The sequence below is a fragment of the Pelobates fuscus genome, chromosome 8 (genome assembly GCF_036172605.1).
Source record: "Pelobates fuscus isolate aPelFus1 chromosome 8, aPelFus1.pri, whole genome shotgun sequence".
In the NCBI taxonomy this organism is placed as follows: Eukaryota; Metazoa; Chordata; class Amphibia; order Anura; family Pelobatidae; genus Pelobates; species Pelobates fuscus.
In genome coordinates this window covers 148,706,448-148,773,801 of record NC_086324.1, presented here as the reverse complement: position 1 = coordinate 148,773,801, position 67,354 = coordinate 148,706,448, and the positions used below count along the sequence as shown (strand labels likewise).

Below are 67,354 nucleotides of genomic sequence, written 5' to 3'. Positions count from 1 at the left end.
CGTCTTTATAGGGTTTTTATAAAGTAACATCAGCACCTCCCTTATCCTAAAACAAGCCCCTCATACAAAAAGGTATTTGTTATCAAAGTAGAATATACATACATATACACACACCCTTTACATAAAAATAAAGTTGATCCTTTTTTTGGGGGGGGGGGGGAATTCTGAATTTATTTTGGGGATTTTCAAAAGTCGCAGCAGTTTTAAGCCTAAACTCACAGTTCTGATATCAAATATGAAATTATTTCCTTCTTCACCGTCTGAGATCCGTCCAAACTGTAAGTGTGGTGTGGACATGTTACAAGCACAACTAGGACAAACACAGGTCTTCTCATGTGCAGTAGCAGCTCGGAAGATCACGGCACACGGTTCATTTACAACATTTTTTAACATATTCAGCAGCTTTACTTATCAAACAAGTGAAACTATGACTAGGTTTCGCAATTATACATTCCCAAAACTTATGTTGGAAATGGGGAACCAAGAGATAAGGAAATGCTTCCGATTGGTGGAGCCTCTTCCTAATCAGAGGGATCTACCTGCTGTGTTACTTACCTGTGCAAATGTTGCATTTTGCGGACGTTTAGTTGCCGATTTGTACAGATTATTTTGTTATGACATCAATGATTAAAGGTTAGTGTCACAACACATACGTACTATGTATGCTCTCTTTAAAGAGCATAAAATGTCATCTATGTATTACTCATGCATATTTACTAGCAAATGTACAGATTGGGTGAAAAAAAAAACTATTTTAAAAATTGGTATTTCTCTCACCTGTCCGTCAATTCTTTGGCATAGACTATGCCGCAAATTTGAATAATAAGGAAAGCAGAAGACCCCTCCCACAGCGTATGGGTTCTGGTTGACATGGTGACTCCATGTGTTCAAGAACAGGTTAAAGGTACCAAGATAGCGCAAATGGCAATATTTTATTTTACAAGAAAATTACTGTTTTGAGTTCAATATTAATAGTCTAAAAACATTGATTGCACCAGTTGTACTTCCTGATCTCCTTCCTTTCATCAGATCAGGCGTGTTTGAGATTAACAGGATTATTCACTAAAGCGAGGATTCAAAGATCATTTTAAATGTAAAGTCAAAGTAGCTGACATTCTCGAACTCAGCCTTGTTTCAAGTTTGGCTACTTTTACCTTGAATTTTAAATCCACTTTGAATTCACTCACTTTTGGCCAAACTGTGTAGATTTTTCTTACCTTGCATTTCTGTGAATAAACCACTCTCTCTCATCCCCTAAATGTATTTTTCTTCTGTTTAAACTGATCATCCGTGACACAAACACAAACACACCGTCTGAAGATCGCTATTTGAATCACCCAGGATGTCTCTTGCTCAAAACCAAGTCATTCACACATGGTACGTTTCAGTTTCAATAAGAATTGTGTTCAGAAGAAATAACATTCACAAACTCGAGAAATGGAATCAAACTGACTCAAACTTCAATGAGAACTCTTTATTGGAAAGGTACAAAACCAGTCACAGCAGTACTATGTACAGCAATAAATTACTTTGTGGCTGTCAGATAAGGAGAAATTGGTGCACACATACAGTACACAGGATTACGGTCTAGACATACAAACATAAATCCACAATTACTTGGATATATCCCAATAATTTATTTATTTATTTTATATTTATATGTATAAAAAAGCAGCACAGAAAAAAATAAATATTGAAATTAGCCTACTGAATAACCACAGAAAAAAAAAAAAAAAAAAAATCAGAAGGCCCTGAACATTACAACAATGTATACCCTTGTAGACATAAAAAGTTAAATAACTGCCCTTTTGGGGGTTGTTTGTCTAAGGATCCAAAATAATATGTAAGAAAAGTGATATGAAACATAATAAATTGGAAGGGGAAGAAGTAAAACGAAAATAATAAAATAACCCCAAACATATTTTAGAGAGTAAACTCATTTAAAAAACAGTAATATTACTGTGAAATGCTTTCGACATCCATTGGTATCGCACAGTTTCACATTTTAAATGCAAACTAAGGATAATTTTACATTGGATGATTGGAAGAGGGATGTATTCAAAAAAGAAGTGCTCTTTACGCTTACACACATGTGCAATAAAATAGTTCAGGCTCCCTTTCTACCGAACAATCACCTTTTCACTTAAAATAATAATACATAGGAATATGTGTTCATGAGCCAAAGGCCACGACCGAGAGAGATTAATGGCTAATTTAGATGTTGCTCTAATAGTTATAAATCCAATTAAGAATTAGAAGCATTACCACAAACATCCAGCACCAGATTGATGAAATACATATTTTTGGGGGGGGATGAGTCGATATTTAAAGAAAATGGTAAAAGGAAAAAAAAAAAAAAAAAATTCAATATTTTTTTATTTTTTTTTAAGTTATAAGTATAGAAACTTTAGCACAGCGGCTTCATAGCATTTACCAAAAATGCACCGACAATTATAACAATGAAACAGCAACGGTGTATATTGGTTTAAATATGTACTCTTTGCCGAGATTAAGGCGAATGTACCATTTAACATTTGCGTTAAGTCATATAATTCAGATAAGTTTATTATATAAACATCCTATAGTTTATCACGCCAGCCAAAACATTTAGTGGGTTTTCACCATGGCTTTGGCATATATATATATATTTAGATCTTTGACTTACTGAAAATTCACAACTCTGACACGGACAAAAAGTTTCATCACTAGAACAAAACAGACGTATAACTCCATATATTAATTATAGAAAGAGGACGTAATACAATCATGTGAGGTGTGAGACTTATGACAAGCAGATAGCTTTTGGAAGATACAGATTATTCGATGCAATTTAGACTGACATATGATGTCGACATTTAAAATAAAAATGTAATTTATAAAACAAAATAAAAAAAGCTACATTTTATTTAGTAGCCAAAAAAAATCTAGTGTAGATTTCAAATCCAGGGCTAATAAATTATGGCAGAGTTGTTCCAGTGGGAATTAAAGTATTACATAGAAACTATGGGGCTTAAAACACATACAGAGAGTAAAGAAAGAAAAAAGAAAAATCTCATATTAAAACAGGTGTAATCGAGAATTCACAGTGAAAAGGAGAGGGTTGTTTTTGAGCTGGGTTTACACACTCTTCACTTTTTTTCTCTAAGGCATAAATGTAAAATCCCTTTGATTTATCAAGTAGTGAAAGGCTGAAAAAATAGCATATTTTGAATGATTTAGATTTGTTGGCTTTATATAATTATTTGTATAGGTGTCCCCCCAATAAGGCTTTACGGAAAGTGATCAGTTCAGTCGTTCATTCGGTGTATAACTCAATGATGGCCAAAGTATAGCCCTGAAATCTGGTAGTCATAAGTTTACCATCATATGGGCAACAAAAACCATATATTAAAATAGTCACGTTTCTTGATGTCCTTTACGGAGATAGCTTAGCTTTCATATGGAATGGCAGGAAGCTAGATAAACTTACCAAAGCTATGCCAATCATCTGGTTGCCCATAAGAACGCTATAGGTCTTTCCTACACATTCAGATTAAGACACTGTTCCTAGACTCCTGGGCATTACACTTATGTTTCTATAATTTATTATTTTTTTATACAAACGTTTAAAAAAAAATTAAGTGTTCAGATCATCCTTGTATCCTTTCATATTCTGATCCACCTGCATGCTTTCTGTAAATTTTTCATCTCTTTTGTATAAATGATCAATTCTGGAGCAAAGTTCTAAAAGTGGAGTAATCAACAGAAACATTCTATTGGTTTCCAGGGTAATTACTCAACTCTTTGGAATGTTACCCCAGAAATGTTCCTTAAACCTTGAATACAAATTAGTAATCGATATTACATTTCAATTATCAATTCAAAAATGAATACATTGTATTTGGCATATTTCCAACCCACAGCTTACAGTAATGATAAATAACCCGACCTTGTTTAATATATCCGTAGAGCTGGGTGCTCTGAGCAGAAGGAGATTGATAAATGGGGTACAATGGGAAAAGCGATGTTTTCATTCAGTAATATAAACATAAAAATACACCGAATCAATAAATCTTTAAAAACATAATTACATATATAAAAATAATATTAACCCGCAGATGAGATACACACACAGTTCTACAGTGACGGCAAACTAAAACTACAAAATAATAGTAATAATAACTATAATAATAAATAGAGGAAAATAAAAACTCTTCTACGCAACAAGATTCTTTGTGAATGTATAGTCGATATCTCCAGCATGAAAAGGGTTAAGATCAACTTTTTTTTTTACCTCAATTTCGGATTCTGAAAAATCAAATCAGGTTGGCCAAAAGAGATCAAAAAGGGGGTTTAATTTCCTCCTTTCCCTAAATATCTTCACAGTAACCCATATGCTTGCATTGTCTTCCAATAAAGAACAGCATTGTTAAACTTGAGGAAAAAACAAACAAAAACAGTTTTATTTTGCCATTTCCTTAAACAAAATCTCTGTAAGATAAAACTTTATTTTTAATCTTTCTTTAAATATTTCCATATGTTCCTTATTGATATCCAATATGGATTACCTACCATTTGCATGGTATTAACAGCATAATGCCGCCCAGGTCCCTGTTCTCTGGCTAATCTCGGAACTGTAAAAGGTCAGTTCTGGCCATCTGTAGACATTGTGGTCATCTGCAGCTGTCCAGCTGTTAAACGATACCCATGATCCTCCATTTTTAGCCAGCACAAAGTGGCTTTGATCTAGAGGGTTTGAGTCACAAATCTGCTGAAAATCTACAGATTGAGCTATTCTTCATCTAATTTTTTTTCCCACTAGGACAGGGGAAAGGTGTCACAATATTGGGCTAGCCTTTTCGTAGCCAAAACGTTTGGCACACGTCAAAAATAAACTTACATTTTTATTTATTTTTTTAAATTATTATTTATTTTTTAAAGATCTACATACTGAAGAAGGCCTGTAAATCGCGGTGATGTTTTATATAGAAGAAAAGAAAAAAAAAAGCAGAAATAATTAAATAAATAATAATCTGAATTTCTCATATCTTGTGTGACACTATTGGCTCTGTGGTTGCATTTTCCAAGGAAGGTAACACTTCTATATACAACTGTAGGTGTGTCATTTCATTAGATATGAATCAGCCACTGACTTCCATTCATTTTGAAGCCCACCAGCCCTTTTTTTGCTGTCCATCTGCCTTTGAATATTGCCCAGGGAATTTGACTTTGATTGTCAGACAAAGCTCGGATGCCTTCAGAAAAAGTGCCAGAAGCTGGAAATCCTTAAGTCAACAGCTATTTGTGAGAGCTTTAACCACGGAGAAGAGAAAATTGCTTAAAACAATTTAGCAGGTTTCTTTTGAGTGAATAATGGTAAACAGCAAAGCAGAGGGAAGTCTGTGGGCTGCGCTATGCTATGCACTAATGTTTATGAGTCATCTGGAACACACAGGTGCAATGTGAAGGTTTGGTATAGTGCCTACAACCACAAACCACCCCAAGCCAACTCCATTACATCATTTCCCCAAGCAAAGCTCCAACATCAAATTAAACACCACCAACTATTAACCAAAACTACCACAAACGGTATTAAAAATATATACTGAAGTCTGGAGATCCCCCTTCAACTTTCACAGTTGTGGTAAGGAGGTGAAAACTTGATATGTCAAAAAATTTGAATTGTGGGTTCTAATGAAAAAGGCAAGCTTGGCTTCGTTGTGTATATTGACCGAAAATATTTTCCTCAGGCTAGTCTTCCTTTCTGTTAGACAACCTCAAAAAAATTATATATACACACACACACACACACACACACACACACACTACTGTTTTTAATCAAACCTTTTGTCACACTAGTGTACTAGAGTCTCACAAAACAGATAGTAAATTAAAAAGATGATGGGTACAGCATGTCCACAAAATGAAACACGAAACATAATTCCAGACCATTCTAACAATAGCAAAGTTGGTTTGTGAAGATACAAACGTTAATGTGTTTGAACAGAACAAAATAGCCAAATGATTGCAAAGTCAAGTCAAATATGCATTCACCTTTATCAGAGCCCTTAAGAAGAAAAAACATTTTTACAAAAGCAATTTTTACAACTACGGTACCTTCCGAAGTAAATCTTTAAGCAAAACATTCGTTTTCACAGATTCAGAACAAACAGTCTGTTTATTTGTCCCATTCAGTAGACCTTGTTTCCTTGAAAATGTAATAAAAACAAACAACAAAGAAAGAAGCCTCTTTGGTTTTGGTCAAAGTCAACACTAACAAGCCAGTTAGGTTTATGCATAACGGACAAGCATCATATTATAGGTACGACGCACACTTTAATTTAAAAATCCTGAGGCTTCGATTTTTCCAAACCTCTCCATTGCATAAGACAGTAGTCCGTTCAAGCCGTATGAATAAAGTTGAAATTTTATATTAACCAGCAAGTGTCATTTTTTAAGCTTACAAAAAGCTTCTGCACACACTTTACATATGATAGACCTGAAATAGTTGGAACAACAGGAATGAAACATGCATTATTTCCTCCATTGCTTCTTTTTATTACCCGATTAACTTGGTCTGCAAATACCTGCCAAAATCCCATTTCCCTACAATAGTAAACTTTTATGACAAAGAATAAACTGGCAGTAACCAATACCACATTATTCTAATTGAAAACCTGCTTATAACCAACTTAAAAAGCATAAAAATCATATATAGATGCACTTACTGATTCCAACCACAACCACCTTCCTTTGCAATCATTGTTTAGTAGAGTCCAAATAATTGACATCTGTACCCTTCATAAACCAGGTAAACCGTTGGAAGCTTCAAAAGGCCTCCTTCAATGACAAACAGCAGCAGTACACATGAGACTTACGCAAAAACAACAAAACATAAAATAAAAAGTTTATCTTTCAATAAACCACCCACCACTTTTTCCCTTTTCAAATCTTCAGAACTTTCTAAGTAAGAAATAAGCCTCACTTAGCACAATGTTAAGTTATCGTGATCAGCTCATAATGATCACTATTATACTGGGCCTAAGAGTTATGTGTCTCTTTAATCGGCATGGGTAACCAAAAATGTTGCTTTTGTTTGATTCCTCCCAGTCAACCTAAACACTGCATGTAAGCTCTGTGTCAAAGGTTTGTCACCATCTAGCAGCAGTAACTGATTAAGCTTAATTTTACACCAATCTCTAGGAATTAACTGCGCTCAATGTCACATTATAGTGGCTCTGTCAAACCCACCACCACCACAACACCACGAGCATTTTATGAAGATAAACTCTTTCTGAAATGCTCATAAAGACTGTGTTAGAATTTCACTGAAATTCCAACCTAGCTATATATATCATAAGACTAAGTAGGGTCTACTTTTCCTTTGCTTGACGAAAAGGCAAAGCTCTCGCTGTCAAGCTTTGTCGAGACCTCAGCAATCACTAGTGACAGCTGATAGGAAAAAGACGGTCTATGGAGGATCCCACTGTCTTGCAAGATCCTCAATTAAACATCAGTATTGTATTCTTGCAAACCCAACCACCTCATTGCAAGCAGCAAAGTCACCATCTGGGATCTTTGCATATTTAACAGAACCACTTTAAGGTAACTGATGCTTACTCTAAGCTCCCCAAACCCCATCAACTTCATTACATTGAACCTTACTAACGCTAAGTGCTAACCAACACTGACCCAGGGTCTCTCCCAGAATTAAACACTTGCCACAAATCTTTTATGCTCAGTTATTACTCTGAGCTAAGTGCAATCATTTGAACACTGAACTTGCTCTGCAGATGTCAAATGGTGGGAGGCTAACTGAAAAGTACCAAAAAAAAACCAAAACCTTTCAATAAATAATTTAGCTTTTCTTATATATATATATTTTTAATTAAATATATATTACCCTTCTTTTACTCATCTGCTGACTATTTCACAACATTGCACCAGCGAGGAAATGACTCATTGTGAAGTATGAGGTATGTAGTCCGATAGGTGAATGGTACCCTATTTGGGTGAATTCCATCATGATCGGTTTCTAATTATAGTGATAAAAAAAAAAAAAAAAAAAAAACCTTTATAACTGATCCGATTTAATTTGAAACTGAGAGGACTATAGAAAAAAAAAGTGGAAATTATAAATTTATATTGAAATGTAACTAAACTTTTTTTCTGATTTAGGAATTCTAATTTAAAAGATGTACTCAGGTTTAGATATACACAATACTACATAAGCTTTCTGGACACTAGTTTTCTAATAAATAATGCAATAAAATGACAATGATAAAAGGAATGCACAATACAGGGACGTATTCACAAAACATTGACTTGTGGTCAATTGTAAGTGAGGTAAAGAATAAAATTAAGCCTAGCTTGAAACCCCCCAGCCCTTACCAGCCCTCCCTCCCCCAAGGACTACTTTGGCCTAAATTTTGCAAAACATTTCTCACTGCTTACAGGACAAAATCTGTAGTCATTTATAACAGTAACACAATCACCTGTGAGACAAGAATAACAATAAATACAAGGCAAAACTACAAGTAGAAATCCCTATAATTTCCTGCAGGTTACAACATTTCCCAGAATAACGCAACTCCTGTTCCTATAGAGCTTACAGTCTAAATACTGAATGAGCACAGCATTTTTTTCTGAAACTGGTTTCTCAACTTTAAAATAGGTGTAACGATTAAGAGTTTTCAGCTAAGCGGAATCTCTCCAAATATCCATATTTTCAGAAACCGCAGCCAGGGGCTCTGACTTTGTACTAACTCAGCATCTAATCCTTGCGTTACTCAAAGGGAAATTTTTATTTTAATTTTTTTTAAATTGCTTTGTTTCATTCAGAAGGCATATTTTAAACAACGCAGCCACACATTCACCAAGTATCTGGATAGAAACGTCTGCTGTGAATTTGTCAGGTTTAGCCAAAAACAAATTTGTTCTTAGAAATAGAAAATAGAGCAGTGTAGATCAGCTACTAAACCAGAAAACAATTAGCATCCCTTTCCACATTACAGAGATGTGTTTCAAGAATTATTGAGAGGCACAAGTTCTAGCCCTTAAACAGGCAAAAACTTTGTCCATAAGTAGACTGTAAACATAGATTTCTTTGCTTTCAAAGATTGATTTTTCTTTTTCTTTTTTTAAAATCTAGCTCTGCAACATTATACAACTAATTATAGTGGGCACCTTACATACTAAAATGTATACGGTGACTTTTTTGGAGCATCTTAAATAAGAGGAGAGTGATCACCTTCCACTTCTCCCATGTAATATGAAATTCATACTTTTTTCTCATAAATATGTGTTTATGCAGGGTCCAGGTAGCTCAAGCTTAACAGTTTTCATAGATATAAAAAAAACAAAAAAAACAACAAAACAAAAATACAATTACAGACTCTTCAAACCTCATTCAACAGAAGGAGTCAAATTCCCTGGTTCAATTATGACAGGGCCATAGTTCTCCAGTCACATGTACGGCCTCTATGCATCATGTTAGGAGGGCAATGGAATAAAAGGCAATGCCTTCATTAGGCAGGAAAGGAACGGAGAATCTATGTAGGTGAATCCCACAAAGTCCCTTTTAGAACAGGCTGCTAGTTCATTCCATTAGAGGACACTAGGATGCTGCTGAAAATGGTATGGACGCCGATGAGATATTGGCAGATTTCACAATGGTGATGACGCTGGTGGTAGCAACCTTGGTTGGGGTGATGGGACCCCGAGCAACTGTGCGTGCGAAGGTCTGGAGAGCTTCGTATTTGGAGCGCAGAGCATCCAATTCGAGCTTCATGCTTGAGTTTTCCCTTGCCAGCTTATCGACTTCTTGTTGCAGCTCCACACGCTGCCTCTCCAGCTCTTCTTTCTGAGTGACTCGTTTAACTCTGCAGCTGGCAGCGTAACCGCGGTTTTTCAGTGTGCGCCGACGCTGCTTCAGACGGATGATATCTTCTTTGGATAGACCTCGGAGGTGCTGGTTTAGCTCCCGCACAGACATTGACACGAGTTCATCGTCGCTTAATACTGGGGCGTTTTCTCCCGCCTCCTTCTTAACCTGCAGAAAGTGCATTACGCATTAGTACAAGAGTCAATGAATGCGGAATATCTTGTGAATGATTCAATATGGTGAAAAGTGCTTAACACACACACACTTTAAAAAAAAAATATATATATATATTTATATATATATATATATATATATATATATATATATATACACACAGTAAAAATATACAGTGTATACAAATATATACAGTGTATTGACCAAATACAACAGGTTTAGATTGTGTGCTACTTGTATTTTCTATTTTTTCAACCTTGTAACACTCAATGTAATGAATTGTGGGGGAAGGAGATGCTGCAGGTTAAATAATTAACATATTTTACTAGTTGTTTGGGTCACCCCTTACAATATAGCATAAGGAAAAACTGCAGAACGAATTGTGCTCTCCAACAGAAGATATTTTGTAAATTACATGAACGGAGTGTGACTTACTGAATAGGATGGCAAAGGTCACCTAAAAAGTAACAATCATGCTTAATAGTAAAAAAAACAAAAACATTGAAAATGCCACATATAGAGAGAAAGGACATGGGCTGCATTCAGAGACCTAAATATGTGAGTACGGGACTTGGCCAAGCATCCGCATGCCATACATGCAAACTGAGTACACTTGGATAGTAAATTAGTAAGTAAAAATCACTACTTTAGTTTCACAGGAAAAAACAGGCAGGATTATAGATGCAGTGATTTTCACAAAACTATTTGTTTCCATGATTTTCTGCAGGGAGAGTTTTACTTGCTAAATGTTACAACTGGATGTGCCCTGCCTACGGTCAGCACACCCCATGGTGATGTGGATTATATTGGGATTATATTAGGATACTGGTAGCTCAGTTATGTGTACTGCAATATTGAAGCAGTCCTGCCCACTAGGAAGATAGCGGTTTCAGATAACAGAAAAGTGGGAAGAAGCGAAGCATCCTTTTGCTCAGGAATCAAACGACCCTTAACTCAGTATCTTCACTAACATTAGGAATTTTTTTTAGTTTTTTTTGCACATAAAGCACTTTTTAAACGTGAAAGTATTGTTCATCTTGGTAAATGTGCTAATGGATTATATAAGTAGTGTATCTTTGATTTTAAAAATGGCTGTTACAATTCCTCCTAAATGCTGAATTGGCATCAGTCCAAAGCATGCATAGGGCTACTATTTTTGGAACACAAAGCTCACTGGAACCATAGACCAACAACTGATGGAAGCAATTTGTTTCCTAGCTTTATGCTTGGGGAAAAAAGGGTGAACACATTCCAGGAATCTGAAATACTGTTCTTTTCAAAATCTTACATTCTAGCTCCAAGATATTTTTGAAGGTTAAAATATATTTCCGTTAACAATCAGGGGAGTTTCGGCGAGGCGTAGAGGTATTGCTTCTAACACAGTTTACTGTAGACACGGTTTTAGGGGGGGTAGTTAAGAATTCATATGGGCAACAGCATGTATGCCTTCTCAAAATAAATACAATATAATTATCTGTGATTTCCAACACACTTTTCCTAAAATGTGCCTATTTGCTCATAAATAAGACAGAAAGTTGTCCAGCCCGATTTCTAAATGTACACACCTCTAATGTTTACTATATTTTGTGAACCACTACTATTCCGGGCAACATAATTCACAAACATTAAAGTTTTCAGGCTTACCTTTAATGCCTTGTTTGATTTAGGATTAGTCGTCATAACCTGTAAACAATCACCAGGACAGAACGGTGCAGAAAAAGCAACTGAAAAAAATAATAATAAGAGAAGAACAGTTACAGATATGAAAAGAAAAAGAAAAGAAAAAACACCTTAATAATCAAATGCAACAGGAGAGATATATAGCATGCAAGTAAATATGCGGGTACTTTGTAATATATTAAACATAATATGCCACTAAAAGGCTGCAAGGTTGCATGCAAAAAGAGAAACATGCTTACCATACAAATTATCTGTGATTGGAGTAGAGTAAGCTAGCTGACTGTGCACAATGACATCAAAATGACATCAAACTTAATAGAGACATGCATAGATATCAAATTAAATAACATAAAAAAAAAAAAAATGGTTCGCAAGAATAAATATATTTTAAAAATAAATAAATAAATGCCACCCAGCAGCTAGTTAGTGTAGAGAGAATAACGAAACGAGCAGAATTGGATGAAGGGAACTGCCCCCTGGGTGAAGAGATAAACAGCACCAGAAATGAATGTGTGCGTTCTAACAATATGACATTGTGACACACTGCTCATTATAAAACCGGTATTTAAATCATTGATGAAAGGAAAATGTAGCTGAGACACTACCGATTTGCAAAAAATAAATTAAAAAAAAGATGGTTGCTATGGCAACCACGAGAAACCAGCCAACTTGGAGATTGTAACCATGGATACAAAGAGGAGAAAAAAAAGGTATAAGTGCAGAGATGATTTGATGGCAACTCTACAAAACTGACCAGGAGAAGAGAAAAAAAATCTTAAGCAATGCCGATTGGGAGCAAATTGTGCAGGGTTTGCAAAACAAAAACAATTAGTGATCCAAACAGTACACAGTGTGGCTAAAAGAGAGTACTACCATTCCCATGATTAACAGCCAGGCACTGCAGTTATGCAAACAGGTGGCTACACTTGCTCTACTGCATGGGAAACAGGATGTGTTCAAGAACCATGGGGGTAAGAAATTCATTCACAGCTCATAGTTACCTCTGATGTGAATGGACATACTTGAAAACGAGAGAAATCTCAATGTATCTTTCCTGGTAAAATATTTTAGAAATAAATAAATGTGTTGCCTTCAGAGATTTTGATGGCTAGTTCTTTTAGATAAAAAGAAAGCGTCAAGAACTTCTATCTTGTGAAACAACTACAAAGGTCACCTAATGTTTCATCCCAAAAATATATATCTGAAAGCAACAAAACCTGACACCTCAGGCATGCAGACACAAAACCGAGATACTAATGACACAAGGTAAGCTGATCAGTCTGTAACATTACATAGCGAAAGAGAAAGCTGTAAATGCTTTATAAAAAAATAAAAAAAATCGAAGCTAACAAAAATAATGACAAACACTAAAAATTGGGATACAGTGAACATGTAAGCGCTACAGATATATCTTCTACTGAATTTCCTAAATCATCATTTTAACAGAAAAAAAAAAATACATTTTTATATAAAATAAAATATTACGTTGTTGCATTGCTACTTTGGTTTTCAGTGATTCCATTTTTTTTTTTGTCAAAGTTCTTGCTTCCAAAAATAGCCTTTGTTTATTACAACATATGCTGAGTGCAGCTTGATGCGATGATGAGCAAGACGAGAATATGACACTGTTGATTTTAAAATTGTAGGCGGCCAAGTTCAAGAACTGCAGTTGCAGACCATCCTCTAGTAACTTGCATGTTTAGCGTAGCTTTGCAATGATGTAGGATTTGTCCGAGAATAAATCTGTCTGTGCCAGACTACGAAAGTCATTGGATACGTCTTCTAAAGTCCCTCTAGTATATATAAAAAAAAAAAGTTTCTAAGGTGCCAATGAGAAGGAACGAACCGGAGAAACATTTAACAGAACGATTTTCTTCCCATTGATTGATCAACAAATCGAATGGTGATCTTTGATTAATTCCTTTCCCACCTTAGACCATTTATGAACACAGTCTTTTCCATTCTGAAGCAGGCTCGCCAAAGAGAAGGGAGATCGAACCATTAGAAGAATTCTTGAGATCATAGAAGCAGAAGCAAGTCAGAATGACAGTTCTCTGTACTATAAAAAACAAAGTGCTGAACTTGTGTGCTAGCAGACGTGTTCAGATGCATGTTAAAAATAAACCAAATCCGTCTCTCGCTTGCCAAAAAAAGAAAGATTTGTCAATGTCGAAGATGTAAACAAATGACGGGGGGTCGGGGAGAACCCCCACAAAAAAATTTAAATAAAATAAAAATATATATACACACACACACAAACACAGCATAAAGTCTCAAATTCACAGTGACGTTCTTATCCAGCAAAATCCAATTGAAAATTCAGGCAAGGCTTTGCAGCACATGTAATCCTCACCTGGCTATGAAATCGATGACCTGCAATGGTGCTTAGTGTGTAAATATGCTGGTTGGGGCCCTGTTCCCCGCAAAGACATAGCAAAGAGTACACCCACTCGCTTACACAGAAGGAAGCCACATTGAGGGAGGCCCTCTGATCACTGTGTGACATAGCAATGCTCTGACTCATCGGCTGTTTACAGTCTTTACAGCGCTCACATTCCCACAGAACCTAGACCAGCACACTCCCCTGTCTCACCACGTGCTTGCAGACACAAACTATAGTAAAAGGAGGAAGTCCCCTTGCAGTCTGACTTTTAAATCTATGTATGTGGGTTAATGCAGTGACAACACCACGCATGACCTTAAAGGGCAGAGATTGCTACGAAACACTTAGACCAGAGCACGATAAACGCCACGAGTCATTGCTCTTAAACATTACTGCTAGATCCTTATTTACTGGAGGACTAGGGGTGTAAAAAATTCCTAATAATAATGCTATAGCAGAGCATCAATTATGTGGGACACTCTTTGCAGCCCAAAATAGTCGGCAGCTTGGTCTTAAAATACATCACTTAAGGTTGATCATCCATCAAAACTTGATTATCTGACAGCATGGGTCCCCTGTGACGGGAGATAATCAATGCATGTAATCAGATTTGCTTTGAAACCCCTGACCTTAAAGGTAGTTTAAATCCCACTGGAGTTATTTGGTTATGTACTGCCAGCAGCAAAATGGAGTAACTGTGATGATACTTGGGATACGTATGGGTTAAAATACTCAGGGCTGAAAATGTCAAATTGGGAGTAAAATGTAGCCCTGGCTAGTAGTAGCGAGTAACTTCTAAGGCCTGGCTAGAAGCAGAAGACTTGATATTTTAAGCCGTGCAAATATTAGCCAGTTCCCAAGAGTGATAACGGTATACAAGGTGATGACGGTATCTAGAGAAGTACCGTTTTTCCCATCATGTCATGGAAGAGACGTGACAAAATAAACGTAATACAAGTCTGCTGAGCCTCTTGACAAAACAAGAATTTCTCAGAGATTCGGGACTTCCCTAGCCTTGTGTGCCATTATTGCAGTGAAGTCTACAATGTAGATTTAGGCTTGCTTAAATACAGCTATATTCAATCATCATTCAATTCACTAATGTGTGGAAACACCTAAAAAAAACAAAAAACTGTAGTATATGTAATGAATAGGCTTTGGAGCGGCTGCTATTAAGTTAACCCCTTAAGGACCAAACTTCTGGAATAAAAGGGAATCATGACATGTCACACATGTCATGTGTCCTTAAGGGGTTAAAGGGACAGAGTATGACAGCATAACCCATAAACTTTATATTGCTAGCTCACGGCCCACCTTGCTGAGCATCCCACACTGGATTACAAGTCAGGACCCTTACAGGTTTAAAAACACATAAAGCCTTTACACTTGTTAATTATGAACCCCTCACTTTGGCCTGAATTTACCAAAAGGGCATCATATCGAGATTTAGGGCATATAGTACTGTTCAGCAGGGTTCATTTGTGTTGCTAAACCATCACATTATACCAGAGCCCAGCACTACAGCAGCATAAGGATGCTGTGGTGATTAGCCCTTACAGCAGCATAGTGAATGTGCTTCTTAGCTCTAACACAGGCTCAGGTCCTACAACCTCTAAACTAATGTCCCATCATACGTGGTCCGCCATTAGCCTGGCTGGCATCATATGGCTTATTGTATATAAATTGCTGCTGTGATTAAAGGAACACTATAGTCACCTAAATGACTTTAGCTAAATAAAGCAGTTTTAGTGTATAGATCATTCCCCTGCAATTTCACTGCTCAATTCACTGTCATTTAGGAGTTAAATCACTTTGTTTCTGTTTATGCAGCCCTAGCCACACCTCCCCTGGTTATGATTGACAGAGCCTGCATGAAAAAAAAAACTGGTTTCACTTTCAAACAGATGTAATTTACCTTAAATAATTGTATCTCAATCTCTAAATTTAACTTTAATCACATACAGGAGGCTCTTGCAGGGTATAGCAAGCTATTAACACAGCAGGGGATAAGAAAATGTTAAATAAACAGAACTTGCAATAAAGAAAGCCTAAATAGGGCTCTCTTTACAGGAAGTGTTTATGGAAGGCTGTGCAAGTCACATGCAGGGAGGTGTGACTAGGGTTCATAAACAAAGGGATTTAACTCCTAAATGGCAGAGGATTGAGCAGTGAGGCTGCAGGGGCATGTTCTATACACCAAAACTGCTTCATTAAGCCAAAGTTGTTCAGGTGACTATAGTGTCCCTTTAAGACACAAACTAAATGGGAGGATACCGCTGGTGTAAGGAACCAGCCACCTTTCTTGTATGGTTTGTAACTATTTAAAAGTTTTCACATCATCCGAGATGTATATTTACTCAAGTTTCCATACCTAGGATTACCTAGTACGTGTAATGCATATTCCGCAAGATTCTTCATTGCCTAATCATATAAACCTTCTTCTGAATTCTACATACTACAGGGCAACCATTTTAACTTGCTGCCCATCAATAGGTATATGTGTCCCTGAAAACATGGTGGGTCTCTAAAACCCCTGCTCTATCGCCATACACTGTTTTATGCACGTGAGGAGGAAGTGGGTTGCAAAGCCTTCTCTAACAGAGCTTCCTATAGCATAAACTCTTTCAATGGATTAAAAACAATCAACGGATAAACTATGCAGTTGCAGACCTTGCTTACAGATTCTCCAGTTAGCTCCACCAAGCCAAGCGGGGCAGCTCCATTGACAAAGAGCTCACATTCTTAAAGGGTTTGACTACTTGTGCCAGGAGGTTGCTAGGGCAAATATGGTATTATAACCACTAGAGCAGAGTGTTTCTTTAATGGGTATTACATTCAATCATTACATTGTATGAGCTGAAATGCTAGGACATGTGTAGATTTTAATTTAAAGCTATAGTTCATTCCCCACCTGTCAATCAAATCCTTGGCATTAGACCTGTGTGCATTCATTTGTTATAGCGCAACTATAATGCCTGATTTGCTTTAGAATGAGAAAACATAACTAAGCCTTTATCTTGGAGATTCAGGTTATCAAAACATTTGTGAACGCTAAGTTTATTTGAAAGAACATTCTTTCAAATAAACACCTGCTCACCATATTAACCATTTTATAATTCTTCTACAATACCCTTAGACATGGCACTAGCATATATTGTTGTACTTTAAACTCATTTTCATTTGCACTCAGCCAACACATTGTGTATTTGCTTTTGAATTAGCCATCCAAAAAGGACCCAACTGAGAGATCAAAATGCCCTTGGGACATAGGGATGTGACATTACATGCGACAAGGAGAAAAGGTCACTTGAAAGTTTGATGGATGGACGGACAGACAGACCCCCTTCTCCCTAAACAGATGGATAGACATATAGATAGACGGGGTAGACATACGCACCCGGTCTTTGTGCCACTAGCAATGCCTGAAACCAGGAAGTCAGAACTTTTTGGAAAACTGCATAATCTGATATTTATAAACATAAAATCAAAACAGTCAGAACCAAAGACAACGATAATTACATACAAAGTAAGAGCATTTAATCTTCCACATGATTATTTTACGTTTTGTATGTTTGGGATCTTGCAAAGCAGACACACTCCAGCCTCATCAGACAAACAGAAAACAACCTGCATTGCCAATTATGTAGATGGCATTGCTGGTGGATACATAGAAGGTATTGATATATGAAAGAAAACGTAAAACAAGTTTGTAAACAGCCTTTTGTATTATGTAACTTCAAAATAACATTTATAATAAAATGTAATTAATAATTCAGGGGTAGTGAGGCTAGAACATTAACCTTGGTTGAATTTTTGTAAGTTACTTGATTCAACAAAAATCTCAGAAAAGACACCAGTACTCTACATAATATCTCAGACAATCAATGCCATTTTGCTTGGATATAACAAACAACGTGGAGTCAACTCAAGCTTATTATCAATCGGCCAAGAAGTTGGAGGTTTACGGACACATGAAAGAGCCCCAGTTTATGTCAAACTGTTCCCTAAACGAATTGACATTAAATTGGAGAAAACCCCGGGACACTCATAGAAACAGATTGTGACAGCAGATAAGAACCATTGGGTTCTCTCATTAGTACCTGGCCTTATCTTATAGCTAGGATAGCCATATGCCTATCCCACGCATGCTTAAACTCCTTCACTAGCAGCATAACCAATAGAGTGAGCTATAAGGGATTATGCTGCCAATAGTGTTCATTTACAGCAGTATGATATATTGACAACAAAAACATGGCTGATTTTCTTTGGGTTTCTTTACAATTAGCAGGGAAAGGAATACAAAATGTTAGGCGTCAGCAGTAATAAAGGATTCCTGCATCTGTGCCTTTAAGAATGCTGCTTTCATACAGAGAGGAATTCTGACAGCTATGAAAGGAAACGCAACAGCATACTTCCCATCTGACTCACTTATGGCCCTTGCCAGTAATTGTAAGCCAAATGCAGTTAAGAGGCATAGAAGGGTAAGAATGTAATTTGCCTATACACTAGAATGTGTATTTTTTTTCGTCTGTCATAGGAGGGCAGCTGAAATTGCGGCATGTAATGTATAACAACGATGCAGCATAAAAAATACTCCGTGTGTGTAAACCAAAACCAGACAGCACAAAGTATATTGGTGTTTAAAAAACAAAACAAAAAAAAACAACTAACATGCATTTTATTGAGTTTACTTATTTATTTTGAAAGAATGAGAACACATATGGGATGGACTATAATCTGGAGCTAAAGGGCCTGAGGGTGTCCTTGGATCTGAGACTGTCACCACTTAGAAACAAACAATGCAGAACGAAAACATTTAGCAAATTCACAAATTAACATGTGATCAGCCACGAGATAAGAAGGCAAAGGTGACTGATCTGAGAAGCGTACAACTTCTGACGTCTTTTAGATGGGTAAGTGGGTGTACATGTTGCAAACTGGGGAGTTAGATGGCAATTAAAGAGGAAATAAAGGAACGGTAAAGGGCATGAGTATGAACCACTGTCTAGCCACACGAAAAGAAAAATAGTTTATTAAATCCTTGTCAAAGACCATATGAAGTCACAGGTGCATAACTAAAGGGACACTATAGGCACCAGAAACACTAAAGTTTTATGTAGCGGTTCTGGTGTCTTGAGCCTGTGTCTGCAGGCTGAGCATTGTAAGTGTTTATATTACTGTCCAAGTACACCTCTAGTGACTGTCATTCACTAGATGGGCTTCCTGGGTTCAGTCCTGTAATGCCGCACTAACTCGCTAAGAGGAGATGCAGATTGGTGCGGCAATTTGTTGAGTATGCGTAAGACCCTCTCATTGACTCCTTATGGATAAGCATTGATTATCTGTGGTGGGGAGGCAGGGTGACTACACAAACGCTTGCATTGTGAGGGAGTACAGGTAAGTAAAAAAAAGCTTTCTTATTTGTTTGGGGGGAGGGGGGAGAAGCGAGGTGGAGGGTAAGATAACACTATAGCATACAGAATATGTTTCTATTTAACACTCTATATAATGTTCCTTTAACATTCTATAGCACTGTTACGCTATTCCTATATGCAGTGCTATCAGAGCACAATAAGGGGTTCCAAGGTGTTCTAACATAGAAAGGCAAGGGCTGACCTACAGATTCCAAAGACCTGAATCATCCTATATAGCAGTGTTTCAGATATATATATTATATATGTATATTTATATTAAAAAAATAATAATAATTAAGTATTGAGGAAAGACAAAATATTTCAAAACAATGACCAAAACCACAAAACATACCCAGGCTAGGTGTAGTTTAATGTAAAACAAACAAGAAACAACAAAAATAAAAATGTATCTGAAGAACTATTTACAAAATAAAATATGCACAGAACTGGCATAAGCACCCTGGGACTCAATTCCGGACTGTCTGAAGTCACATGTGCTTGGGGTTTAAAGAGACACAATAGGCACACAGACCACTTCAGCTTAAAGGAAGTGGTCTGGGTGCACAGTTCCAGGTCCTTTAACCCTGCAGAGGCAATTATTTCAGTTTTTTCATAAAATTCAATCATTTCCTTATAGGGTTAACTCCACCTCTAGTGGCCATCTGTCAGAGAGCAATAGAGGGACTTCCTGGTTGTTAGGCAACTTTTGGTCACCTGATGCTGGACATCCTCATGCTATGCCTAAAGAACATCAAGCGTCATTTAAAACCCCATAGGAAAACAGTATACGTGTTCCTATGTGGGAAATAAAAATGCAAGTGTGGCAATTGCCGTGCATGCACATTAGGTCTCCCTCGCCGGCTGGCAGCGGGTGAAGAGCGAAGGCGGAGTCCAAACATCAGCACAGGACTCGGGTGAGTGACAGAAGGTGGCCGCGATGGAGAAAGGCACTATAGGGAGCCATAGTGCCAGAAAAACCTACTTTGTTTTCCTGGCACTATAGTTTTACCTTTAACTAACCCTAGGCATACAATTGCAAATAACTCTTGATGTGCAGTGTTTCAATCAGAAACACTGCACATCCAAGATTCCTACCACCATGAACACTTCAAAAGGGAAAAATGGTCACGGTAGGGGGCGAAGCCAACCTTGGACCTGCATGGACACTTGCTAGACGAGCTCCATGAGAAAGAGCGGACAATCCACTACCATAAGGCGCAATCGTTACAATGGGGCATCCCAAACACTCCTCATCTACCCACCACACAACGAACAAGCAGGCAAATCGAACGCTCTGACAAAATATTTCAGAGACAATGACAAACACCATGCCGAGGCACCAGGACTCACCCCGGACGTATCACCACCTTTCAGCCCAGCCAATTCGGAGGGATCGATACTCACCATCAATTACAACATGCGGAAGACTATAAAGAATCTCCCTTCCAAACAAGATCTTGCCTCCATGCTGCACAAACTGGAAATTTCGTTCCAAGTGAAAATGGTTGCCATATCCACAGATATAAAGGAAAAGGGTGACAGAGTTAATACTCTGGAAGATGGCCGAGACCTCACCCAAACTCCAATACACCAACTCAGACATCAATAGAAGCACAGAACTTGCAGATGGCGGCGATGTACAGGTCCCTAGACGACCTCGATAACCGCGGGAGGCGAAACAACCTCAGAATGAAGGGCCTTCTGGAAAGGGACCAAGAGGATCTGCCTGCAACCCTGCAAGAACTCTTTAATCTTGGCCTCAACAGCCCATACTGTTTGATAGGGCACACAGGGCGCTCAACCCAGAGGTACACCGGCTGAGGCACCAATGGATGTAATTTGCCGGCTACACTGTTACGGAGTAAAGGAGGACATCCTCCATATGCTCAGGCAAACAACACAGCCACTGCCATTTCATGGTACACAAATATTCCTGGTTGACTCTCCAAGCAAGAAGGACACTGTGGCCTATTACCAATAGGTTACGAACCAGAAATAACCGGTACCGGTGGGACTTCCACCTTGCTCTCACTGCCTCTAACAATGGAGCCACTGCCACCCTGTCATCTGCAAGCGATGTGGCAGTCTTTACCCAAGCCTTGGGCCTCCCAGAAGTCCAAATATCGGACTGGTGTGGCCCGCAATAGGCCCAGCCTCCATTAAGAATGGCGCAGCGTACGCGCTGGCAAACGTTGTCAAAAAAACGCTGCAACGAAGCTAGAGAGCAGGCATTCATGTTTCAGTCACCGGCCCTTCTTCCCGACACTAGTCTGTTCCATAAAGCCTGCTGGTTGGCATCCCAGTCGCCTCAACCTGGTTATCTCCTGGACTCACGGATGCAAACACTCATGGAACATCAATCTTTGGACCCTGCTGACATGCCATCATTCAGCAGAGGGACATAGGAGGAAGAATATACCCTACAAGCCCCAATACACACACCTCCAACTCCAGGATTAAATCACCCGTATTGCAAGTTCACTAAGCATCAACAGATGCACATGTAGGATACAACATCCAGGTACAATACCCTATGTACCACTGTGCAAACTCTGGCAGCTCCCCTGGAACTTTTCATTACTGCATACCTCCGTGGACTTATCGAGACTCTCCCTAAACCAAACCCCAGTTCATAATTCACCTTACCTGCTGAGAACTCAGACAACTCTATCTGTATTGTGGCCGAACACATCATATAACCAAACTACTGGCCTCGCCACACTATGACCTGGGCGAGACGCACAGTTTAATTATTCTGAAGCCAACAGCACCGGCAGGAGATGGGATCTCCACATGTGGTAACTTGTAATTCACAAAAACTGTATATGTGATTGTCAATAACTACTGTTGCCCCCCACTACATTGTCCCCTCACCTTTGCCCCGTCTACCTTCTCGCTCATCCCTCTGGTACTACCGCCTTCAGCTTCCTACCTACTTTCTGTCCACTCCGCTTTTCCTCATACCTGTCCCCTCTCCCCGACGGAATGTAAAACACTGCTTGATGTCAGAGATAAAATTATACCGATGGGAATAAGGTGATTAGATGTCACTACTGTCCTATATGCATCACCTCTACCAGAATCCAAATGTACGAGCGGCGGAGTGAGATGGTGTGACCTCAACTTGAGAAATCTCCCCCCACCCTTAAGGTCTACAGGGGAGCACATTCAAGTCTCTCCTTTCCCACTCCCAATTCATTGACTGGTGTTGATCAGCAGACTTAACCTTGTCCCACGTCTACCTATTTCCATGAACTCATTGACACAACAAAAAAATGTATACATTAAAAAAAATAGGATTGCCTGCCTCAAACTCCGCATGGCGAATCCATCCTTATATCCCCTCCACGACTACTTAAGTAGAGATACAAGAGAGATCTCTGCGGTGCTTGAATTGTTCCCCACTGGTTACACCCACCACCTGGGGAAAGCCACCGTCATGCTAGGCTATCTACGCTTACTATTATATAGTCCATCTCACTCAATTTTTTATTTTTTTAATTTATTTGTAGTGTCGGCCGTGGCACAGGATTTTCAGGCATTACATAGAGTACAATTTGAAAAAGCATGTGTTCTCTTACATCAAGTTTCATACGTGGTTATTTAAAGGTTTTCTTACATGAGATTTTCCGTATACATTATATCACTTGGAAGTACAAGTTTCCTTACAACTTCTCTTTTTGTTAATGTGTATATAGTTACGTTGATTTATTGTATTTCTCTAAGGGTACCAATTGATACTACGGACACCTCACTACATATACAGATGGCAAGCCTTAATGTAGTTACATTGAATGTACGAGGCCCCAACTCCCCAGCCAAACATTCTATGACGCTCTCCGCAATTGAAACTATCCATTGGGCTATTTTAGCAACTTCAATGGTGCAAAGGCGAGGGGAGTGGCCATCCTCATAAGAACACATACGCCCTTTACTTACAAAGCTCACTACACAGACCCAAATGGCAGGCTTGTCCTAGTCTAAGGCCAGATAGGCAACACTGTAATGACCTTTGCTAACCACTATCTCCCTAACACAAAACAATGGACTTCACTCCGAAAATACCTCAGCCATGTGGAGTGCTTCACAGAGGGGATCCTCATTCTAGGGGGAGACCTTAAAATCTTACTAGACTCTGACTTAGACACTATTTCATGCTCCACTACATACCAATCCTCGTCCATACAAAGGATGAACCAAATACTCGACAAATCACAGCTCTTCGATGGCTGGTGGGTAACTCACCCACAGACTTGAGACTATTCATAATACTCGACCGTCATTCATACGTAATCTAGGCTGGATATGTTGTTTCTCCCACACAGGTTCCTCCACCTAATTCAATCTTGCAAATATGGTCACATAACTTGGTGAGACCATGCACCCGTCTCTTGCTGTTCCCGAACCCACCCTTCCAACCAAAAGCTTTCAGTGGAAGCTTAATGATATACTCCTCAATAATCCCTTTATCATCCAACAACTGAGTGACATTTTGCGACACTACTTTACAGAGAATTCATCACCGTCCATCTCACCCACAATTACATGGGAGGTACACAAATCAGTGCTCCGAGGGCACATCATAGCTCTTGCATCTAAACATAAAAAAACACAAAGAAGCACAAAGTGTCACACTTACACAGGACATCAGACAACTAGGACAGACACATAATCAGAACATATCCCTCGACATTTATAAACAACTCACGGACAAATGGTCCACCTTGCAACAATTACTAAACTCTCACGTCAAACGCAAACTCTTACTATCCAAACACTCTTATTTCACTCAAGGGGGGAAATGTGGCCGCATGCTAGCTAAAGCCTTGCAGCACAGCAGACAACAAACATTCATTGCCAAGATTAAGAAACCCTCCGGGGAAATATCTCACCTCCTACCCGACATACTGCAAGCTTTCCACTCCTTCTACTCAGACCTTTATAACCGGAGATAGATCCCACCCTCTCCAGACAAAATTGACCAATTCTTATCCACGCGACTTAATCAGACAAGGCCTCTGAATACCAGAGAAGTTTTTGACTCCCTTATCTCACCAGACTAATTCACTTTAGCGGTTAAACATCAACCCGTTGGCAAGAGCCCGGGTCCAGACGGTTTCTTAGCCAAATACTATAAAACTTTCTCATTTATCCTCAATGGCCCATTCACGACAACTTTCCATTCCATCACACAGTCCAACACCCTTCCAGACGCAGCCCTAGAAGCTTACATAACGCTAATACCAATACCAGGGAAGGATCCTATGGAATGTGGGAGCTACAGGCCGTTCTCCCTGATCAATATAGATCTCAAAATCTTCACAAAAATTCTAGCTAATCGTCTTCGGCCACTCTTGCAGGGTATAATCCACCCTGACCAGGCGGTGTTTGTACCCGGGAGGGAGGCCAAAAATAACACTACTAAACTACCTCTCAGAGATGGAGCCCTTCCACAGCCTCATCCTTACTATCAATGTCGAGAAGGCATTCGACAGGGTGTACTGGTCCATGCTGATGGAGACGTTACAAGCACTGGGCTTCGGTCCAAACTGGATGAACTGGATCTCAGCCATATATGCCAGACCAGGTGCCAAAATTAGGGTCAACAGCCAACTCTCCGACACAGTAAAAAAAATGAATGGCACGAGACAGGGGAGCCTTCCCTCCAAGGTATCATGGACCACCATGCTATCACACTCACTAGGATATACAAATGGGTGAAACCTCAAAATCACAAACAATGGGTACGGCTGGCAACCCGCTCCTTCACAGCCTCTATTCACACAGTACCATGGGATAAAACGGGGAACAACTTATTACCAACCCACACCCCATGATAACGCCAACCCTATGGCCATGGACTAAAATCAGATACTTCCCTAACCTGTAACCTCACCCATCACCCCTATATCCACTTACGGGAAACCCACTATTTCCCCCGGGTTGCCAACCAGAGGCCTTCCAGAAATTTACAGCCACTGTACACTACCTTCTGGGGCCATACTGATTGAAAATGGCATATAACCCTACCAGGACCTCTTACAGATAGACCAACAAACCAAAATACTGTGTTTCTGACATACACAACTCACTAATTGAATCCACATGTGCACAACACACCCTCCAATCCAAACATCTGTCCACATTTATAAACTTATACAAAAAAAAACAAAAAAAATCGACCAGATGACCCTCTACTAGACTTTATTAAGCTGTGAAAAGGAACTAAGCATCTCTCTACAACGAAAGGACTGGACACGCATATTTACCATTATCTTTAAAACATCCATAAGCAACAACACCCATAAGGGAAACTACAAACAAATTTCACGGTGGCATTACACACTGACAAGAATCAACCGATTCTTCCCCAACTCACCTAATACATGTTGGAGGTGCAGACGATCTATAGGGACCCTGGGACATATATGGTGGACATGCCCCACGATGCAAGATTATTGGGGGAAAATAAAATCCTTAATACACACAATCAAAGGAGTTCACATTCCAAACACGCCTGAAGCAAAGCGCTTTATGCTATATCCCTTCCCCATAGTTAAACACAAACGCTTCCTAATAAATCACCTCCTCACAGCGGCCAACCTCTTGATCCCCACTAAATGGAAACACACCACAGCCCCTCCTATCAGGGAATGGATCCAAAAAGTGGACTCAAACAGAATAATGGAGGAACTCTCCTACCCCTTCTCACTTCAGTATGATGAATACACCACTACCTGGGAACCTTGGCTGACCTTCTTAAACACTTCTCATCGAAGTGTGTAAATGGACTCTGATCATTTGTAGGTTGGTGACACTAGCCCTTCCCACCCTGCTCACTACATGGAACTCTGAAGATTCTCTCACCAACTGTTCTAAGTACAAGTCCAGGGGTAATCGGGAGTTGATATGCAACACTACCTAAGGAAAATATATCTTACTCTGTACTCAATATTAGGGACTAAACGCGATACCAAGGGGAGGCATCAGGGCCGGAGACTTACATAGGATGACGGGGCCCGATAATTCCCCAAAACACCTTCCATACCACAGCTTGCTCCACGTTGCGTGACTTGCATTAAGGTTTGACTGTCCAATACAATGCATTTTGTAGATATATCATGACGTGACAGCTTTCATACAGACATGTGATCCCAGGAACACCTACCTACCCCGGTATTCCGCTGAATGCAATTTAGACTTGGCTACCTAGTTGTACTGCATGGTTTTTTTTATTTTTCACAATTACTGTTTTAGTGTAAAAAATCTTATATTTCTGAAACCTTTTTTATAAACCCTAACATGTCCCTTTCATAATTTCAGCATTGCCTCAATTGATGGTTTATCTAATGACACAGATCATTATGGTTTTAATCAAGTTAGAAACTGTGCTAAATGGAATTGCCTAACCACTAACAAACATATTTCTATCTGCAATGTTCTTTAGAGGATATGGCTATGAAGCAAAAAGGAAATAGATTTTTCTTGTGCCTGCAAGAGCCATGGCCTAAAAGGGACATGCTAAGCGCCACGACTAGTTGGGCTCCAATCATACATTTTGGTACAATGATCGCCCGGTCAACGTAGCTATGTTTCATCTATTAATCTATAATGTCATAACATCTTTTCCCGGATTACCAGAAAATTTTGCAATATACTTATACTGCACAGCTCCTAAATGACATGGCGGGCTCTTTATATAGATTTTAATTTGTGACAAAAAAACATATATATATATATATTAAAAAAAAATGTATATATTTTTTATCAAAAAACAAAACGTGAGGAAGGCTGAACTTTATGGACGCAAGTCTCATTTCAGCTATGTAACTAAAGCAGCCACGTGCACAAAAAAAAAGTTTTAAAAAAATTATATAGATCATAGAAAACACTAAAGCTATTCTTAAAGCCAAGGCAAGAAAGCAGTATTATAAATGAAAATTATCCTAAATGTTATCTTTTTGAAATACTAATTTTAGCGGTATATAAAAAAAAAATAACATCTTTATGAAATACTCACAATAACCGTGTTGGATTTTACTGAAATTCAAAAGCATTCAAAATATATACTTTTGTCTACTTAGGGACTACTTACAGTTGACCAAGCTTGACAAAAGGTTGCACTTTTGTCAAGCCCACAACCATCACAAACCACTTCATTACGATGATATATTTTTGGCTTTGCCTTTTATTTTTGTAGTGCATAGTTTAACAGACATGCATGTACAGACAATTCCCAATATGACATATGTCAAGATAGAATTTTTTTTTAAATAAGTAACAAGGCAGAGTGGGTAAGCTCAGTGGTGTATTTAGGGTCTTTGCTGCTCTAGGCATGACGGAACTCGGGCACCCCCTAATTTAAATGTGTCCCACACCTATTCCAGTTAAAGACTAACACACACTTTGACTGACAAACACACACACACACACACTGACTTGACACAATATCACTAACTCACTGACAGACACACACACACACACACACACACACAATCACTGACAGACACGCACACACTGATATACATACCCAATAATGCAGACACCCACTCACAGATACACACACTCACTCAGAGACACAGGCTCCCTCACAGACATACACACTCCACTCAGGTTCCTAGATAGCACTCACTCATGTAATTAAGTGTTCTATTCTAGATGTAGCTGGAGCGATCTAGCACTGTGGATAAGAAAAATGTCCTGGCTCTATTGTCTTCAAACCAGTTCCATTCTGGAGCACCAGCTCCCCTTTGTTGATTTAAGAGTCCACCATGTTTAGCTGGACACATGTCATGATGCATAGTAGAGTACAGAAGTCATATACTCCAGGAGGGAAATGAGTCAACCAATCAAGAAAGATAACTCGGGATCTATTCTGTGATTAATGCATCAATTTCCATCTGGTAGGACATGAATTCCACATATTTCGCACTTGCTCTCCATTAACATAAATACATTATTTGCGTTCAACAACCATGGTGGTTATGAGACACCAAACTTCTTGCCATTCGACCATGAGGATGTCGACACCAGTAAGACCTCTCTATTGCATATGTTACATACATTAGTACGCACACAATGTTTACAAACGCATCTTTCCCATAGGACATTGTTATGCGGTGTATAGTGACGCAAAACTATGCTTTTCAAAATAATGAACCAAGTAGTCTACAGTAAACAGCCGCATGCAATGCACATTTTCACCTCCCTCGCCCCCCCACTCACAGATTTTTTTCATTGAAATCCACCCAGCCTCCCTACCTTTGGGAGAGCAGGGTGGATTTTTTACCTGGGGTCCAATGGGGCTGCTGGTTGGGCTGTTTGGGCAGGCCTGCTGCAGGCAGCGAGGGAGCTCTGATTTGTGATCTCTCCCTGCTCCAATGTCATATTCCAGTTCCTGGGATCACTCTGCGCCGCCGCCCGCGTGGACTTCAGCTAGCCGTCTGCCACCAGGCTAACAAGACATTTGCCTGGGCATTTGGGGGCGGCGTTTTTTGCCGCCCCAGGCAAATGCCTTGTTTGCCTCGCGGCAAATACGTCACTGGGTAAGCTGTCTCAATGTAGTATTCAATAGATAGCTGAGTTTATGCAATAAAGATCAAATAGGATGTCAGAGTGTAAACACAAGAAAGGAGTCTCGCTATATTGGCTGACATGTTGCTTAGAAGGGAGTATCCCCAGGTGTGACAAACGATATGAAAGCCAAACAAATAAGAACAGAAATCCCCAGTTATGAATGTAAGAGGTTGTCCACAGCTATCCCTCCGCTCCAAATATGCCCTGCAAGGAGTACACCTGGACCTTGCTAGAGAGTTTACAAGAGTCCCATGTTATAGGACCCCACCAGCACTGCGCCAAAATACAATTCCATGCGCCAGTCCCATTAGTGCCATGTGAGGTTGCAGGCAGGACTTAAACGTTGGGCCCATTGCCAGGCTTCATCAGCTCACGGTGAATGAGGGCCATCGGAGGGAGCGTGTGGTGTCGACGGGGGCTTCCCATGAGGACCAGAGGTCTATAAAGGCCACTGGGAGCAGCAGGACAAGGTTGATGGTTTCCGAACTTTTTGTGAGGTACTCGCCTCCGCTTTCCCACCATTCCCACTTGGGTGTCGCCCGGTGTATCTCGGCTTGGTGGTGTTCCGTGAGGGTCCAGGTTTGGACAAGGCTGTAGTGACAGGCTTTTTTCTCTGCTGCTGGGTTCTATTCCAGAATTGCCTCCAGAAGTGCTCAAATGGCATGGCTATGCGGCCCAGGTCATGGGAGTCAGGAGTGCTAAGGGCATTGTGTCGGCGGCCATCTTAGCTCGCGGATTTCGGAAATCCAGCTCCGTGGGATCCATCAAGTCTGGGTGAGACACCCCCACTGGTCCATTGGGGGCTGGGGGTAGGAGCATACGTGATCTCTGCAGTCGACCCGAGAACGAGGAGAGCGGCATGCCTCTCCTCACCTCGGCCTTCCACAGGCCACAGCTGCTTTCCATCATGGAACCACCGACCACCGACCTCCGGCTGTATAGCTGCAAATGATGTGGCCACGGTTCACTCACGAGTGCACAGCTTGTGTATTTATAAGAAGAAGAAGGTATTTTCTAGGAGAAACAGACGGATTTTGGATCTCAGGTTATATGCGATCAGCCAGTTCAGCAGTCAGGCTCCGCCCCCGGCTGTGTCCTTTAATGGAATGTATAATACTCAAAGATACTTGGCAATATGTAGTTCAACTTTAAAATGTGCAGAACGGAGGAGAAAAAAAAATAATAAAAAGTGTGTGAAGGGTGGAGAAGTTTTGTAGATAACCCAAACATTCTGACATTATAAATTGTGTTGTTTACGAACTGCCAATTAGTAATAAATTTAAAACTGAATTGAAACATATTGGCTAAAATAATATAGCAGGATTGGGAAATTTTGAAGAATGAGCTATAATGGTCTAAATGTTGCAGATTGGTATTCTATTCAGCACAATGTGACTCCTTGGCAGTGTAAAGAACGTACAAATTACCTAAAAATAAACCAGGCATTCTTCAAAATGACTGAAAATTAAACTGAGTATCCGATACAACTGCAGAATATTTCAATGCAAGCACTGTATGCAACACACACTGCCAGTCTATCTACATCAACGTCTGCAATGTAAGCTTAACCCTACAGGTGAAATCATGCACGCTCAGCATAATGTGTATGGAGCATTCAGCAAATTACAAGGCAGACCCACTAGTATGCAAAGGAAACATTAACTACTAAATAATATTCGTATTATAAATAATGTGTTTTTTAACCAGACAAATTTAATATTAAATGGTTTCTCCAACTTCTCTAGTTCATTAAAATTTGTCAAGCGGTGCTTAAACATTCATATTATAACTTAAGACGCCAAATATGTAAATTTCTCACACTATTTTCTCTAAGCTAAGTGCGTCAGCTGATGCTTTCAACCAATCATTGTTATCCAGTCGGAGGCTTTGTCACTGTAGCAGAGGACTTAGCTGGAATATGGTAGAGTGCATGGGTGTCGTCTATACAACTTTGGGGTTAAACTGCTTTTATATGGTTTAACAACTTAAAGTATGATGGTTCCAAAACCTCAAACCACTATAACAACTTAGTTGAGATGAAACGGTTATGTTGTCCAGAATGTTTCGTTAATTATGGCTGTTTAATATAGTAAAACAGTGCAATATGAAGATTTGCAAAGAGATTAACAGAAATGTAAACATCCCACTTGTTTACGATATTCGACTAAAGATATGAACGTCTTCCACGTGGTCGAGTAAATTAGATCTTTAAATGCCAGCATTGAAAGGGTAACCCACAGAAAAATGATGACACGCACATAAATTTATTTCATATTTCCACAGCAATAAAAAAACAGGCTGTGAAATCAAACAAAAATGACCTTTACTATCAAATACACATACACACACGTCGGAAAAGGAAAACCATGGGTGTGGTGCTAAGTAAGTGAGTAAGCGTTAAATGTAGAAGGCTGACTCATGTTGCCTGAGTCCACACCTTTAAGGAAATTCATGTGTGAGTGCCTGACAATAACAAAAACATTACATTTGGAAAAGTTGACTTATTTCGTCATTTGCACAGATTTATTTAAACGTTGCATAAATACATCTGTTCCCAACCATTGTTTTTTTTTAATAAGCGCTTAATTTATTTTCATTAGATTTGTAGTGTTATTAGTAATAACATGATTTCTAGACCTTTGGCTACTGTTAATTCAAGACCCTAGACAATATGGGCTTCAAATTGCCCCTACCCAATCTCAGTTGATAATAGAAACATAGAATGTTATGACAGATAAGAACCATTCGGCCCATCTTGTCTGCCCAATTTTCTAAATATGTTAAATAGTCCCATGCCTTATCTTAAATCTAGGATAGACTTATGCCTATCCCACGCATGCTTAAACTTCTGCACTGTGTTAACCTCTACCACTTTATCTGGAAGGCTATTTCATGCATACACTACCCTCTCAGTAAAGTAATACTTCCTGATATTATTGTTAAACCATTGCTTCTCTAATTTAAAACTATGCCCTCTTGTGGTAGTTTTTCTTCTTTTAAATATAGTCTCCTCCTTTACGGTGTTGATTCCCTTTATGTATTTAAATGTTTCTATCATATTCCCGTCTGTCCTCCAAGCTATACATGTTAAGATCCTTTAACCTTTCCTGGTAAGTTTTATCCTGCAATCCATGAACCAGTTTAGTAGCCCTTCTCTGAACTCTCTCTAAAATATCAATATCCTTCTTGAGATACGGTCTCCAGTACTGCGTACAATACTCCAAGTGAGGTTTCACCAGTGTTCAGTACAATGGCATGAGCACTTCCCTCTTTCTACTGCTAATACCTCTCCCTATACAACCAAGCATTCTGCTACTTTTAAGTCATCAGAAATAATCACCCCTAAAACCCTTTCCTCAGATGTTGAGGTTAGGTCTCTATCAAATATTCTGTACTCTGTCCTTGGGTTTTTACATCCAAGATGCATTATCTTGCACTTATCCACATTAAATGTCAGCTGCCACAGCGCTGTTCTGACCATTTTTCTAGTTTACCTAAATAATTTGCCATTTGGCTTATCCCTCCTGGAACATCAACCCTGTTACATATCTTAGTATCATCAGCAAAAAGACATACCTTACCATCAAGACCTTCTACAAATGATCTCACCCTGCGCCACCCATAACAAAGAATTAGAAGAATTGAAAACCAACGATCTGTGTCTCACTTAGCACTTGGCCCTAATCATGATTTTCAAGAATGCAACCTTTTAACCAGTACCCTGGAAATCTAAATTCTATAGAGCATTGGCCTTGCAGTTGACATCCATCTTCATTTCTTACTTTACACAATTATTTCCAGCACCACCAGTTTTGTTTCTATCACAGGTAATGTATTTTTGTTTTATCTACATTCTGGCTACCCCCTAGTCCTACAGAAAGAGACTTAAAGACCTGACTCTACTGGTGAGAAATCACCATGGGACATGAAATTGAGTCCGCAACATTTTTTTTTTATAGAGTGTGGGCGGGCAATATGAATTCTGAGAAAAATTGGGGTCTTGACACCAGCACGCACAGCAGTCGTCCCTGTCCTCCTCGTAGCCCGGCCTTTCTTCCCCTCTGGCAAGGGGGATTTGGCTGTGGGGAGAACTTGGCCTTGGCCATTAAAAAAGATTTCTACTTTATGTTTTGTGTGTATGAGACGGGACAAACACAGAATGAGAGTTAATATCACCCTAAAGAGAAATGGAAAGTAGTAAAATCGTTTATGATCCGGGTATTATTTAGAAACTGTAATTGATTTTTTTTTTTTTTTTTAGTGTTTCAAAATTTGTTGTGTTTCTAGCTTTTCAATATTTATCAAGTTTTAAGCTGCCGTATACAAGTTATTATCTTATAAAAATATTCTTTACCCTCTAATGCGTAAAAAATAGTCTAAGCATCATAACACCTACAACACGCCAGGAACCCTTTGGTGCCATCCCAGGTTATAAATTCAACTAATTTAGAATGGTATGACACTTAACTGTGCACCTCTGGTGCCTTTTCTGCAGTCTCCTTTTAAAATATCACTAAAGCGGCACTTTTGGACTATGAATTCATTCCAAATAGGGACTAAAATTGATATAACTAATATAAGGGGAACTTCTGACTAAGGTGTGAAGAAGAGGTTGGACTATAAGGACCAGGTAAGTGTCAAATCATTCACAAATGATTTGACAACTTACTGTGGTATAATGCCAAGGGCTTCTTGGCACCATAACCACTAAAGTGCATTCTCATGATTATAGTGCTTAAAACTGCTGCTTTAAAGTGACACTATAGGCACCCAGACCACTTCACCTCATTGAAATGGTCTGGGTGCAGTGCCTGTCAGTCTAACCCTGCATGTTTAATTATTGTAGTTATATGTAGGCGCAGAGGTAGAGCCTAACCCAGCGCCGAGGGTCATCGGCTCAGCAATCAGCTAAGTGACAGAAAGGTTTTTAACCCTTTCTGCACTGTGGAGGGAGCACAAGCGAGGGTACCTATAGGTATTCCGAGCACTATAATTTCCCTTTAATTTCTCTCACAACTTACAATGTTCACCATTACTGTTATAGGATCTGAGCCACTGATAATACTACACAGTAATGGTAGCTAATGAAAACGGTTAGCGGAAACATGAAAATGTATCCATGAATGAATTAATAATTAAAGACAACACCATGTCTACATTAGCACAGCAATAACTTTTGGACTGGACACATTTGGAATAAATACATTTAATAACCTGCAGCAAATTTTTTAATCACAGTTGTATTATGCTAAAAACAAAAACATCAAACATGGTTATTCACTCATTCAAGTGAGAACTGTTTGTAAACTCAAAGTGAACTTTTAAAACAAAATAGCCCAGATGAAGCATAGCTGACTTGAAGGTGTTTTCCAAATTCAACTACATTGGCCTAGATTTTAAATTCACTGTGAAGTCCCAACAATTCTCACTTTATTAAATGACTCTGTACCCATGAACTCATAATTCTATGTGTGACCTTCAGCGACAAAAAAGTGATCATTGACAGCTACACTGTTTTCATAATAACAAAATAGGCTTCTTTAGCTAGGGATTTTAGATACATGTGGTGTTTACACAACACAAGGCATGAAGAAGAGGAGCAGAGGGAACTGACTTTTTGTGCATATCTGTCTCTCTCTGTGTGTGTGTGTGTGTCTGTCATGGGGTGTGTGTGTGTGTGTGTCTGTCATGGTATGTGTGTGTGTGTCTGTCAGGGAGTAAGTATATTTAGGTGACCAACCCCCATCTGATAGCAGGTAATGGTGTTTTTACTCACCTTTTTCCTACGCCGTACCTGTCTCCCACGTTTTATAGCTAAGATAATCAAGACTGATGATTTCAGCCAATCCAATGCTTTCTTATAGGAAAGTATTGGGAAGCTATTGTGCATGGGCTGCAAAACCCTGGACTAATCACCATCTCCTCATAGACTTACACTGAATCAATGCATCTCTATGGGGAACGTTCAACGCTTCCATGCAGAGCGTAGAAAAGCTAAGTGTTGGTTATGGAGACAGCCTGAGTGAGGGAACAATGGAGAGACAGGTTGGTGATGTTTCTCTGGAAAGGCAGTGTTTACATTGAAAAGACTGCAGGGGCAGGCTATAGACACTAGAAACACAACATAAAGCTGTAGTGGTTCTGTTGATTATTGTCCCTTTAAGAATTGCATTATCATTGAAAATAAAACTGTGCGTTTAAAAAAAAAAAAAAACCAAATTGTAAAAAAAAGTTTTCAGCAAAGTGTGAATTGCCTGGAATCCAAAGTGGATTTCAAGCGTTAGACCAAAATTAGCCAAAGTGGTAAACAATCCAAGTTAACCAAGTTTTTCCTTTGGCTATTTGGGTCTCAAATATAAACTCCACGGTAAATTGCCAACAATTCACACTTTAGTGAATAACCATCCAAATTTTAGGTAGTGTCTGGATGGGATCCCTCCTGTAATTTATTTCCTGACATCATCTGTTGTTGTATTCAAAGAAAGAAGAAAGGTCCAGGCACTTGACAAAGACCCTGTGTGGATTGAAACACTGCTGTTTTGTTGTAACTTTCTTCCAATAAACTTGTCATGCTGAGCTCTGGGGTGCCTGGACCATTCTTCTTTCTTCAGGTTTAACCTTGTGGGGGGCTTGTGCTAGCTCATGGCCGAGTGTACCAAGATACAGCTCAATCGTTCCTACACATCTGGTTAGTAGATATCATCAGTTGTTGTGACACGTGTGTATGAAGAGAAGAGGAGGGAAAGGAAGTCAGTTTGATCAATTCCTCTATGCAACAGCTCTACCAAGAGTTAAGATCCACACTTGTTATTGAACTCCAACTCCCATGAAGCTTAGTCAGCCTTAACTTGTAATGCAGGATGAGGTCTCACCTTTTGGGCATTCCTGCCATAATAAAAGACTATAACCACTGAGTTGTCCCATTATGGCCAGGGTTACCTCCAATTCGGGAGCCCCAGCAGGGATGGAGAACTTGTGACACTCCAGCTGTTGGGAACTACATTTCCCATAATTCCAGCTGGGACCCCATAGACCCCCCCATCACTGGCCCCCGAGCCCTCTCCAGCTGTGTCCTGGAGCCCAGGTGCCGGGGACACCGAGCAGCCGCCCCCCGCTGGGCCCAAGCTGTCACCCCGTCCCCCGCCAGCCAGAGGGAGTCCGAGATCCTCTCACCTGCTGTGCCACGGCGGGCTGCACGGGGGGAAACAACCCAAACTTGAGCTCCGGGATTCCAACGGCCGCCACCGCCAAAACAACAACAACAGCAGCTCCACTGACCGCACTCCGCTTCCGGGATCCCGCGTCACCGCCACGCCCCCTCCCTCCTGCTCTCCGCCACGCCCCCTCCCTCCTGCTCTCCGCTTCCCATTCATCACAAGGGCGGCGTGACGTCACGGGCAGAGGAGAGAGACAGCCAGGGAGGATGGGAGACAGGCTGGGTGAGGGGACCATGGATAGGCAGGCTGGGTGAGGGAACCATGGAGAGACAGCCTGAGTGAGGGAACCATGGATAGGCAGGCTGGGTGAGGGAACCATGGAGAGACAGCCTGAGTGAGGGAGCCATGGAGAGACAGGCTGGGTGAGGGAACCATGGAGAGACAGCCTGAGTGAGGGAGCCATGGAGAGACAGGCTGGCTGAGGGAACCACGGAGAGACAGCCTGAGTGAGGGAGCCATGGAGAGACAGGCTGGGTGAGGGAACCATGGAGTGGGTGGGTAGAGTGTAAGGTAGACAAACTGGGTGGATTGAGTTCAGAGCGGCAGACTGACCAGGTGATTAGTGTATCGGTAATAGTAAGGAGCTGTAAATTTCCACTGCTATAGAATCTGAGCCAAATAGCCAATACCTTCTAAAAAGCCTTTTCAAATGAACCAAATTGGTCTTTATTTTAAACAAGGGAGTGGAGACAACGTTTCGGCTCCTCTCTGAGCCTTTATCAAGTCTAGCCAATATCCTCTGAAAAGCCATTTCTAATTAACCAGTCTGAGATCGGAATAGTGGGAGTATAGGATCACGTCTTTATTGCAATAGAGGGAAAACAGTCAAAACTATTTTTGAGAGCATACACAATAAGATCTTAAATATAAACCTGATATCAGTGCAAAAACCCAGAAAGGAATCTTATCTTGGCAGGCTTAGCATCCAACATTTTCTGTCTATTCTTCTAACAGGAAAGCAGACTTCAAATTGGAAGGAGGGTAACTACTCACATTAGAAGTAGGATAACTCCTCACACGCCTGTTGGCCTTGATAAGCTTAGTTACAAACAGTGAAAGTTTTGTTACAAAATAATTATATTGCCGAACATTTAATCCTTTTATTACCAGACAGCAAGTGTATTCAGTACATCAGTTTCCCTTTTACCTGTCCTGAGGAAAGTCCAGACTAGGGACAGAAATGTTGATATTTATGCACAGATATGTGTTTTCTTCTAAATTAAGTAATATAGAAAGCTAACTAAAAGACCTTGACTGCAGAAACCTGTATTTAAGACCACTATGTGGCACCTGGCATATAAAGTGTGTGTTTGGCAGAAGTGCAAGGTTACACCAATAATTATAGATCAATAAGGCTCTTAACATGATATTCACCACACAATAATGTACAATGTGAGCATAACACATCTGGCTTATGACAACTGTTTGACCAAGGCTATTTAAACATCCTGATAAGCCTCTTCTTTTGTTGGCACAAGCTTGGCCATTTGAAGGCAAGCGTCTGTCCACCTTTGCACCCAAACATGCTATCATATAACTACTTATTCTCTATATAGTGAGTGTAACCAACAATAAATCAAAGGAATTTTGAACTAGCCTTATTGGTGTTTGTGTCATTACTGTTTCCTGAGCTTGTCCTGCTGTCCATTCTCTATGCCTGTATAAAATGCTGATCAGCTATATCTAGAGAGCGCCTGGGTAAAATTCATCAGAACAGCCTGGTATGAGATGTAAAATTAGGATAGAAGAGTGCTTTATGTAATTTGATCTTATCTCTCTCCGGGATTCTGTCTTCGAGACTTCAGGTCTCTGATATATCTGTTGGATTGGAGAATAAATGCAGGAAATTATGAAATGTAAATTCACATGGTGTTTATTTGTGCTTAGCTCAGAGACACTGGCGTACATAACGCGGTCGCAGCTGGGCCCTGGCCGCCCTGCAGACCCCTGCGACTGGGTGCCTGCCATCACCTTTTGCGGCCCCGGCCACACGGCAAACTGCCAGGGCCGCATTTTAAGGTGCCCATCCAGTGGCCCATGCTGTCATTCTGCGTGTTGGGCCACTGTTTCATCCTGACATATATTTAACCTTCAGGAATTAGGCTATGATGATAGTTCAGTAGCTGTTAAGGGATGTTAGCATTCCACATCATTTTGACCGAAGAAGAAATTTGTATCAATTCAATCATGGGGCCTCCAAGTGGACAAATTTCAGAAAGCAGTGGAGATGGACCTAATGGATCTAGCTGCTAGAGTGAAGGAAGGAAACTGTAAGTAAACTTGAGTTTAAGGGAGGAAATGGTCTGTAGGTATTTGAAAAATAATACCAATGTTGTAATAAAGAGAGCCAGGAATGTGATAGCTGCAGTTGTACACCAGGTTAAACTAAGTTGGTCATCAAACAGAGGATTTCAGACAGGTTAGTTCTTCCATTGCATATCCAAAAGTCACAAGGGTACCACTTCCCCAATTTCTAAACCAATAGTTTTTGGCATTGGATTGTTTATCAGGATTGAATAGATTTAAAATGATTTTTGTCAATCTTTATTTTATGCGTGCATATGATGAACAAACAATCTTACTATGCCCCAACAGCATTGGTAAGACGAGAGGTACATTCGTACAGTTGAAGGCATGCTATATCAAAGCACATTTGTATGTTAATAACATGCAATACACAGAACCGGCCCTATGATCAGACCATGGCTCGGTTACCATGGTGGTGGACTCACCGCTGTACGCCCCGCCGCGCGGACATGAAGACTGCAGGATTCTCTCCTCTTAGACCTGGGGATACGGGAAAAGGTAAGCGAGGAATTGAATAACTACTTTGACCTGAACACAACGGATGACCTAACAGCCACCACCATTTGGGAGGCGCACAAGAGTGTCATTAGGGGCACCCTACTCAGCCTAACTGCCAAGAAGCGACGAGAAACCCGACAACAGATGGCCGACCTCATAGAGGAAATTGCGGCGTTAGAGTCGAAACACAAACGATCCCAACTAATCTCGACCCACGCCGCACTGCTAGAGGCGCGTAGGCTCTTGCGGGATCACATCACCTGTACCCACCACCGCTCAATCAAACGATCGAAGGCGTTCTTCTACCAACACGCCAACAAGGGTGGCAAATTGTTGGCAAAAATGCTCAAGGGACCCCAAACATTGGCTCAGGTACATAAGCTACGTACGACAGATGGAACAATCACCCAATTTCCAGACAAGATTGCGACCGAATTCCGGAACTTCTACGCAGCTCTTTACAACATTGCTCCACCCGCCCAACAGATGGGAGAGGAGGACAGACAAAGACGGATGCAAGCTTACCTGAGGACGTACATCGCGACTAAGCTCCAACCGGACGAAAGGGATGCTTTGGAAGCCCAGATTACAGAGGCGGAGATAGAGGGGTCTATCAAGGTCGCTAAAACAGGACGCGCACCCGGACCGGATGGTTTCACATTGGAATATTATAAAATATTTAAAACCATACTCATCCCAAAACTCACCCTAGCCCTCAATGCCCTCACAACAGGGGCCCAGTTCCACCATGAGTCACTATCGGCCACTATCACGGTCCTCTCCAAACCAGGGAAAAATCCCGAACTATGCGGCAGCTACAGGCCAATCTCACTCCTTAATGTGGATGTGAAATTACTCACGAAAATACTCTCCAACAGATTAGGTCCCCTGCTGCCCAAGCTAGTCCATCCAGACCAAACCGGATTTATACCTGGGAGGGAGGCCAGGGACAGCACCCTGCAAACTCTATCCATCCACCATCTAGCACGACACCATAAGATTCGGACCCTCCTCCTATCTACAGATGCCGAGAAGGCATTTGACCGGGTTGACTGGTCATTCCTTCTGACCACACTGCGGGAAATGGGACTAGGTGCCCACATGATGCTATGGATCCAAGCACTCTACAACCAGCCAAATGCAAGTGTTAGGGTTAATGGCGCGCTCACAAACTCATTCCTGATACGGAATGGTACGAGACAGGGCTGCCCATTGTCCCCAATGCTTTTTGCACTCTCTCTGGAACCTTTCCTGGAAGCTATCCGTCAGTCGGAAGAAATACAGGGTTTCCCGTGACAGGCCTCCACACATAAAGTAGCCGCATACGCTGATGACCTCCTATTCTATGTAGTCGAGCCGGAAAACACACTGCCCGGACTGATGACACTACTGGAGGAATACGGACAACTGTCAAATTTTAAGTTAAACACAACAAAATGCGAAGTACTAAACCACACGATACCTGCCCCAGACGTCGAAACCCTGAAAAGCCAATACCCTTTCCGATGGTGCTCGTCCCACATGCGGTACCTCGGACTAGCTCTCACCGCAGACATATCAGAACTATACCAAATGAACTACGTACCCCTTCTCCAACGGATCTTACAAGATCTTAAGAAATGGACATATCCCCACATATCCTGGCTGGGCAGAATAGCAGTACTGAAGATGAACGTGCTCCCCAGGATACTTTACTTATATCAAACGATACCCCTAGCCCTACCTGCAGCATTCTTCTCTTCGCTACGTACCGCTATGATTCGATATGTTTGGAACGGACATCAAGCAAGAATTCGCCACGACGTCCTCTGCCTCCCGAGACCCTGGGGTGGCCTAGCGTTACCAGACATGCACAAATACCATCAGGCGACCATGCTGCAGAGGATTCTGGATTGGCATGCACACCTACACCACAAACAATGGGTCACGCTAGACAAGGGACACCTTCACCCAGACTTGCTCCCAAGAGTGCTCATCACCCACTGCCCTCGACCCCGCCTCTACTGTAGCTCACACGCTAAGGGTCTGGGACCGTCTCAGAGGGGCCACCCACGTGTCCCCGACTCCGAGCCCACTGATTCAAGTCCAACACAACCCCAAAATAGGAGGGGGAATACCCCCACAAACCTGGGACTTCATTGCCGAGGGCGACAACATTCCCATACATCGAGCGCTAGCTAACGCGAACCTGAAACCACTACGGGAATTGACTGACGGCTCTCCGGCATCAATCATGCAAACATTCCGCTACGCACAACTCAAAAACTTCTATCGGACTCTCCCAAATAGGGACGCAATCCACCGGGACCTAACGTGGTTCGAGAGCCTATGCGACAACAAAACTACCCCAGATAAAGCCCTCTATCTCCTCTACCAGCATCTCCTAGTTGGACAACTCAAAACCAAAAGCGCACACAAGAGAAGCTGGGAGCGACTACTGGACACGACATTCACAGAGGCCCAGTGGGAACAGATATTGATCCTACACCATAAGAGCTCGTCCAGCACCTATTACCAGGAAATTAACTTCAAACTTCTAGCCCAGTGGTACAAAACACCTGACAAATTACATAGAATCTTCCAAACGATACCGAACATGTGTTGGAGATGTGGAGCGGGTCCAGGAACGCTAACGCACATATGGTGGGACTGTCCCCTCATCACGACGTACTGGGAAGGGATACAGCGAGAAATTAAGGTAATCCTGGGGGATACAGGCGAATTCGATAAAAAACTGGCCCTGCTCCATGCCACACCAACCCCCATCGGAACATATCGGAAATCTATACTCCGACACCTCCTGAATGCAGCCAAAGCCCTGATCCCGCAGTACTGGAAACAAACTGCCATCCCAACCATACCGCAATCGCTTGATAGCGTGGATGAGATATACACAGCGGAATCGGTACAGGCCACCTTAAGAGGTACGGAGGAGAAACACACGGACAGATGGTACCCGTGGCTGGTCTATGTGGCGGACCGGGCGGCGGGAACGAGGGGAAACGCAGGACCATGAACAGTACGGACGAGAGGCCCAGCTAGGGGACTTCCCCACGCTCCGACCTGGAGCGCCTGCGGTGGGAGATGGGGCGATGCGTCCCATGGGCAACAGCTTGGGTACCTCCCTTTAAACCTCCCTTCCTCCCCCCTCTTCTCCCACCCTCCCCCTTATCATACACTGCCCGAACGGACCACTCTCACAGTAAGGATACTATCGCACACGCCATAACCACACAACGTTACACTAACCGTCCACCACCCCAACTTACACAACATACACTACGACGGACAGAGGCGGAGATAATACACCTGTCAGGATCGGGACAGGGATCCAACACGCAGAGTACAAACAGTAGCCAGATACGTATACCGGACCTTAGAATGGCCGGACTAACGTAAGTAGTACAGTATAGAATGGTCAAAGACAAGCCGAGGTCGAGGGTAACAGAAGACAGGTAAGCGAGAGACAAGCCGAATCAAGGGTAACTGAGATAAGCAGAGTAAGGTAAACAAGCCGGGTCAAAACCAAAAGGGATAATAGAATACACAAGCACTGAGTGACTAGAACAAGCTAGAACCACGACAGGGCAATGAGCTAATGAAAGAAGCTCTGTTAAATACCCTGTTCAGAGCAGTAACCACGCCTCCGAGGCGTCCTGATTGGTCCTGCAGCAATTGAGTGACAGGTCGTTCCGGAGGAGTGTCCTGATGACAACTTCCTGCCTAGATGCTGTAAAAGGCAGTCACTCCCTCGCGGCCGGCCTTGCATGACCGGATAGACCGTGGAGAAGGGAGCCATCAGGCCGTCTGGATGGAGGAACAGCTAAGTCTCTACCTCTTTCAGAGGTAGAGACCACAGGTACCCTGACAGTACCCCCCCTCTCAGATACGCCCACCGGGCGGAATACACCAGAGCGAGAAGGGAATCGAGAGTGAAACGCCCTGCGGAGACGGGGAGCATGCACCTCCTCCTGAGGTACCCAACTTCTCTCCTCAGGACCATAACCCTTCCAATCGACCAGATATTGCAGTTTCCCCCGGGAGATTCGAGAATCAACGATGGAATTGACCTCATACTCCTCCTGACCCTCCACCTGAACTGAGCGGGGAGGGGCGATCGTGGAGGAGAACCTGTTACATATTAATGGTTTTAGCAAGGAAACGTGAAATGAATTAGGAATGCGTAAGGCATTAGGCAACGCTAAACGATTCGCAACTGGGTTAATTTGAGACAGTACCCTGTACGGTCCAATATATCGAGGAGCAAATTTCATGGACGGCACTTTTAAGCTAATGTTTCTAGTACTTAACCATACTCTATCGCCTGGAACAAACACCGGTGCTGCCCTTCTACGTTTGTCAGCGTGTTTTTTAACCAGCGTAGAATTGTGCAGAAGGATTTGTCGAGTTCGATCCCACAACTTTCTTAAATTGGCAACATGAACATCCACCGACGGTATCCCTTGAGAAGAAGACTCCGAAGGAAGGATGGAAGGATGAAAGCCATAATTCAAGAAAAAAGGGCTAGAATGCGTAGAATCACAAATGAGATTGTTATGTGCAAACTCCGCCCAAGGAATCAAACCGACCCAATCGTCCTGGTGTTCTGAAACGAAACAACGTAAATATTGTTCAACTTTTTGGTTAGTGCGTTCAGCCGCTCCATTGGACTGAGGATGATAGGCAGAGGAGAAATTCAATTTGATGCCTAGTTGGAAGCAGAATGATCTCCAAAAACGGGAAACAAATTGGGAGCCTCTGTCAGAGACAATTTGGGAAGGTATCCCATGCAAACGTAAAATCTCCCTGGCGAATATCTCCGCTAACTCGGGCGAAGATGGGAGTTTAGGTAAGGGAATGAAGTGAGCCATTTTAGTAAATCTGTCTACCACAGTGAGGATGACAGTCTGCTTTTTAGAGATAGGCAAATCAACAATGAAGTCCATTGCCAGGCAGGACCAAGGCTTTTCAGGAACCTCTAAAGGGTGCAGAAATCCGCATGGAAGCGAATGGGGTAGCTTGGTCTTGGTACAAACTTCACATGCCCCGATGAATTCTTTAATATCCTTGCGTAAGTCAGGCCACCAAAAATCTTTAGAGACCAGCGCATAAGTCTTGCGGATGCCAGGATGCCCAGCCACCTTGCTGTTATGGAGACAGCGTAGCACCTCCAGTTGGAGAGCGGCAGGAACGAAGTGTCGATCCCCAGGGGTCTGTTTGGGTGCCAAATGCTGAAACTTCATGATCTCAGAAAGCAATGGAGAGTGAATCCTGAGATTCGTGTTCGCGATGATATTCCCCTTAGGAACTATGGAGGACAGAAGTGGTTCAGTTATAGTGGATGGTTCATATTGACGAGACAAAGCATCGGCTTTAGAGTTCTTAGAACCAGGTCTATACGTAAGTACATAATTAAAGTGAGTGAGGAACAAGGCCCAGCGAGCCTGCCTGGCGGACAAGCGCTTAGCCTCCCCAATATAAGACAAGTTCTTATGATCCGTTAGAATAGTAACAGGGTGTAGTGTCCCTTCCAGTAAATGTCTCCACTCCTTTAAAGCCTTAATGACCGCTAACAGTTCCCTCTCCCCGATGTCATATCTGCTCTCAGGCCCAGAAAATTTTTTAGAGAAGAAACCACAAGGGTGTAACGGTTTATCCACCCCTAACCTTTGAGACCCCAACTCCTGTCTCAGAAGCATCGACCTCGAGCAAGAAAGGCAGAGTCGTATCAGGATGAACTAGAATGGGAGCTGAGGCAAAAAGTTCCTTGAGAGTCTTAAAAGCACCAAGAGCTTCCTCAGACCAGAACTTACACTGCGTGCAGAATTATTAGGCAAATGAGTATTTTGACCACATCATCCTCTTTATGCATGTTGTCTTACTCCAAGCTGTATAGGCTCGAAAGCCTACTACCAATTAAGCATATTAGGTGATGTGCATCTCTGTAATGAGAAGGGGTGTGGTCTAATAACATCAACACCCTATATCAGGTGTGCATAATTATTAGGCAACCTCCTTTCCTTTGGCAAAATGGGTCAAAAGAAGGACTTGACAGGCTCAGAAAAGTTAAAAATAGTGAGATATCTTGCAGAGGGATGCAGCACTCTTAAAATTGCAAAGCTTCTGAAGCGTGATCATCGAACAATCAAGCGTTTCATTCAAAATAGTCAACAGGGTCGCAAGAAGCGTGTGGAGAAACCAAGGCGCAAAATAACTGCCCATGAACTGAGAAAAGTCAAGCGTGCAGCTGCCAAGATGCCACTTGCCACCAGTTTGGCCATATTTCAGAGCTGCAACATCACTGGAGTGCCCGAAAGCACAAGGTGTGCAATACTCAGAGACATGGCCAAAGTAAGAAAGGCTGAAAGACGACCACCACTGAACAAGACACACAAGCTGAAACGTCAAGACTGGGCCAAGAAATATCTCAAGACTGATTTTTCTAAGATTTTATGGACTGATGAAATGAGAGTGAGTCTTGATGGGCCAGATGGATGGATTGGTAAAGGGCAGAGAGCTCCAGTCCGACTCAGACGCCAGCAAGGTGGAGGTGGAGTACTGGTTTGGGCTGGTATCATCAAAGATGAGCTTGTGGGGCCTTTTCGGGTTGAGGATGGAGTCAAGCTCAACTCCCAGTTTCTGGAAGACACCTTCTTCAAGCAGTGGTGCAGGAAGAAGTCTGCATCCTTCAAGAAAAACATGATTTTCATGCAGGACAATGCTCCATCACACGCGTCCAAGTACTCCACAGCGTGGCTGGCAAGAAAGGGTATAAAAGAAGAAAATCTAATGACATGGCCTCCTTGTTCACCTGATCTGAACCCCATTGAGAACCTGTGGTCCATCATCAAATGTGAGATTTACAAGGAGGGAAAACAGTACACCTCTCTGAACAGTGTCTGGGAGGCTGTGGTTGCTGCTGCACGCAATGTTGATGGTGAACAGATCAAAACACTGACAGAATCCATGGATGGCAGGCTTTTGAGTGTCCTTGCAAAGAAAGGTGGCTATATTGGTCACTGATTTGTTTTTGTTATGTTTTTGAATGTCAGAAATGTATATTTGTGAATGTTGAGATGTTATATTGGTTTCACTGGTAAAAATAAATAATTGAAATGGGTATATATTTGTTTTTTGTTAAGTTGCCTAATAATTATGCACAGTAATAGTCACCTGCACACACAGATATCCCCCTAAAATAGCTATAACTAAAAACAAACTAAAAACTACTTCCAAAAATATTCAGCTTTGATATTAATGAGTTTTTTGGGTTCATTGAGAACATGGTTGTTGTTCAATAATAAAATGAATCCTCAAAAATACAACTTGCCTAATAATTCTGCACTCCCTGTAGTATCAGCCCCTTGTTTGGTCATATTGGTAATAGGCGCAATGATAGAGGAGTAACCCTTAATGAAGCGCCTATAGTAGTTGGAAAAACCAATAAACCTTTGGATAGCCTTGAGTCCTTTGGGCAAAGGCCAGTCTAAAATAGATTGGAGTTTACCAGGATCCATTTTAAAACCTTCCCCAGAAATCACGTACCCAAGAAAGTCTACCTGAGACTGATCAAAACTGCACTTCTCCAATTTGCAGTATAGACCATGTTGCAGAAGTTTGTGTAACACCTTTCTGACCTGTCTATGGTGAGTCTCAATCTCCTTAGAGTGTATTAGTATGTCGTCCAGGTAAACAATAACACAATCATGCTGAAACTCCCTAAGTACCTCATTAATCAAATCCTGAAATACTGCAGGAGCATTGCATAGTCCAAATGGCATAACAGTGTATTCGTAATGGCCATACCGGGTATTGAATGCCGTCATCCACTCGTGACCTTGCTGGATTCTCACCAAATTGTAAGCCCCTCTGAGATCTAACTTGGTGAAGATTTTGGAGCCCTTAAGACGATCAAATAACTCGGTAATCAGTGGGATAGGATAGGCATTTCTGACAGTTATTTTATTCAAGCCTCGGTAATCGATACAAGGTCTCAGCGTGCCATCCTTCTTCTTAATGAAAAAGAACCCCGCCCCGGCCGGAGAAGAAGACCTCCTGATGAATCCCTTTTCTAAATTCTCCTGAATATACTCTTCTAGAACGAGTTTTCCTGAACAGACAAAGGATATACATGGCCCCTCGGAGGCATAGTCCCGGGTAGAAGCTTAATTTTACAGTCAAATGACCTGTGTGGCGGCAAAGAATCGGCATTCTTCTTGTCAAACACTGCCCTTAAGTCTAGGTAAAGGTCTGGTATTTGTCTTTCTGTGGACTGAGTAGGATTCTCCTGTATGTTAATATTAGCTAATGGAGAAACCTTGCACAAACACCGATCCTGGCAGCCCTGGCCCCACAAGAGTATCTCCCCTAACTCCCAATCGATAATAGGGTTATGTTCTTTCAACCATGGATACCCCAGAACTATGGGAACGGAAGGAGACGAAATGAGCAGAAGAGATAACTTCTCCACGTGTAGGATACCAACATTTAAATCAATGGGTATGGTCTCACGAAAGATAACAGGGTCTAGTAGTGGTCTACCATCTATGGCCTCAACGGCCAAGGGTGTCTCCCTTAGCTGGGATGGGAAATTGTTTTTACTAGCAAAGGCTTGGTCGATAAAATTCTCAGCAGCACCGGAATCTATCAAAGCCATAGCCCTTACTACTTCCCTCCCGCAAGTTAAGGAAACTGGTAGCAGAAGCCAGTGATCTTTATAATTAGGAGTAGAGGACAATATAGAAACACCCAAGGCCTGTCCTCTAGAGAGACTTAGGTGCGAGCGTTTCCCGGGCGGTTAGAACAGTTCGAGAGTAAATGACCCTTAGCTCCACAATACATACACAAACCCTCTCTTCTTCTGTACTGTCTTTCCTCCTCAGAGAGGCGGGTATACCCTATCTGCATAGGTTCAGGAAGCAAAGATACCGTGGAGTCAGGACTTGGAAAAGCGGGGGCTAACCTAAAAGAAGGTCTCCGGTTCCTCTCTCGAGTGTTCTGTCTCTCTCTTAAACGTTCATCTATACGAGAGATGAACGAAATTAAATCCTCTAAATTCTCGGGGAGTTCTCTGGTAGCAACCTCATCAAGGATTACTTCAGATAAGCCATTCAAAAATACATCCATATACGCCTGCTCATTCCACTTGACCTCTGACGCCAGAGACCTGAACTCTAGTGCATAATCCACCAGTGTTCGGTTCTCCTGTTTCAGACGCAACAGTAATCTGGCTGCATTAACCTTTCTACCTGGAGGGTCAAATGTTCTTCTAAAAGCAGCTACAAAGGCGTTATAGTTATAAATCAATGGGTTATCGTTCTCCCATAATGGGTTGGCCCATCTCAGAGCTTTCTCAATAAGTAGGGTGATAATAAATCCTACCTTTGCCCTATCTGTAGGATAAGAGCGAGGTTGCAATTCAAAGTGGATACTAATTTGGTTTAAGAAACCACGACACTTCTCAGGAGCCCCACCATAGCGTACTGGGGGGGTAATGCGAGAAGAAGCACCCACTGTGGCTACCTCTAGACCTGAACCGACAGGAGAAACAGGGGTATTACGTATCTCCTCTGGTGGGTTATTGGCACGAGATAATAGAGCCTGTAGCGCAAGCGCCATCTGATCCATTCTGTGATCCATGGCTTCAAACCTAGGATCAGGAGAAGCCAGCTGACTGTTTGTACTTGCAGGATCCATTGGCCCTGTCGTAATGTCAGGATCGGGACAGGGATCCAACACGCAGAGTACAAACAGTAGCCAGATACATATACCGGACCTTAGAATGGCCGGACTAACGTAAGTAGTACAGTATAGAATGGTCAAAGACAAGCCAAGGTCGAGGGTAACAGAAGACAGGTAAGCGAGAGACAAGCCGAATCAAGGGTAACAGAGATAAGCAGAGTAAGGTAAACAAGCCGGGTCAAAACCAAAAGGGATAATAGAATACACAAGCACTGAGTGACTAGAACAAGCTAGAACCACGACAGGGCAATGAGCTAATGAAAGAAGCTCTGTTAAATACCCTGTTCAGAGCAGTAACCACGCCTCCGAGGCGTCCTGATTGGTCCTGCAGCAATTGAGTGACAGGTCGTTCCGGAGGAGTGTCCTGATGACAACTTCCTGCCTAGATGCTGTAAAAGGCAGTCACTCCCTCGCGGCCGGCCTTGCATGACCGGATAGACCGTGGAGAAGGGAGCCATCAGGCCGTCTGGATGGAGGAACAGCTAAGTCTCTACCTCTTTCAGAGGTAGAGACCACAGGTACCCTGACAACACCCTACCCCCAAAAGATATGTATCGCTGGACGTTATTAGCTAACGCACTTGCAGACTGTCATACATCATTCTGACTGCAGGGATAACGCTACTAGGTAGCCTTCGAAACAATTACTGTACCATTCGCACACCTCCACAACTGCTCCAACGCTATGACCCTACCCACCCTACAACCTACAGTTACGACACCATGATAGGCTACACTTGTCTAATGCACATTACATCAACACTACAGGCCCGCGATACTGCGGTCCCCAACTTTCAACAGCCCCTCCTAACCTACACGATACGACACAACCCTCCCACATACCTTACCTCCTCCCAACTCTTCAACATAGTTGTATACCCCCCCACCTGCACACCAGCAGCCCATAACAGGAATGTTTGTCATACACATCATACCGCGTCAACCCTGCCGGTTGACAGACGGGTTCTCACGCTGACGCAAGGACCACCGTCTCATCCACAAAAGCTGAGGCGCGCCCGCCAACACAACCCAATCTCTTTATGGTTAAACGTTGTGGGTGAGCCGCTGATGTAGAATTATTAAAAAGTCTTTATTGTACTTGTATTGAATTATTGCACTAACTCCATTTTAACCTGATGCTGTGACAAATCCTCCATTTTGTCCTCATAACCTGACTTCTCCATATGAAAACTACATTACATGACAGAATTGCTCAGCACATCTAACACAATAGACAAAGACTGTATTTTTCCATAAAGATATGACTAACCCAGGAACTGCTGAATTTCCCCTAACTCGCAACATAGTATAAATTGAAGGCCATGAGAACACTGTAGTAATGAAATGTTCTATTCATAAGAGACCTTGCACCTGACCACGAGATCTGACATCACCGACCGTGTAAAATGACGCTCAAGACCCCCTTGTCCCCACCCGTGTCCAAAATAATACCACCTCTTGGTGGGTGGACACGAAGCTAACCACTTAGTTTTTGATCCAATTAATAATATTGATGGGTGGACACTGATATAGTCACATAACATTTAATCCAATTAATGATGTTTATTTGTTATTATCTGATATTCAATGATGATGTCATTTTGCCTTTAAAAAGATCTGCATAACTGTTTTCCAGCCAGATTGCATTAAATTTTCTGAAGTGCTTTTAACCTGAACTCCATGTGTCAGTGTGAGCTTACTTCTGCGTATACGCAATTTAATCATCTCAGATTTGGACAGGAACAGATAGACATTTAAACATATTTGTTTATTTCTAAATTAATCTACATCAATTTGGCGCCCAGAAGCGTGGGGCATCGGGCTATGGCCTCTGGCCGGTGAGCCGTCCTAAGGAAGATGCTGTTGGACGGGGGAATCCTGGGGGTAGGAAAGGAGACTGATCACCTCCAGGTACACGGTAGAGACTTCTGCAGAGCCACCGGTATGTTCCGGCCCCTTTGATTGACCCGTCCACGTGTCTGTGACTGCTTCCCGGGAGGACATCAAAGACAGGTAATATCTTGCCCGGTGTCTCGTTACTCACTTGTTTACCTGCATTTTAGTCTATCTGTTGCCTGGGTGTGTTTGAATTGTTTGCCTGTTTCCCCATTTTGAGATAAAGGGGGGTGGACCTGCAGGGGATTTGCCTGGGGTTCTCTGTTTTGCTTGTTTTCCCCTTTTTGGGATAAAGGGGGGTGGACCTGAGGGGACTTGCCTGGGTCTTCAGTTTGTCTGTCTATCTGTTTGTATTTTACCCCTTTTGGGATAAAGGGGGTGGACCTGTGGATGCGTTCCTGGGGGTCTTCTGTTGCCTGTTTTACTCCTTTTAGGAACCACGGTGCTGTGGTTGTAGGGAAAAAGGGGGGTTGACCTGTGGATGCGTTCCTGGGGGTCTTCTTTGCCTGTTTACCTCTTTTAGGAGCCTCGTGGCTGTGGCTGTAAGGAAAAAGAGGATTGTTGGAACTGTGGATTTTGTGTAGACTCATAATTTCCTGTGATCCTTCTTGTGTCACTTTGAGAGCCTAGCTAGCTTCTTTGTGCACGTGGTAACCCGCAGCTTCAAGTGTGGAGGCTGAGGGAATTCCAGTTTTCTTTTGGTAACCACAACCCCGAGCGCTGGGGCTGGTGGAATTCCAGTTTTCTGTTTATTTGTGGTAGGGGACTTAGTCTTGTGGCAGGGGACTCTGTTTCCTGGGGGGATTCAAGTAGGCATTGCTTGTTTTCCGCATCACGTGGTAGTGAGACTTATAAGTGGGTTTTATAGGGGCACTACGGGAGTGAGGATAGAGGTGGCCACATTCTTGTGGACTGCTGTGTAGAGGGAGGCTGATGGAATTCGGACCGGTGTCAGTTGTTTTCCGTGGCCGCTGGTAGTGAGACTTATGAAAGTCGTTCTCCGAGCGGAGACACTACGGGGTTGAGGGAGGTGACTTTGGAGTAAGCACACGAGTAAAGGAAAGGAATTACTGTTGATTTCATTTGAACTGTGATGCATGCACTGTATTTCAATTGTATTGTTGTCTTGTTTGTTTAATTAGGAGTCTTATGAACTCCTGTGTCTGTCTCTAAGGATTTTCCTTACCTTTTTATCTTTTCTACACTTCCTATACTATTACACTATCCTCTACTATTTCTCTTGTGAGAGAAGTGATTGGTCACACACTTCTCACCCCACTCCAATCCGTGGCTACCACCTCGGGTACACGGAATTAGTGACTAGTCTGCGTTTTGGGAAGATGCACTTGGAGGGACCCACCCTTTCTGAGTGGCAGCTGACCATTGTAGATAATCTGTTTAATCTTCTTTCCCCTATATCTGGGATGCCTGTATAGGAGGGGAATGGAACAGGGTTAGGAAAGCCCAATAAGGGCTGGCTAGCGCGTGTGATCTAGTTGAAAAGATTGCTAAAGTGTGTAAAATTGCTGTGCCTTCATGTGGTAGATTGCAGTTAGAATTCAGCAGGAAGGTTGGGCTGAGGAACAACTAGATCACAAAGGGTTAAGAATATATGTATATTATAATCATTGTTTTTGTATTTTGTGTTAGCCGTTACCCTGGTAGAGGGTGGGGGTTTTGTATTGAGTTCCACTGAGAGTATTACTATATTGTGATTGACCTGACTGGATCAGGGATTATTTCAATTATTGCTATAAGTATGGGTACCCTAGGTGTATTGTCTAAATGTTGTGTTTTTTTTGTGTGTCTATTTGCTTTTGCAATAATTGTAACGTAACTGTCTTTCCAGCACTGACATGGTTAAAATGTCATGCTTGCAGTCCCCCCTCTCCTACCCCTCCCTTTTTGCCTTCTGTGAGACAGGGGATGGAGGAGGAGGGGGGGCGTGTTTGGGACTCAGTGCGATTCAGATTTGTGTTCCGTAGAGTTATTACTGATAAGACTTAGCAATGGAATTTTTGCTAGAAAATATTCTAATTGTGTATTTGGACGTGTTGACATAGAAGTGATGTGTCGTATAGGAGGTTTCTAGGGTTTGTGTGTTGTTGCTGCTGCCATTCGTGCGACGCCAGCAGGTTCCGTGGCGTTGTATATGTATTTGGACGTGTTGAGTGATTAATAGCTGGTGAATGAAGGTTGGTTGCATCCCGTGAGTTTATTTTTTTTACACCATGTTATTTCAAAGCTTCACGGGCTGTTAAATGTATTGAGCTATAATTTAGTATAATGCTTTCATTTGTCAGCTGAAATGCCCTAAAAGAAAATGGCCCCTAGAACAAAAGAAGGTTGTCCTTAAAGAGACACGTCAGTCCTGGCTCCTGCCTTCACTCTGCCCTTAGTGAGGTCATATCCGCCCATATATATATCGTGAATCCTACTATTAGTTTCCCTATATCAGGAAAGTGTCTGTGACAAGTAATGGTTAATATATATATATATAGATAGAATATATATATGTCTATCGATTCACGTATAAGTAACAAGTGTGTTTTAACTTTGTATACAAAAAAAAATACAAAATAAAAAAAAAATTGATAACATGATGGAAGAGGGGTTATCTTAAAGAACATTTACTAAAAGAAGTTTCTAATAAACAAAGATTTCTTGACCTGTTAACATTATAAGCGTAACTATTAACAAATGAATAAGGTGGGAGTGTGTTCCAATCTGTTTTTTTTTACTGGATAATGTTTGCCTCCAGATTAAAAGACTGACTAACATAATTTTTGTTGTAAGCCCAGATATTTTATTATTGCATATGCATAGGAATTGAGACTTTGGGCATTATAGTATATTAATTCTAGATCTGTTACTAGCAGCAAGTGCTTAGCCTTATGCCTATCCCACGCATGCTTAAACACTTCTACTGAGTTAACCTCTACCACTACAGTTGGAAGGCTATTCCATGCATCCACTACCCTCTCAATAATGTAATACTGCCTGATATTATTTTTAAACCTTTGTCCCTCTATTTTTGAGACTATGTCCTCTTGTTATGGTAGTTTTTCCTTCTTTTAAATATAGTCTCCACTTTTACTGTGTTGTTTCCCTTTATGTATTTAAAATGCTTTTATCATATTTCCCCTGTCTCGTCTTTTCACCAAGCTATACCTGTCAAGATCCTTTCACCTTTCCTGGTGAATTTTACCCTGCAATCCATGAACCAGTTTAATAGCCCTTCTTTGAACTCTCTCTAAGGTATCCATATCCTTCTGAAGATATGGTCTCCAGTACTGTATCCAGTACTCTGCACTTCCCTCTTCCTACTGCTAATACCTCTCCCTATGCAACCAAGCATTCTGCTAGCATTCCCTGCTGCTCTATTACATTGTACATTGACATCAACAGCCAGAAACTGGAGAACAAGAAATGTGAATTAATGTATAGCCATTTATAAGCTTAACAAAATCTCCATTATCTTTTCCATTTATTTTGCAGAAGGCAATGTTATTTGTCTATTTTGTATGTTTTAAAAATACATGATCAGTGAAGAGTAGAATAAATTTTATCCCATTTACGAGACATAAAAATTGTGATAATGTATATTTGTGATATAAGTAGAAATTACATTTTGAGATGTTAGATATAAATTATTAAATTAAGAACGAGAGTCAGGGATAGCGTCTGTCTCCGCGGGCACAAGACCCCGTGTGGAGAAGTGGTGGGCAAGCTATCATGGGCCACCCATGGGAGTGAAACGTTCGAGGCTTGTGGAGACAAGATGAGCATGTTAGCCTTTTATTATTTTTCTCTAGGGAAAGCATAGGGCCAGTTAATAGTTGTTGTACATGGGCTATTTGCAGCCTCCATTGCATTGCTACATCACCTGTCTGCTCCCTTACCTGCCCACCCCCGCTTATTCCTCCCACCGATCCCTCCCCTTCATCTACAGTCCCCCACTTTCCCCTACTGCCCCTCCCTCTACTCCACCTTCTCCTCCTCCTACTCCTTCTTCCTGCTCTTACTCCTCCCTCCTCTTCCTACTCCTCCCTCTACTCCACTTTCTCCTCCTGCTCCTTCCTCTACTCCACTTTCTCCTCCTACTCCTCCCTCTACTCCACTTTCTCCTCCTACTCCTTCCTCTACTCCACCTTCTCCTCCTCCTACTCCTTCTTCCTGCTCTTACTCCTCCCTCCTCTTCCTACTCCTCCCTCTACTCCACTTTCTCCTCCTACTCCTTCCTCTACTCCACCTTCTCCTCTTTCCTCCTCCTTCTCCTCTACCCCCCCCTACCCCTTCCTCCTGCTCTTACTCCTCCCTCCTCTTCCTACTCCTCCCTCTATTTCTCCTTCTCCTCCTCCTACTCCTCCCTCTACTCCACTTTCTCCTTCTACTCCACCTTCTCCTCTCTCCTCCTACTTCTCCTCTATTCCTCCTTCTCCTCCTCCTACTCCTCCCTCTACTCCGCCTTCTCCTCCTCCTACTCCACCTTCTTCCCTCTCACTCTATCCACTACTCATTCTTCCATCTCCCCACCACCATATCTATATCCTTTATATGCTTCCTCCCTTCTTATTCCTTACCAATTTCCTCCGCTCATAGACAACTCTGCCTCTACCTGACAACATTATATTTTGAAGAAAGGTTGCTCTGGCCACTCTTCCGCCACTTCCCAGGGGGGAATACCACACTAACGAAAAATTAAAATTATTCAGACATGAAAGAACTGTTTTGGGCACTCTCAAGGAAATAGTGCGGTCCTGACCCAGATTCCCATGGAAGTAAGACACCTGTAAGGGAGGTGGCTGTCCCTCATGTTTTTTCTTCACTAAGCCCCCAGAAATCTCATGAAAGGAACACATGAAACACTAACAATCAATTTGCAACTCTCTACAGAGGGGGGTCAGCAAGAGAACTGTAAATAGAAAGACAAATACCCCCCAATCTCACACAGAACTAGGTGAGGAAACCTCTCCTACTGCTCCTCATGGTTGCTTTGAACAGATGAAAGAAGAAACAAGACACCTTTCAACAGAGCATGCAGTAGCTTTACCAGATCCTGACTCCACTCTGTTTGCGGATCATGAGGAAAGGTACCATACTGGATTTGCTGTTGCTACAGAAGATCAGGTACGTCAAGCATCTTCACTTTCCTCACTCACATCTGCTCAAGACGCTGAATTGACAGCCTTCTCAGTGGCATACAAAATGCCTGAAGGAAGACATGCCAATACCTACACTGACTCAAGATATGCCCTGGGTGCAGCACATTATTTTGGATCAATCTGGAAGATAAGAAGCACCACTCAGCTGACTAAAAGCTGCCAACCAAGCCACAAGTGCACCAAGGGAAGTGGACAGAATGGTGTCCGCTAAAGAAACTTCTATACTCACCATGTAGATCCTACCTACAGATCTCAAGCTTCTAAAAGAATGACAAAGCAGCTACTGACCCTGAAGAAATACAAAGCTGGAAAAACAGAAAGGGGCAACCCTTGAAGACGGGCTGTACTCCAACGCTCTCAAGCTCTGTTTACCCAAAAACATGTACTGGGCAGTGAGCCCATGGAACTTTATACCTATCCAAGACCCTCATGAACTCTTTGATCTCTAAATACTCCTAAGCACCTAGCTAACTCTCAATATCCCTTTCAAGAATCCAGGTGACAAAGAGCTACTGGGTCAAATATGCACTAGTTATAATAGACATTTTGTCAGGATGGCCAGAAGCCTAGCCGGTCATCAATGTGACAACCAAGACCATATACCCAATAGTGCATTGTGAAAGTTGCAGAGATCACTCAGTGGATTCATTGTTCCAGATTCAAGACTCTCTCTCTCTCTCTGCAACATGAGAAGTAACATTTGTTGATTTTGACACACTTTTGACTCTAAAGAAAAAAAGATACCAACAAGTAGGTGTTTGATGGCCACAATAATGCCTGACCACCTGCCATCGATGGAAAGCCGAGGACCCCAAAAGGAGACCTCGTGAAGCTAAAGAGATCCAAACGCCAAGCTCCCTCAGGATTATTTGCCCATCCTGAGTTTGTGGTGATATTAATATTGACTAAATGATCCGAGTCCACGTACGCTGATGTAGCGTGGGACAGGTTTAATACTACAATGCATAAGCAAATGCGCCCTAGCCAAGGTTATTATGTCCATACACATAATACATGACAAGGTACTCTTGACACACCACATTCATGCTTCAGAACATAAAGAGGAGCACCCCTCTAAAGGGAAAGTTTGACACACATATATATATATATATATATATATATTGATGCCATAGGTGTGCCAAGGGGGGGTACCAGATGATTTTGCAGTAAAAGGAAAGTTTGAGTCCATTTTCCCAACCGTCACTGCTAATAATAATAATATTTTGATTTGCATTTATTATATCTATTGTAACCAACAACGTTTACCTGTCACCATGACTTGTTGTGCCTGTATTCCAGATAACACAGGTCCATATGGTAATGTAAGCTTGTCTATTTATGATGTCCCTCCGAAGAACTAAGAAGACTTTAAGAACCGTTACTTCATAGGGTTTTGTGCCTTTGGGCTAACCTGTCCTCTGAAACTAACCAATAAAGTTTTTTATCTCTTAGAATTTAACATTTCATAGGGGGGACTGATGTAGAATTATTAAAAAGTCTTTATTGTACTTGTATTGAATTATTGCACTAACTCCATTTTAACCTGATGCTGTGACAAATCCTCCATTTTGTCCTCATAACCTGACTTCTCCATATGAAAACTACATTACATGACAGAATTGCTCAGCACATCTAACACAATAGACAAAGACTGTATTTTTCCATAAAGATATGACTAACCCAGGAACTGCTGAATTTCCCCTAACTCGCAACATAGTATAAATTGAAGGCCATGAGAACACTGTAGTAATGAAATGTTCTATTCATAAGAGACCTTGCACCTGACCACGAGATCTGACATCACCGACCGTGTAAAATGACGCTCAAGACCCCCTTGTCCCCACCCGTGTCCAAAATAATACCACCTCTTGGTGGGTGGACACGAAGCTAACCACTTAGTTTTTGATCCAATTAATAATATTGATGGGTGGACACTGATATAGTCACATAACATTTAATCCAATTAATGATGTTTATTTGTTATTATCTGATATTCAATGATGATGTCATTTTGCCTTTAAAAAGATCTGCATAACTGTTTTCCAGCCAGCTTGCATTAAATTTTCTGAAGTGCTTTTAACCTGAACTCCATGTGTCAGTGTGAGCTTACTTCTGCGTATACGCAATTTAATCATCTCAGATTTGGACAGGAACAGATAGACATTTAAACATATTTGTTTATTTCTAAATTAATCTACATCACCGCTATGAATGTACACTGTATTTTCACCTGTTTACTGATAACGCCTGCATGTTGCTGAAGATGATGTCAATAGATTGACACTGCTGAACCCAGTAGATCTTTCACGCTTATTACTGCCGTACCACACTGAAAGTTAAGCAATCCCTCCCTCCAGTTACCTGATGAGAAAGATTTTATATATGAATAAAAAAAAAAAACACACAGAGAGCCTAATGGCGGAATGTAACTGAGGGTAGGACCCATATATGACCAAAGACACTGAAATTGTACTACAGAATTATTGACTCCCACTTTCTTTTCTGTATCCCTTGCCCCTTCTACAAAACCTCAATAAAAATTCTTTGTACTAAAAAAAAAAAACATGCAATACACAGGTTGAATCATACACATCCAGCTGTTAGGTAGAGGTAAGTCAGAGTATTGAAGCATTTAACTGACTGGACATGCTGAGTACTACGATTTGTCAAGTTTAAGTAACAGGCTTAAGTATGTTGGGGATTTAGGGAAGTAGCTCACTAGGGTAGTTGCTTAGCCTACTAGCGCACTTGTATAGCTTAACGTTGTAATCTGGTCAGGAGTATATAGAGACATAGACAGGAAGTAAACCTTACTATCTACTGAATAGTAGTAGTGTTATGCATGTCAGCGGCATGTACAGCCTTGCGGCAGATATTAGTGTAGTGACTTCCCTGAGTTGTGTCAAGAGTCAGGCTGTAGAATTAAGTCAGGAAATATTACAAACAAGAGGAAACATGCTAAATCAAAAGTAATGGCAGCATAGCTTAATGGCCACTGGGTATGGAACGTTCTTGAAAATCTCAGAGAGGAGAACAGAAAACCGTATAGTGACAGGAAAATGCTTTGTTCATCTGATGCCACATAGAGGCCTCCAGAGGTCAGTGAATTCCATGCTAGACATCCATTTTTGGCCGCTCCGCCGGCCCCAGGCCTTTGCTTCATTCCCCTGGGTTGGCAAGTCTGCCAAGCATTCGTGCAAGGTCCCGGGATCAGCTGGGGGGTAACAAGTAAGAGAGACATTTCTCCAGTCCCAGGCCTTTGTGGAAGCCGACACCATCTGTCCAGGGACTCGGTACCTTTTCCCGGCCAAGTCCTGGCCCCCCAAGGGGCAGTTGGAAGATCAAGATGTCATCTGCCTCCAGCGGCGAGCGACCCTCCCACTGTGTGGTTGGTGTCTCAAGGTCATGCCTCTTGCGGCTTTCAGCCTAGGCGGGTGGTCGTTGGTGTGGTTAGGCTTTTGGGCTTGTGCGTTGCCCGGAGGTGTCTCTCCTGTCACTGTCGGTGGACTTCTCTCCGTCCTCTGTTTAGACTGGATGGCAGTGGAGTGTGCCTGCAGCTTGTCCCAAAAGGCCTGGAATAGCGTGTCCAGCCTGGATTCAATAGTGCCTTGGGTCGGCCCCCGTGACCGGTTGAGTGAGTGCGGTGCTTGTGTAAGGGCTTTCGCCATTTTGGTCTGAACACTGTTAGGCATCTGCTGTGAGCAGTATGCTGATGTAGCAGGGAGAGTGTTAGTCCATGTACCCAGTGGGGACCGGAATTACTTTCACTGGTCCAAAGATGGGGTGGGGGTGGGGGTAGGAGCCCAGCAGAGTCGCTATGTGAGTCCGGTGTCAGGGAGAGCGGCCATCTCTCCCCAGCCCTATCGTTCCTGTAAGGTTTTGTAATTGTCTCATTTATTGTTAAATCTCCCCCTTTGATAATATTGTAAAGCGCTCCGAAATATGCTGGCGCTATGTAAATACCAGTAGTAATAATAAGGGCCTACTGATATTTAATTATCATTATTAAGCTTTTTCCTCTTCAACCTATTGTTCCTGTCAAAATTTGTACTAGTTTGTCTCATTTGTTGTTACATTTTTAAAACCCTTTTGTAAAGTGGTAATGCTCAGTCGAATAATTTGGCCCATACTTAAATGCCAATACTAATAATTTATTAAGCTATAGTGGATACATGGTTCAAGTGATACCTCTCCTCTATATCCTCAACCCCCAAGGTCTGAACTAAAAGTAGAATCCTACGGGCTCTTATGCTTGACTGCTGAGTGCAGGACGATATAAGAGTACAATATGTGAAGTGGTCCTCGTTGAAACCAACGCCAGAATAATGCAGAGCATCAATTTTAGTGCAGCAATGGCATCCAGATGGAGGCTAAATCATTGACAATTAGCAATCCTTCTGAATGCTGCTGTATTTTGTGAGAAGGGACCTGTTTTTCTCACTTGCTTACTCTGCCAGAGGTGTTGGTTGCTGCTGTTTTTGTTACATATCCTGGTGTCCCTGAGGGGGGGTTTTCAGTCCCACTTTTTGGTTTTAATCATTTTTTCTTATGGGCTCCTGTATTTTGTAGATATCTAAGAAGAAGCCACCATTTTCTCTCTAAGATGTAGCCCATTATTTATTTTTTAAAACAGAGTGGTAGAACCTCTTGAGTCACAAAGCTCTATCTCTTCAAAGATGAAGACATAAAGACTTGGTTCTTTAAACAGGTTAATACTGTAGTTGTTTTTCTAGCCAGACACTGCTTTCACATTGGATAACACATTCATTGGAGAACCAACAGCATCGACACAAATGTATATGAAACCTAGTTGGCAACAGGGACTGCCCATCAGTTGGCACCATATATGTCTTCTGTTATTTGGAAGATTTGAATTCTGGTGTCCGAAAGGAGATGATTATGGTGTTTTTCTACCCTGTAAAGTGGTTTCTAACTGCTCGTCTGAAGCCTTTTTGGACATTGTTCTGTCACTATTCATGGGGTCTTATGTTACGTTTTTCTTTTTGTTATAAAGATAGTGTAAGAATAAACATGAGGTTTTTAAAGACAACTCACTTTTATTTATTTTTGTACCACAATTAAAAGAAAAGAGTTTCCAGGATTTAAATAACAGAAAACATTTCCACACTGTATTGGAGTAATGGGAGTTGTAGTTGCTGGGAAAATAAATGGTAATCTCCAGTGTAGCAAACTTTTTCTTCCAAAGAAAGAAGTTCCTTAAAGCAGGTAAGCATTCCTTTTACTGCAGTGTGGAATAAAGCAAGTTAAACAGTAAAGTAAAAACCCTCCGTCTTATTTTGGAAATAAAATTTAAAAGGTCCCCCCAGACCCTTAAAACACTTTAACGTGCTGAAAAGCTTTATGTATGAAGAGTGTGTCCTATTTTTTTCATTTTGGAGAAAGTGCAGATTTTAATAGAAATGTATACTTTTATGAATTATACTGGTTACATCCCCCTGACTTTTAAAGCAGACAACAGGTCCTATTACTTCCTGGTTTGGTTAGCTCATTTGCACTTAACTCAGTCAAGAGGCAGCAGTTTTCCCAGAGCACCTGCCCCGCAAAGACTTCTTATTGAGCTGCATTAGGAGGTCATTCTTTAAGACAAAGGTAACGTAATGCAGTAGCTTAGACATATAGTGGTACAAAACATTCAAAAATGAAAATGTTATATTCGTGGTTGTTATCATATCTAACATGCTTTCAACATATAAACAGTATTTACATAGCTTATTAGAAACATAGAAACATAGAATGTGACGGCAGATAAGAACCATTCGGCCCATCTAGTCTGCCCAATTTTTTAAATACTTTCATTAGTCCCTGGCCTTACCTTATAGTTAGGATAGCCTTATGCCTATCCCACGCATGCTTAAACTCCTTTACTGTGTTAGCCTCTACCACTTCAGCTGGAAGGCTATTCAATGCGTCCACTACCCTCTCAGTAAAGTAATACTTCCTGATATTATTTTTAAACCTTTGCCCCTCTAATTTAAGACTATGTCCTCTTGTTGTGGTAGTTTTTCTTTTTTTAAATATAGTCTCCTCCTTTACTGTATTGATTCCCTTTATGGATTTAAATGTTTCTATCATATCCCCCCTGTCTCGTCTTTCCTCCAAGCTATACATGTTAAGTTCCTTTAACCTTTCCTGGTAAGTTTTATCCTGCAATCCATGAACCAGTTTAGTAGCCCTTCTCTGAACTCTCTCTAAGGTATCAATATCCAAAATTATTCTATGTAAAGATGGTCCCATTTACTCCAGAAAGAATACTTATTTTATCATCTAGTAGTAGGTAATATTTAATCATAGAATGTCTTTGAATCTCTCTCTCTCTCTCTCTCTCTCTCTCTTTTATTTAGGGGTATATAATAAAAAGAAGAGATTTTAACGTACAAAATACCCCTTTCCATTAGCCTAAAGTATCCTATTTAATTTGTTACTATTTCAATTTTAATTTAATCTTTTTCTCGCTCTTTTCACAATTAAAAGACATTGTATAATTACATAGTTACATAGCTAAAAAGAGACTTGCGTCCATCGAGTTCAGCCTTCCTCACATATGTTTTTGCTGTTGATCCAAATGAAGGCAAAAAATCCAGTCTGAAGCGCTTCCAATTTTGCAACAAACTAGGAAAAAATTCCTTCTTGACCCCAAAATAGCAGTTAGATGTATCCTTGGATCAAGCAGCTATTATCCCACTAATTAGAAATTATATCCCTGTATGTTATGTTTTTTGCAAGTATTTATCCAATTTCAGTTTAAACATCTGTTTGGACTCTGATAAAACCACCTTTTCATGCAGAGAATTCCACATCCTTATTACTCTTACTGTAAAAAAAAAAAACCTTTTCTTTGCCTTAGATGAAATCTCCTTTCTTCCACCCTAAATGTGTGACCTCGTGTCCTATGTATAGCCCTGTTTATGAATAGATTTCCAGATAATGGTTTGTACTGGCTCGAATATATTTGTATAATGTTATCATATCCCCTCTCAGGCGCCGTTTTTCCAAACAAAAGAGATTTGTATATGTATGTAATTGTATTCATGCTATAACTAAGGACATTAGCATTGACAAAAGGCCACAGCCCGAAACGTTTGAAACCTGTATGTTGTCCTTCAAATAAATGTGGTAGCATCTGGGTGTGCACTTTAAATACCAGTTGCGCATTACTCCAATTTTTTCTTGTTTTGACATAGAAGGTCAGTGGTGGAAGCACCTCTAGCAGCCATCTGAGGAGTGGCCAGGGGAGGTATACCTAGGCTGTACATAAACATTGACATTGTTTTTTTTTTCTGAAAATACGTTGTTTACTGCAAAAAGCCTGAAGGGACTGACTATACTCACCAGAACAAATACAATAAACTGTAGTTGTTCTAGTGACTACAGTGTAGTGTCCTTTTAAGTTTATAGTCCCTACTTTGTCTTACGTTTTAAAGGAAACTAGCTCAGAGATCAAGACTTGAGATTTGAGAAAAGGGAGGTTCTCCCGAAAGCTTAACATTCCAAAATTCTGTTATTGTTATTGTCATTTATATGGCGCCAACAGATTCCGTAGCGCTTTACAATATTATAAGAGGGGGGACTTAACTATAAATAGGACAATTACAAGAAAACTTACAGGAACGATAGGTTGAAGAGGACCCTGCTCAAACGAGCTTCCAGTCTATCAATGGCAAGGGTAAGAACAGATTCCAAGAGAGGAAGAGAAGAGGAAACAATAGGAGATAAGTAAGTTCGGTGTAACAGTGCCGCTTTCAGTATCCTTGTAAATTGAAAAACTATGTATTTCTCGAATCTAGATTGCTATGCCTGGTAATTAGTTCTGTTAGCTGACCACTAGATGGAGTTGATATACTATATATTTTCATGGTGATTGTCATTCCAACATTCCTATGCGTTTCATTTGGAATTCTTTCACAGTTATAATAAAATGGGTCTCCTCATGTGTAAGATTTCTAACTATCTTTATTTAAAGTACTGCATTTTATAAGCAAACCAGAATGTGGTGTTTTGATATTTTGAGTAGTCTCTTTCACATTTAACCCATACACACTTAAACGCACCCTTACACACACATAATTATTTATATATAGTTATAGTAAAGATTGTAGTTGTATTAGTCCATTGATGCAGATGTAAAATAACAGATGAAATTAGCGTCTTGTCATACCCTTGTTATTGAACTAACTATAGACTGTAAGCTTGTTTGAGCAGGGTCCTCTTCAACCTATCGTTCCTGTAAGTTTTCTTGTAATTGTCCTATTTATAGTTAAATCCACCCTCTTATAATATTGTAAAGCTCTATGGAATCTGTTGGCGCCATGTAAATGATGATAATAATAATAACAGAATTTTGGAATGTTAAGCTTTTGGGAAAACCTCCCTTTCTCAAGTCTAAAGCATTTCTGAGCAAGACGACACATAGAATTAAAATTTGAGTTGTGATACTGGGGTTAAAGTGACAGATAAGACACAGGTCTGTTGGAAAATAGACACCATTCTCGCAGACAGTCGTAAATATCTTGTATAAGGATCACAGAGTGAGGGGGGAGAGAGAAAAAAAAAACAAGCAAACAGTGCAGAAGATAGTGCTAGAAGGGGGAGAGTAAAAAAAAAAAATAATTACGCAGATTAAGAATGCATGAATTTACATCCAAGAGTCCAGAATATGCATTAAGGCCTATATACAGCATACACACACACATATATATATTTGTAGTCGGGGCCATTCCAGTGTAGTATGAAATAGCTAGTGAGTATACTTACGACAATAATAATAAAAAGTCGGTAGAGGTGCCGAAACCGACGTGTGTGGTAGGTCTATAAATAAGTGGGCAAAAGTAATACCCATATAGTGTAACCAAAGATGTTATTACGAAAACACAAGACATGGAGTTAGCTTGTTACGATGACATATCACAAATGCATTCCTTAATTCCTGTGTCGGCAGAGGTATGCGTTGTTGGTGGGATAGGACTGAATAAGTACCTCGTGACCCCTCTGGCTGGTCTTAGTTGATGGTAAGTCAATACGTAGTGACCCTGTATTTGTACAGGTTAGAATATCGTAGGCAAAGCTTGGAATCGTGTTGCCCTGTGATGATAAATTCTCTGGTCGCGGGAACCATAAAAGCAAAGTACATGGCAGCTTTGAGAATGGTGTTTGTAACTGAGAACCTGTGGTGTTGAGTGCCCGGGAGATATAACTTAATAGTGTTGTGTGACATTTATTGATGTGGCAAAAAGTGGCGAAAAGCCACTGTGTACTCTTGAACCATTTTGTAAGGTGGTGATCGGACATGAACTTCGATATATGCAGTAAGCTCTGTCATAGCATTGTGCGAATTCTTTGGGGGCCAGCTGTGTGAATTCCTGCTTTGACTCAGCAACTGTTCTATTCCGTAGGTATGCGTGGAGCTGGTGGGGCAATCGTGGCTATCGGTAAGGTAGTTGTTAGGGGCCTCCTGAACGCCTGAACACTAGATAACTGGTCAGCAGCTGTATTGTAAATGACTGGTACGTGGTAACATACCAGATAAAATTGGTGACAGGCTTCCCCTACGTTAGTCGTCTGATGAATTCATAAGGGATACAAAACCGGCCTTGTTTATGATGTGGCCAATTGACAAATTGTCAGAGATCTTGAACCGGTCTGCTTGCCCATAATTGACCCCATGTTGCTGCTGCGGCTATGATGGATAGGCGTGCAGAGTTCTTTAAAGGAACCTTCGATCTGCTTACTTCTCTGGCCACCTACCCCATAGCCAACTGTCCCCTGAGCTTGCAGCAAGCCCTGTGTAAGCTGCTGCATCGGAGTGATTACATATGTAGATGACCCTAGTTAAAGACATATATATATATGTATAGGGAAGAGACACCTAAGTATATTGTGCCTGGTGAGTTCCCGCTGGGCATCCTTCCGCTAGAAGAACCTGAAATATGTTTGAAGTATGTGGGACATTTCTACTTTACCAGCGGGAACTAATATTGGAGATTACATAAGTGTCTGTGACTGTAGTTGTAAATGCCGAGAAAGGCCGTATAAGGAGGATTTGAGTGGTCTAACGTGACCATGGTTGTATGTAATTGCCCCCCTGTGGGTGAGAATTGCATTGTAGTGGATTGCTCGCAGTGGGTCGTACGTAACATGAGAGTGATGGCCTAGTGAGGGCCACGTGTAGAGGCCTGCTGTGGTAGATTGTGACAAATTGCAAACTTATGTCAAAATTGTAACTCCTATGCCGTATGTACTAGTCCAAATGAGGGGCTGCCAATATGCTATAGTGGATAGCCCTTTGATGGGTCGTTTGCAACGTCTGAAGAGCTTTGTTGTGAATAAATTTGGCCGTGGTATGCTACGGTCATGGTTGCCCTTGTAAGCTGGAATTACTTAAAAGCCAAGATGCTGGGTAAGGCCGTACAGCATAGCTAATGTGGTAACTTGTACCAAGGTTGCCCGTGCAGTCCAATAGCCAGGGAAGCGGGAAGGATAGTATAAAATGATGTGTATGAACTGGTCTAATACGCAGCGGTGATGTGGGAATAGTCCAGTCTGGAATTGACTATGTAAGTCCAATGGCGGCAGGCTACTGAGGATGACCCCGGGAAACTTACTTGACCCACATGATAACTCAGGATGAATCATAATGGATGTGGCATGTAGCATGCGTCGCAAATGGACAATAAGCTAGACTGACATAGTACAATGATAGGTAAGGAGAACGTCTGTAATGAGGGAATTATTACCTTCTGTGCTTTTGGCCAGAAGTAGGCCGTGTAGATAGGGTCGTGGGTAGAGCTACTGTGTGGCTGTATGTGGACATTGACAGATATAGCAGACGTATACTACTATAAGACGTGCTGATTTACAGGTAGAAGCTGCACTTTATGCATACATTCCTCTCCAGCTGATATGTGAACTTGGTGCCCAAATGAGGGGTTGCAAATAAGATGTATTTGTCCCCTAAGGTTACCTGAATAATGTTGCCAAAAGGCCCATAGATGGCTTTGTGTGAGGACTATGCCTAAGAAGTTGAGAGAGGCCCAATGTAGTTCCAGTGGTACTGGGAGGTAACGTAAGTCTGAGTGGAATTTAATGGGGTGGGGTTGGTGGTTTATTGTAAGTTGTAGATCAGTTGAAAATTACTGGCCATGGCAGCGTAGCCATAGTTGAAATATGGCCACACTGACATCAGCAACCCCCAGCGTAACATATGATCGTTGTAGGGGCTACATGGGGAACATGATAGAGGTGCCGCAATACCATGACTAAATATACTATATACTTGCTGAGTCAACTGACCTGAGGGTAGACGTACTGGACCCAATTTGCCCGGAATATAGGCTGAGAGATGTGGCATGCAGTAGTGTCTGTACTGACACAAGACCAGGAAGGCCACAACCATACTGATGAATAATCTTTCCAGTCTTGTGTCTC

General features: G+C 41.4%; 1 protein-coding gene across 3 annotated transcripts; it reads right to left on the bottom strand.

The window, feature by feature from the left end:
* Window positions 1-8,375: 8,375 nt before the first annotated feature.
* Window positions 8,376-36,349, bottom strand: MAFK (MAF bZIP transcription factor K). 3 transcript variants are annotated; one of them, XM_063428917.1, is made up of 3 exons: window positions 36,263-36,349; window positions 11,681-11,760; window positions 8,376-10,030 (listed from the first exon to the last, which is right to left on the bottom strand). In XM_063428917.1, exons 2-3 carry the CDS (start codon window positions 11,714-11,716, stop codon window positions 9,596-9,598), a joined length of 471 nt encoding a protein of 156 aa, XP_063284987.1. In that variant the 5' UTR covers window positions 11,717-11,760; window positions 36,263-36,349; the 3' UTR covers window positions 8,376-9,595. The 3 variants fall into 3 exon arrangements, with proteins under 3 accessions (XP_063284987.1, XP_063284986.1, XP_063284985.1); XM_063428916.1 differs by lacking the exon at window positions 36,263-36,349 and adding an exon at window positions 14,070-14,164; XM_063428915.1 differs by lacking the exon at window positions 36,263-36,349 and adding an exon at window positions 13,202-13,274.
* Between the last annotated feature and the right edge of the window lie 31,005 nt (window positions 36,350-67,354).

Bases quoted from the DNA above. Each gene is read 5' to 3' on its own strand.
- MAFK (XM_063428915.1), bottom strand. From the start codon at position 13,238: ATGGAATCACTGAAAACCAAAGTAGCAATGCAACAAC. The intron at 11,761-13,201 runs GTAATATTTTAT...TATTTTTTTCAG, and splicing joins CAAAGTAGCAATGCAACAAC to TTGCTTTTTCTGCACCGTTC. The intron at 10,031-11,680 runs GTAAGCCTGAAA...CACTTTCTGCAG, and splicing joins AATCAAACAAGGCATTAAAG to GTTAAGAAGGAGGCGGGAGA.